Below are 72,089 nucleotides of genomic sequence, written 5' to 3'. Positions count from 1 at the left end.
TTCATTAACATTTACGTCATAAGAAAAAGAATTATTAATAAAAGTGATGTTAAATGATAATTACGTGTTATTCCGTTAGTGTGGAACCGACGTAATATCTGTGAAATGACATTGATATATAATTTGTGTTAAATACTGAACTGAGGTAGGAAGTAAATTGAAATTTGTGAACATTTGGTACTGAGACTATAGAAGCAGAAGTGCTTAAGGTTTCTCATATCTAAAAAGTGAAAATAGGTACGAACTTTAACTCAATAGTGGACATTATGTATTGCAAAGAGATTAGCATTTCACACTTATTTTGACGACGCGCTGTTAAAGGAACGTTGAGTCTCTGTGCGAGTAGTAAAATTAAATCTAAAAACGTAATTAATAACGGCGAACTCCGCTTTAGCAAACTGTATTGCGTGTCGTCATCGGGCAATAACTGCTCAACCTTATAGACCTGTGTGGTGAAATTAGAAGTCGGGCATAAAAACAAACTTAAAAATCCATTCAAACCATAGTGAAGTAGACACAACACGACGTGGGCAGTTATAAAGCGTACTATGTTATTACGTATTTTCCACATCCAATTTTTTTATGAAGCTTCTAAAGCGTCATAATGAACTTTCCACACCTCAAACTCTGCAAAAATACGGTTGCACGCGAAAAATGCGACGATTATATCCAGTGTCACATTGTTATTTTACACACACACACACTTACAGGTAAAAGTGAAGCATAAAACATCATTTTGGACTCTGTCTCTCCGAACACTAGTGGCAATAATAACACGCTAAACGGTCAGGTGACATTAGACGTTAGGCCTAACTAATGACGCAGGAAACGCGTGATACGTAAAATAATACGCTAAGAAGGAAAGCACAGAAACAAAGAGGCAGTCTGAAATAAAATCAGCCACTGGAAAAACGTAAATATTTCCCTTACTTTGGCTCACTCTCGCTGAATGATGCAGTCCACCAACAAATTACGTATGTTCACATCTCAGTAGTTCTGTTGTAGTTGGCGAGCATTAAGTAGTATTTTTGCACCACAAATTCGTTAAGAGTGTTCTCAGTTCAATCTGAGGTTCATAGAGCAGTAATCATATGTTATTTTCGAAAGCCTCTCAGTAAGGTTCCTGCTTAACAAATCAGAAAGGGGTTCTATGATTCTTGATCTTCAGTACGGAATATAGTTGACGATATTGACGGGTAATAATTACTTTGTATTACTACTGATTGGGCATACTCGGCGAAAGCCATTTCTAAGTAAGCTGCAATATATAAAAACCATAAATGAAGCGGCAAAACTCTCTAAACCTGCATTTAACACATTCAGCAACTAAATAAATAAAAAATCTAATCAAAATACACAATGTAAAAAGCATACACTCATGTGCAATGCGGCTAAATAATAGAGAAACTGACTAAACACAATTTTAGGACGGGAGGTCAAAATTGTTATGATGATATTTTTTAATGGGATGCATCATTTAACCTGGTAATATATCCATTATGTACACGGAGCATCTCTGCTATCTTTACATTCATCAAAACACTGCCAAAGATAGTGCTAGACCAAAACAGAGATTAAACTTACAATTAGCTACGGACGACTGTGATTCAAAAAAAGAGATGGAAAGTCGAAAATTGGAAAATTACAGTTGGTACAAATGTACGTGGTAATGCTGTTGTAATTTGATTATTCTCCTAAATTATAAAATACGCGCAACTTGCGTGCTGGCATACTGATTAAATCTTTTTTCAATTTAAGTAGCACTTCTTATTGACCTAACTACAGTTGTTGTACCACATTTTTCAAGTACAATGAGCATTCAGATCAAATGTTTCCACTTACTAAAGTTCACACAGCTTACTTATTAACAATGGTGCAATATACGATAGTTTTGTAGACGAGCGTTGATCGATTTCTGTGCGATGTATTAAATTTGTTTAAATTGGTTTTGTAACATTTGTTTCTGTAAAATTGAAAAACAAATAGGCACAACTGCTGTTCTAACATATAGCATCAAGTGCAGTTGTCGGCCACAATTAGCAAAATATACAATCTTATTCCCACAACTTTGTTATTGACAACATCTTATGTTTGCGAAAAGCAATTTCTGGTTCTTCAACTTTCATTCATACATCTTCCCATGCTCATAATGCATTTACTTTTGCAATATGATAATAATGCCTACTACAAGCAAATTTTTTTTTCAGGATTTCGTACCTCAATCGGATAAAACAGAACCGTTATGGGATCACTTTGTTGTCCATCTGCTCCATCTGCCTGTCTGTCTGAATTTTAAAAATCCTTTTTCTCCGGAACTGGTAGATGTATCAGGCTGAAATTTAAGTCACTTAATGAGGTCTATGTTCTATTGGCGGTGGAACGTTAGAAGCTTCTAAGCCAATGCAATCAAAATACGTAACATATTTTGATACTAGTAAACTCACTTATCAGAAGCTAAAGGGCATTCCTGTTGACCTAGAACCATGAAATTTGACAAAACGCACAATTTCGCAGTACATCCAAAAGAAAAAAATCCGAAAATGATAATTTGTAATTATATTATACGGATACTACTTTGTCGTCTTTTATTACCAGGCTATATGTCCATGTTTCCGTTAAATCCCTTATCACCGGAAGAAGTAGAGGTTCCTTTCACATTCTAAGGTCAATGATCCTCTGACGGTGTAATAAATGTAAGCATCTACGTCAATAAAACCAAATGATCTGGCAATTTCTGTCACATATTTTGATACTCCCAAACCCACTTATCAAAACATAAAGGATGATTCCCATTGGTGTAGGGTCAAGAAATGTGGCAAGAAGCAACGTTTCACTATGCAAGTAGAAGTAAATTCCGAAAATTATGAATTTGAAGTAATATCGGTCTTTGCGTCTGTCTGTCAAGTCCCCTTTTTCTCGCGAAAGAGTAGGAGTATCAAGTTGAAATTTAAGACACAAACTGAAGTCGATGGTAAATCGGTGTTGTAAAAAAATGAAACTTCGAGGTCAGCGTAATCAAAAGATCCAGTCAAGTTACATAATTTGATACTCACACACTCACTCATTATAACATATAGTGTACTAACCATTTTGTACATTTGTAACATTCGGCAAGACCTTAGGTTTCACAATACAAGTAAAGGAAAAATTTAAAAAGTTTTTAATTTTATTTCCATCAATTAATAATTGTTTCCCGTTTGTTACTCGTTGACTGACTTCCACTTAAAACTGAAACATTCTCGAAAGTCTTACAATCCCTAACCAGTATCTTGCGAGTATCAGAAAAAAATCGTCGAGATTCTTGATTCCCATAATGGACGAACTTTCAACACACATAACAGAATCTGTACAGAGCCATCGGTGGGTGAAACCTACGGACACATGGCCATTTTTTATACATCTAATAGCAACAAAAACCTCTGAGAAGTTGGAACTGTTGATACCTGTTTCCTCAACCTTCTTCGTCTTGTGCAATCTCGGTTTAGTCGGTAACGTAGTGAAGATTTGATATGGTTGAGTATGTTCAGCTATATTTATCTAACACACTTCTGCACGAAAGAGTTAATGATCTCGTATGCAGCTCACCAGTCTGCAATTGAGTGTTTTAATTTTTCTGTGACGATTGTAACTTTAGCTCTGTACTCGATGCTGCGCACATTAACTCTTCGGTAGCTGTTATGCTACCATCGTGTAAATTTCAGCCTACAACTGCCGAGGCTAAGCAGGAAAATAATAACTCCACCAATGTGTATGGGTTATTCCAGTGGACCCAGTCGATAGCTGCTGGCAAATCACTGAAGACCGTCTTCCATTAGAAACTCATTGTCCTCTTAGTAATGATTCTCTTCTTCTCGTCCTTCATCAGAAGCATCACCTTCATTGTGTTCTTCCCCTTCTTCTCCTTCTTCTTCTTCTTCTTCTTCGTCTTCTTCTTCTACATCACCATTGCATTTTTCATCGTAATCATCGTCTACTTCTTCTTTTACTCCAAGTTCTCTGCAACCTGCTATCATGAACACATTACGTTCTTCACATATTTCAGACTTGTTTTCTTTTTCTTATCTATCTTCTTCTCCTTGATCATCTTCTTCTTTTTTATTCTTTTTCTTCTTTTCTGGGAATCGCTGCCTCATTCTCTGCAGCAGTTTAGAAATAGTTGTAAATCATTTTTCCAGCACAGACTCTGCTTCAGGTTGCCTTTTTCGGAAGAATCTCGGCTTTGTCGAGATTTGAAAAATACCTGGTCATAATTTTTGCATAGAATATTGTCCACAGGTGGATTATAATCTATAATAAAGAATAATACAATATCTCCGACAAGTGCCCACAAGAGACCACAAAAATATTTTATTTAACGTTCTTTTGCATACTAAGCCACTGTGTGTGTTGTGCAATATAGCAACAAATTGATACTGTTTTGAGAGCACGTTATGCAGTTTTGTGGGATTTAAAATTATTTTTACGGCAACTTTGACAGTTTTGGTACAAGTTAAAACAGATTTGAGGCAACAAGATATGGTGATACTTCGAATTCTCCTGTTGGACACTATGGACCAGTAGTGCACCCATGGACTGCTCTAGCAACACGAAATAGTTTTGTGGCAATCTGAAACGTTAATGATAAGTCACTGCAGTTGTCTTTTTTAGAACTTCATGAATCAGTTTCGACCTTCATTTTAGACAATTTTCAGAATAACGTGAAGTTTCTCTATAACATAACATTCAAATGCACATGTTAACGGCCTAATATAAAGACCAAAAACAGTAGTCTGAATTTCATGTTGTCCTTTTAAAAACAAAGCAACTGGTGGTTCTTTTCATTAGTTTAAACACCTTGATTGTTATTTGGAGCCAAGGGGTCCGACCCTTGAACAACTGAGAAAGTTTCAATGGTGAAACTACAAGGCAACCTGAGTCTAGTTGCTAAAAAAAGACTGTTGTAAAGTCGTTCTGTGCTTCCACTGACGATGTCGTGTCAACATGTGAGCCATATTTCCATACGATGAGGAAATTTCGTCATCAGTTTCTGCCATTGCATACTACATCCTTTCCAGTCCTGTTTCGCTCTTTATAAAGCACTCCTTTGGTTGAACAGAAGTGGTAGTGCAATTTGCTGTTTCTTGGTTTTCTGTAAAATGCGTGCCACACACACACTTGTGTGTGTGTGTGTGTGTCTGTGTTCGTGCGACCAAATCACCCGCTCCAATCTATTGTCCCAGTTAAATTCAATGTACCCTTTTCCCATACCTAGACGCTAACTTTAGCTTAATGAATACGGCTGTCATAGCCCAATAACAATTATGTTTTCACTGCTGGAGGCATTATAACCTCTGCACGTCTGCATGGATGCAATTCTCGTGTGGCATGACAGCATTAAGTGAAATAAGAAGAACTAAAATTGATTTTTTTCAGTTAAACTCGAGGTTTCTCATGAGCGTTACACGTAAGAGAGGCAGTAGTATAGCAAGACACAAACGTATTACAACATCCAGAATTAACATTAGTTTCTAAACCGACAAACTGGAATTATATGGGTAGACATAAGAAAAAACAAGCAGAGACAGTATGGTCTTGTCCCAGTAGACAGGTTCACACAAAAGCTGAATAGCCTGAACTATCAGGCGAGTGACTATCAGCGAGGAAATTCGCAGAGGCTTACATAGTGTGGATCTACATATAGACTTGGTATTACTGTAGAGACCGAGCTGTGAAGGTGGGAAGGACACGGAACTTTGAAAATGAATTAGGAAATTACACAATGTGTGAAGATATGTAGATGGAAATCTAATGAACGGTGAGTAGATGACATTCGAACAAGTTCACGAGCAGTATAGATACAAATACTTGAAGACAAATACATGGGAAAGGCTGAATCATGCCTACATTTAACAGTGCGTCTTGCCTATTAATTCATATCACAATGTGTAGCGCAGTGTTAGACATCCTAAAGACTTTTTTGTCCCGGCTAGATGTTAACAAATTAAATAGAGTTGTAGGGAAGAGCGACGATGCAGCGAATATAGTTACCTAATATTTCATATGAGCAAATAGCAGTCCGATACCAGGATTGAGACAGTCACTACGAGGATTGCCAATGAAGATATCTGCAAATTGATAGAGACTTCGGCAATGTTTTTCAGTTAATATTTGACAGAATGGTAAGGCGCGATGTTGAAAAGCACCTCTTGTTGTTTCTTAATGATGAAATTCATAGATCTTATTCAAACTGACACTGGCCATAAAAACATCCTCACTTACACCAAGCAGTACAGATGACATTGGGGTTATATGTGTATGGTTATGAAAAAATTAGAGAATAGACGAAATCAAATCACTCGCAAGACTGTAGGATTAAAAGCAGTAGTAGCAAACGACAGTACTAAGTACCGTACCACAAGTACATGTGATTCGCTTTCATATTCCTCGGATCTCAAAATCCTGGCCATGTAGTCTGTTTACACCAAGATCTAATGGCTCAGGCATGTTTCGGATGATATTGCAAGATTTTACTTTTTGAGTTGCATAAAACGTTTTCGAAGGCGAAAGTTGTGTTAACTCCGAGAAATAGGTTTGAACTCTAAATTCTCTCACCTGTTTCAGTTTTACTAGATAATAATATTTTTAAATTTACTAACACTGACAGTCTTAAGGTGAGAAATAATTTTAACATGTGCAATAATTAGTAGTAAATGTAGTCCGCCCACCTAGCCACGCGGTCTAACGCACTGCTTCCCGAGTGGGAATGCGTGCCTGTCCCCGGCACTAATCAGGCTGGCGGATTGGTGTCGGGGTACAGTGTGCCGGCCAGTCTGTGGAAAGTTTTTAAGGTGGTTTTCCATCAGCCTCGTTGAATGTGGGCTGGTTTCCCTTATTGCGCCTCAGCTACACTAAGTCGGCGACTGCTGCGCAAACACTGTCTCCACATACGCGTACACCATAATTACTCTACCGCGCAAACATTGGGGCTGCACTCGTTTGATATGACACGTTCTCGGGGAGGGGGTGTGGGATGGGGATGGGTTGCCCTGGGGACCGAACCGCACAATAACCCTGGGTTCGGTGTCGAGCGCGGTGAGGTGGGTGGACGTGGACTGCTGTGGCCTGTTGTGGGGGTTTGAAAAACTGAGAGCCACGGCAGGACGAAGCCTCTCCGTCGTTTCTAGGTCCCAGGTTCAATACGTAGCACACAATACACAAATAGTAAATGTACAATAACAGAATATGAGTATGTGGAAACGGTAAGAAAATTTAAAAGAGAAAAGGAAGACGGTAGGAGTTGAATATCTTACAGGTTAGGTGAAGGGCAAGAGATACTGAAATCGATGTAGCTACCATAATAGTTCTTGATAATAGTAGAGTTGGACCGTTACTATTTTGAGGAACCTACTTGGGTACCTGTTTACCGATGGATGATTCTGAATTTGTCATATGAACCTGTTTTCTTACGTGGCGATTCAGTCGGGATCACAGTATAGAAATATTATTAAATAGTGCAGCGATGTAAACTGAAACTGTAAGTGATACTGCATGGAGGGAATGAGTTTTTCTGCTGTTCTTTCTTCTTGTGGAATGCTTGTTAAGAATTAACACTAACGGACGGAATAGCACTTGCTGACACTAAGCAGTACCTACGGTTGTACCCACGGTTGTCTTTATGACGATAGCTGCATCTGCAAAGCGTTGACGAAATGGAGCCTTTCATGTAAGGACACAAGTGTTGATACTCGAAGTTCATGTATCAGCTGTTCTAAAGGGATGAAGTACAGTATTTTGCTTTTGTATTTTTCTAAGTTTCCTGAGGACCAAGTAAAGTGTTGCAGAACACATAACGACATTTTAAGAGGTGCGTTGTTAGATCAGTAACTAAAACTAAAGGTTATTTTCTTTACAAATTTCTCTTCGATTAATAACATCAGTCTCTTCTACGCCCCCACACAGTCCACCAGTCCACCTTGAACACCACAGTTACCGATCAGTTACCAGTACTGTTGGATACGCAACGTAAGGTAATGCTCAACTTTGCCTGAATCAGACCCTATAGACCGCAATGTTTGACTGTGTTCTTCTGTGTTCCACTGGACCCTTTGACATAGGATTATAATTCAGTATTGTAAGTATGGAACATGCAATTGTTACATTCTTCCAGATCCATCCTGAGGGATTGTGTTCATGTGAACCAATTAATAATAGAAATGTTGTAATAAGTATTGAAATTTGAGACTTTCTGGCACACGGAAGATGAATATCAAATTGTTGTTGTTGTTGTGGTCTTCAGTCCTGAGACTGTTTTATGCAGCTCTCCATGCTACTCTATCCTGTGCAAGCTGCTTCATCTCCCAGTACGTACTGCAACCTACATCCTTCTGAATCTGCTTAGTGTATTCATCTCTAGGTCTCCCTCTACGATTTTTACCCTCCACGCTGCCCTCCAATGCTAAATTGGTGATCCCTTGATGCCTCAGAACATGTCCCAACAACCGGTCCCTTCTTCTAGTCAAGTTGTGCCACAATGTCCTCTTTTCCCCAATTCTATTCAATACCACATCATTGGTTATGTGATCTACCCATCTAATCTTCAGCATTCGTCTGTTGAACCACATTTCAAAAGCTCCTATTCTCTTTTTGTCCAAACTATTTACCGTCCATGTTTCACTTCCATACATGGCTACACTCCATACAAATACTTTCAGAAACGACTTCCTAACACTTAAATCTATACTCGATGTTAACTTATTTCTCTTCTTCAGAATCGCTTTCCTTTTCATTGCCAGTCTACATTTTATATCCTCTCTACATTGACCATCATCAGTTATTTTAATCCCCAAATAGCAAAACTCCTTTACTACTTTAATTGTCTCGTTCCCTAATCTTTTTCCCTCAGCATCACCCGATTTTACTCTTGTTGATGTTCATCTTATACCTTCCTTTTAAGACACTGTGTATTCCGTTCAACTGCCCTTCCAAGTCCTTTGCTGTCTGTGACAGAACTGAGTATCAAATTATAGTTTTTTATTCTACAACAAATTCAGCACGATCTCTGCAATGTTCTTATGACATCAGAGTATAGGCTTTCATGACCGGATGACATTGTTGCTGGTAAACCCTCAGGTGTATGAGGTAGTGGCCTCAATACTCGTATATTCCTAACGTTTCGTCTTGGATAGCACTGGACGTCTTCAGAGGCGTTGCTCCTCCGTTGAGTCTTGCCGAATGACATGTCGGACGTCAGAGAGCGAAATATATATACCGCAGGAAAAGGGCCACAGCCGGAGTTTCATGCGATAAGCAGAAACGATCCTTGTCAAAGATATAACTTAACTATCGATTTTGTCCTGTCAAAGAGAAGAAAACTGTTTAGCGATTGCGCTGAGCTGCTGTCGATATGTAGCTATGTTTCAGTCTCTCCTTCCCTGTTACGGTTATCCCTATTTTTATATATTCCGATGGTATCTATACATAGATTTGGAGATTATTTCGTTTTCGTAGATAAACTTTTTGTTTCAGAAAAAATCATTTCGTGACTTCTTGACTGATTACATACTACGTTAGGGCTAATTTGTCTTTTTGGTCAGAAAGTTGAGAAGTAAAATGTTCTAAAGAGAAAATTTCATCTTTGATGAAGATCTACTCTCCAAGGCTCTGTGTAGAAGTCATTGAAAGACATAACAAGTGGATAACTTTCATAGGAAACAAGAGGCAGTGGAAATTAGTGACATGTACACTATCTCTGCAGAATCACTAAACAGTTCTTTATCTTTGACAAGACGACACTTGATAATCAAGCTATATCTTTCACAAGGATCGTCTCTGTTCATCAACTGTAACTCCATCCAAAACCCTTTTTCTGCAGTATATATCTCGCTTTCAGACGTCCGACCTGTCAGTCGGAAAGATTCAAAGCAGGAGGAATGCTTCTGAAGACACCCAGGGCAGCTCTTGACGAAACGTTATGAACAGTAGAGTTTCGTGGACCACGACCTTGTGATTACGTTATGGCTGCTTTCACCTGAACTGCAGAAGAAAGAAAACACTTGCGTGAAGTACATCCACATTTACGCCAGTTTTTAACCTACGCCTACAGCTGCATTCACTACAGGAAACAAGAGGGCTGGCGCAAGTCCGGAAAGATGGTGTTGAACAAAAGTCGGCATCCAGAGTCAAAATGTGAATATTACACATTTCCTCCTTCTAGGGCAAATCGAGCAAGGCAGTTTGTTCTTTTAGCATTTGATGTGATCTACGGTGGGCTTGTTGGGGCTTATGAAGGTGCCTTTTATATTCATGGTCGGTTTCTTGAAAAACTTCACAATAAGGATATTTCTCCTATCTTTTCGCCTTCACCAGCGAATTAAAATCCTGCAGAGGATTCCAAAAAGTTATGCGCATTGAAAGGCTGCAATTTTTACCATGTATTTCTTAGATCCTGATCTCGAACAACTTCCAAAATTTCCTTCCTATCTTCAAGCGATTCGAGACAGAGTTTCAAAGTTACCCTACAAGTACATGTGAAATACGTACTGGTACGTAAAATCCGGTCGCAGGAAAATTCGTAGTTTATAAAGTGACATAGCGCAGCAACATATGCTGTAAAGTGTCACCGTTATAATCTAGAAAGCTCATGCAGTAGTACTGCACCATATGCAAAGTAGTTTGCACATAAAATCTGACTTCAAGTGTTAAATTACTTTTGAATTATTTCCATTGTACATATGTGAAATATCTAAATTCTTGTTTTGTAAATAAAACAGTCTTTTCCTGCGGCAACTTGCAGTAGGAAAAGGCGGTTTTATTTACAAATCTCTATCTGTGCTTGTTGCGGAGAATGGCCATACAAACAGACTTGTTCCCTAAATATGACTGACGATCACGTTCGCTTTTGTCATCTGATATACATGTATTGCTGCGCACGTAAATGAAGGGAACCAACGGAAAAATGCTGTCATCGGGGCACAAAACTGCGAACATGTTCTTGTTTATTTAAAAGTCCCTTACTGTAAAGTGATGTACCCGGTACTTCATTCTACCTTCAAAAAAACATTTTCAAATGTATATATATTCTCAAGGGCCCAAACTGCTGAGGTCATCGATCCCTGAGCTGGCACACTACTAAAATAAACTGATTTAGGTACGTTATCTGTATGATGCGAAGGGTGGCAATTGATCATGAATGAAGAAAAGTGTGAAGTTATTCAAATGAGTACTGTAATAAATTCGCTATATTTCTATTACACCATAAGTAACACAAAATTGAAGGCTGTAAATTGAAGTAAATACTTAGGGATTACAATTACAAATAACCTAAATTGGAACGATCACATAGGTAGTGTTGTAAGTAGAGCAAACCAAAGACTGCGATTCATTTGCGGAACAGGTGCAACAAGTCTACTAAAGAGATTGCTTTCACCACGCCTGTCTGCCCTGTTCTGGAGAACTGCTGTGCAGTGTGGGATCTGCATCATGTGAGACTGACGGATGACATTGGAAAACTTCAAACAAGGGCAGCTTGTTTTGTATTATCGCACAATAGGGGAGGTAGTGCCACAGAATTGATAGGTGAACAGGACTTGCCGTCATTAAAATGAAAGCGTTTTTCGTTGCGACGGTATCTTATCATGAAATTTCAGTTACCAGTTTTCTCCTTAGATGGCAAAAACATTTTCTTGGGACCCACCTATGATAATAATGAATATGAATAATAATATGAAATGATAATAAACGATAAAATTAGGGCTTGCTTTGAAAAACTTAAGTGTCTGTTTTTCCCGTTCATTGTTCGAGAGCAGAACGATAAAGAGACAGTTCGAAGTGTGGTTCATTGAACCCTCCGCTTGGCACTTTAATGTGAATAGCAAAGTAATCACATAGATGTAGATGTAGAAATGTAACTGACTTATGCTAAGTACAACACACACATCCATGCCCGAGGGAGGACTCAAACCTCTGGCAGGAGGGGCCGCGCAACAGCGCGGTCACTGCGTGCGGGCCCATTCTACCTTCCTCAGCAACTTTAAAATTTTTGCCAAAAGTTTTGGCATGGGAATAAATTCACGCTTTTTTATATTAATTGAAGAGAAGATAGTGGCAGTGGAAAGGAGACGGTAAAGTAACAACTACTGTAATGTAGTAGACAGTGGTTGTGTTCTAGAAAGAGGGAAGGTGGCAGTGGCAAAGTGAGAGAAAGATATGGACACAGTGACAATGGAACATTGTTGACACTCACAGGTCAGTGCCAGGAAAAGAGTGAAGGAGACAGTGCCATGAAGGGGAGGAAGAGAGGGGGGTGCTAGGAATAAGGTGCAAGAGAAGAGCAGTGTGTGAGAGGCAGTGATCAAGGCAGACAGAATATATGGCAGTGACAACGAAGAAGCGCGAGAGGGTAATAGTGAGAAGCAACTGTAGCAGAATGAAGGAAAGAATGACATATGAGCAGTGAGAGAGAGCAAGAGGGAGACAGTGGCAGTGAGAGCAGACTGTGGCAGTAGGACAGAGCGAAAGGGTCTGTGACTGTGACACAGGACACAGGAGATAACGCCAGAGAGGCACTATGTGATAATAACAATTACCTGGGCTGAATGAGTGGGTGAGCATGGACAACTGTGAGTGGCAGGTTATGAGCGACTTACAGCAATGGATTAGTGGATGTGAGTGAGATATGGCTAGGAAAGCTTGTGGGAGACTGAAGTGAGCTGAATTTAAAAAAATTGAGCACTAAATGTTGGCATTCTGAAAGTTTGGGGATAATTTTTTAAGGTTTTGAAGAAGGCAGAATGAGACATTCTTTTAAATATATTTCTAGTTCTTCGATTAGAGAATTTTACTGCTGGTTGTAATTTACATATTAAATTACATTTTCCAGTACAAAAATAAATTTTTTTACTCTTGTCGCACCTTACGTAGATATTTTTCTGAATATTACGTAGAAAATATAAAATCAACTTCCTAGTTCAACGGATAGAACAACGTTTTCTTTCCTTCAGTAACAGCATGTACTACCTTCACAGCTAACTTCCGCACTCTGCAAACTAAAAGCAAATTTTACATTAAGGTTAAATGATCACTATCATCACATCGGGCAACTAAGAGGCATCCTGACAGGGGCTATAGTAAAACGAATAAAGGCAGTCATCATAAATGCACATTATCTACCCCAATGTCGCACAATACAAGTCAAAACAACTCAACTGCAAACGAGAAAATTATTTTCTCAGGTGAGGTATTCAGTGACACACGTCACAAACGTATCGAGCTACCGCCACTGCATTTACGTGCTTGAAGTGTTGCGATCACAAGTGTTGCCACCAGCTGCATCCAGACGAAACTCGCAGTTACGTATGGATTAGATGTGCCACAAAATGTCTTTTAAGTTCCATCAGAGTGATACTCATACGAAGGTTGGAACTTAAATAGTGGCGACATTTCTGTGGAGACTCTATGCAATGGAATCTATTATTGTCCCTGATAGCACACTTTGTTGACATACCTACTGTACCTCCGAGCAAATGGACTCACCCGTCCCGCGTCACCGGTGTGTGTACAATCCTAGGAAACACAGTCACTTGTGATCGAGTAATCTAACGTAACGGTGTCGCTATGTTTTCGAAACAGGAACAACGGTGTTGAAACAAGACTGACTGTGACAGACGTAGCACAGCACGACAGTGTCATCAAGGTCTTCAAGACCCATCCATCATTTTGCACGACAATGCGCGGGCGCATACAGCACAAGCTGTGGCTGCTCTGTTCGGTCGATGGGCCATACTCTCCGGACTTAAGTCCTTGTGACTTTCATTTGATTCTGAAGATGAAGGGACCACTTCGTCGTTATAACTTCAGAACTTTTCCAAAGATTCAACAGGCAGCAGACTGATCCATTCGCACCATCAACAGAACAGGCTCTGCTAACGGTATACTATACCTTCCATATCGCTGGCAATGGGTTCTACAAGAAGCTAGTGAGTACTTAGAAAGACACTAACAGATGCAATTATGTATCTCTTTAGAATATGTTGAGAATAAATAGTTGACACTATTTAATTTCCAACCCTCGTAGTAGAGAGGCATAATGCAGTGAAAAATTAAATAAACAGTGGTTTCATAGTCAACTTTGCTTATAAAATGCGCGGCATATACCACTGCACCCCAACAGATATAGTATCAGAATTTCTAAAGTGGAAGACACCACATTCTGTATACGTTCCCTACAGCTTTGCCATTTCATATAGATGACCGTTGTATCACTTTATTTCAGTGATAATAAAATGAAGTTAAAAGGAGGCATTGAGTAGGTGAGGCAGCTGGCGAACATGGATATGAACATGTTAAGTAGGTCTTAGTTGCCAGCAGGTTTCTCATGCAGAGCAGTGCTTCCTCCACTGTGATGAAATAATTAGTCATATGTGTGGTGCTATAGTCAATTGAAATTATCCTCGGTTCGTTCCTTTGTGCCGTGTCGAATGGCGCAGCTACTTTCCCTGGCGCCAGCATTCTTGTTCATAACTAAGTGGTACTGATGCAACCAGATAGCAGCCACGGTGAGACACGTGACCAGTGCGAACACCACGCTGACCCTTGGTGGTGAGATTAGCGGACAGCGCAATTTTTAAGTAAGAATACCCAGGAATACGGATGAACACTTCTACTACTACTGCTACTGTACTAATAATAAGAATAAGAAAAAGAATGTGAGGATAATGAAACCACTATTATTTACAAAAGTACTGGTAGGTTTGGCGTTTCAGCGTTGTTAGTTGTAAAACAAATTAACTATATAATACTGCTTCTTCCGAATCTCATGATGACATCGTCATAACATGTGTCACGGCTTTCAAGCAGTCACAGTACTGGTTTTTCAGTTCAGGTACAAGCAAGAGCGGATAAGCGATCCTGGGGCATTGTGTTCTACTAATATGGTTTTACGCGTTTTATACAAGAAAAACTCCTTTCAACTGAAGCCCTTGATTCAGGAATGCTAGCACCTGGAAAAAGTAGTTTGATCGGTTTCATTCTCAATCATGATTTTGACAACGTCTCCCAAACTGACGAAGAGAATTTTTTTTTTTATACTGGGAAGAAAATACAGTCTCTATTTCTACAGGCGACTGTGAGGGACTGCAATAATCAGTCCATGCTGTTTACAGGGAAATGCGGATAACCTTGTCGAACTGAGTAGCATCGCTTAATTTTTAGGAAAAGCAGCTTATCACAATATGAATACCTTGCTTCCCGTTATGATACAATACTATACAGTCCATTAAAGTACCCCGGTTGTATTTTAACATCAACGGACTCCCAATGTATTCAGACATCACTTCAGCTCTATTTATCCAAGCTTACGAATAAGTCGAGTGCATCGTGGAATTTAAGAAGTCAGTTAATTTATGTTAATTTACAGTGTTTTTCATGAAAGCTAAGCATTCTCAGACAGCATTGTTGCAAAAATTGTGCATCACTGTGTATATCTCTGAATAGGCATTGCAGTCTTTAAAATTATGGTTTCATAGCGGAGAGAATAAAGTCAATGTCTATGAGACTATTTTTCAAACCACAGGTTCCACCTGAAGTCGTTATACTGCGTAGTCTGGACTAAACAATATTTTCAGTTAAAACCTAACTTTCACCCTACCGGTTTTGCGAATGGCATATATTTTGGTCTTACAGTTTCATCTCTTTCAATTGTTCGAAGAAAGTGGGAGGAAGGAGGAATACCATGAAGTGTCGAGAAACAAATTTTCACTGCGTCTGTACAAGACCAGCTCTGCCGCGAAATTAACTTATAACGAAGTGCAAAGCAGTGATTACAAAGAGCTTATGAGGCAATTCTCAGATCTTAGCTAGGCAGCCATTTAATTCTCCTACCAGAACAAAAGCACTATCAAACGTTAAGCACGCCTTTCAGCATAGTCAATAAAGCAGTAATAGTTTTATCTACACTAACATCCTGGAAACCAGGAAAATGTTCTGAATCTCCTCACTGGAGTCCACAATAGTAAGGTATTGTAACTTGTGTGAATGTCTGTTGCTAGTCCTCAATGCAGACGTAAAATAATGTTCTATTCGAACCTGGATATTTTATTCATACATCTCCTCGTTTATACATGGAGCCGGTTCGTTCTATGTAGATATCTCCGATATAGCCCATTTTCTTCCAGCTTGGGTTTGGTTCGTCTTTTCTGTTTATCACATGTTTAAAAATGGGTCTGTAATTTTCGGGGTCAGGTGGCTCTCCATCAAAGTTCAGCATGGGACCAGCAGTGTAAAGGTGGGTTCATCTCCTCTCGAGATTAACAGTGAGTGATGGGTGTTGCTGGTGGGACACCAAAGAAAGGAATTCTGCGCGAAGCCAAGATTCAGATGCTTGTCACATTTTCGTGTCTATTGACACTAGATCAAAATGCTCAGCGTGGGCAGCTCTAGCCTGTGGACAACAACCTATTGGAGAAGGTCCCATCTTTTCCTGCCGCACACACAGCATTGCTGGAGGGAGAGGAGACACTTCAGCAGGTCGCAAGGATCACAATCAGAATGCTTCTGATCTCAGTCTTGGTATACTGCTGTTCTGTCGTCCTGTCGAGTCACAGTGTTACATTCGTGGGTACATTAAGTGAAGCTAATTGTAGTCCAGTTGATAAGAGACTTGTGAACGTTGAGTTATGGTTCGCTGTTGGTAGTGCACATGGGTATGTGATAAGTGAATCTTATGTATTGCACGCAGCGTGCACTGAAGGGAATATTGAGTCGCAAAGAAAGATGGGTTATTGCAGTACGCACAGCGCAAGTGATTGGGCGAAAATCAAATATAATTTAAAATCTCTTTAAAACTGTGGATCTGTTCCATGCTCGGTAGTTATAATATTGATTCAGTATGAAAACCTGTGGTTCAGTCTTATGTATTATGAGCTGGTATATTTTCTTGTATGAATGAACTCTTCATATGAAGAGAGTTTGACAAGTTCGCCAAATGGCGTCAAGGAAACGAAATCCAAAGCTACGGGCAAAGAACCTCTACTGGTCTCATTGTAATGACCACTAGGTACATCACACTTCCGACATTAGCTAAAAGCTACAGGAAACTTTCAGCAATCATTACTTGTGGAATAGCTCGAAGCACCGTTATCACGCATCGTTGTAACTTCGCATAATCACGGAAGAATTGTTGCGTTGTATTTGGGTTGCGCCCCCCTTCCCCCCCCCCCCCCTCCACCCATCCAAGAACCATGCATCTTGCTCCTACGAACAGTATAATGAACGCATTATAGCAGCCAAGATAAACATGAAGCCCACGCCATCGCAGAAGTACTATTTTCTATGCCAACTAGCTCCGCATCTGAACACGAGGTTGAAGAAATGTCGGATGCGATAAAAGAAATTATTCAGATAGTTAAGGGAGACGAAAATTTAATAGTCATCGGGGACCTGAATTTGATAGTAGGAATACGAAGACAATGAAAAGAAGGTGGTGAAAATGGACCGGGAGTAAGAAACGAAAGAGGTACCCGCCTGGTAGAATTTTGTACAGAGAACAACTTAATCATAGCCAACACTAGTTTAAGAACATGAGTGAAGAATGTATGCCAGCCGCGGTGGTCTAGCGGTTCAGGCGCTCAGTCCGGAACCACGGGACTGCTACGGTCGCAGGTTCGAATCCTGCCTCGGGCATGGATGTGTGTGATGTCCTTAGGTTAGTTAGGTTTAAGTAGTTCTAAGTTAAAGGGGACTGATGACCACAGGTGTTAATTCCTATAGTGCTCAGAGCCATTTTGAAGTTTGTATACGTGGAAGAGGCATGGAGACACTGGAAGGTTTCAGATAGACTATGTAATGGTAAGGCAGAGATTTAGAAACCAGGCCTTAAATTTTAAGAGATTTTCAGAGGCAGATGTGGACTTTGACCACAATTTATTGGTTATGAACTGTAGATTAAAACTGAAGAAACTCCAATAAAGTAGGAATTTAAAGAGACGGGAGCCTGATAAACTGAAAGAACCATTGGTTGTAGAGAATTTCAGAGAGAGCATTAGGGAATGTTTGACAAGTGTAGGGGAAATAAATATGCTAGAAGGAGAATGGGTAGCTTTCAGAGATGAAATAGTGAAGGCAGCAGAAGATCAAGTAAGTAGAAAGACGAGGGCTAATGGCAATCCTTGGATAACACAAAAGTTATTGAATTTAATTGATGAAAGGAGGGAATATAAAACTGTAGTAAACGAAGCAGTCAAAAAGGAATACAAATGTCTCAAAAATATTACCGACAGCAAGTGAAAAATGGCTAAACAAGGATGGATAGATGGTTCAAATGGCTCTGAGCACTATGGGACCTAATATGTATGGTCATCAGTCCCCTAGAACTTAGAACTACTTAAACGTAACTAACCTAAGGACATCACACAACACCCAGTTATCACGAGGCAGAGGAAGTCCCTGACCCCGCCGAGAATCAAACCCGGGAACCCGTGAGCGGGAAGCGAGAACGCTACCACACGACCACGAGCTGTGGACAAGGATGGACAGAGGACAAATGTAAGGATGCAGAGGAAATATGACAGATACTGTATACAGGAAAATTAAAGAGACCTTTCAAACAGAAAAGAGAACCTGTATGAATATCAAGAACTCAGAAGGGAAACCAGTCCTAAGCAAAGTAGGGTAAGCTGAATGGTGGAAGAGTATATAGAGGGTATACACAAGGACGTTGTACTTGAGGGTAATAGTATGGAAATAGAAGGGGACGTAGATGAAGATGTAATTGGAGATAAACTGCTTGAAGAATTTGACAGAATACTGAAAGACCTAAGTCAAAAAAAGGCAGCGGGAGTACACAACAATCCATTGCAACTACTGACAGCCTTGGAAGAGCCAGCCATGACAAACCTCTACCATCTGGTGAGCAGGATGTATGAGGCAACTGAAATACCCTCCAACTTCAAGACGAATATAATAATTCCAAACCCAAAGAAAGCAGGTGTTGATAGATACGAAATTTACCGAGCTATCAGTTTAATAAGTCGCAGCTGCGGAACACTAACGCGAATTCTTTACAGAGAAATGGAAAAACTGGTAGAAGCCGACCTCGTGGAATATCAGCTTGGGTTCTGTAGAAATGTTGCAACACCTGAGGCAATGCTGACCGTACGAGTTAACTTAGAAGGTAGATTAAGAAAAGGCAAACCTACGTTTCTAGCATTTGGAGACTTAGACAAAGCTTTTGACAATGTTGACTGGAATACTGTCTTTCAAACTCTGAAGGTGGCAGGGGTAAAATACAGGGAGCGAAAGGCTATTTGCAATTTGTACAGAAACCAGTTGTTAGAGTCGAGGGCTATGAAAGAGAAGCAGTGGTTACAAAGGGAGTGAGACCGGATTTTAGCCTATCCCCGAAATAACTAAAAAAAAAAAAAAGGCTCTGAGCACTATGGGACTCAACTGATAAGGTCATAAGTCCCCTAGAACTCAGAACTACTTAAACCTAACTAACCGAAGGACAACACACACATCCATGCCCGAAGTAGGATTCGAACCTGCGACCGTAGCGTTCGCGCGGTTCCAGACTGTAGCGCCAGAACCGCTCGGCCACCAGCGGCCGGCCCGAAATAACTCAATCTGTATATTGAGCATGCAGTATAGGAAACAAAAGAAAATTTCGGAGTAGGAATTAAAATCTATGGAGAAGAAATTAAACTTTGAGGTTCACCGATGACATTGTAATTCCGTCAGAGACAGCAAAGTACCTGGAAGAGCAGCTGAACGGAATGGAGAGTGTCTTGTCTGGAGGATATAAAATGAGCAACAATAAAGGCAAAACTAGAACAATGGAATGTAGTCGAATTAAATCAGGTGATGTTGAGGGATTTACATTAGTAAATGAAACTCTTAAAGTAGAAGATGAGTTTTGCTATTTGGGGAGCAAAATAACTGTTGATGGTCGCAGTAGAGAAGATTTAAAATGCAGACTTGCAGTGACAAGTAAAACCCTCTGAAGAAAAGAAATTTGTTAACATGTAGTATAGATTTAAGCGTCATGAAGTGGAACATGGACGATAAATAGTTTAGACCGGAAGATAATAGAAACTTTGGAAATGTGGTGCTACAGAAGAATGCTGAACATAAGATGGATACATCACATAAGTAATGAGGAGGTGCTGAATAGAAATGGGGAGAAGAGGGATTTATGGCACAACCTGACTATAAGAAGGGGTCGGTTGGCAGGACACTTTCTGAGGCATCAAGGGATCACAAATTTACTACTGGAGGAAAGCATGGAGGGCAAAAATCGTAGAGGGAGACTAAGAGATGAACACACTAAGCTGATTCAGATGGATGTAGGTTGCAGTAATGAAGAGGCTCGCACAGGATGGGGTAGCATGGAGAGTTGTAACAAACCAGTCTCTAAACTGAGGATCACAACAAAAACAACATTTAGGTTAGCCTAAGTGGGCTTAAACTGAATTTATTTTGTTGATTATTGTTGTTATTTTCAGACAATATTTGTGTTATTCAAGCAATCTTCAAGTTTCTTCAAAAAAAAAGTACAAATGTGAATGAATATCATAGCGAGCAAACGTGCTCTGGTCATCGGTCCCTTTCCCTACACAAAACTTGAACTAACTTTAACTTACGCTAAGCAAAACACCCGCACACATGCCCGAGGGAGGAATCAGACCGCCAGCAGTAGGGGACGCGCAATCCGTAACATAGCTACACGAACCGGTCAGTTACTCCGTGAGGCTTCAAGAATGTTCGAGCCAGAGATGACCATTGGTGTTACAGCTCGGTTTTCAATCTTGGTAGTACCATTACGATTCGAGAGAAAGAGAGAGACAATGGTATGGTCTTCATCGTCTTTCCTGCCACCCAAAAGTATCGTCTGACAAAATTCATGGTTAACGTAATGGTTATCTCCCTTTGGGATCGGCCTGGGCTTTCTGTTCAAGGGAGGCATGAAAGGCGATGAACACCATGGCACTAACATTCACTTAATCCCTCCATATTGTAAGTTTCTGGTCTCATCTTCTTTGATGCTGAGTGAACAATGTGCTTCCAGCGTTTCCATAAGAGGCTTTGTTGACACTTTCCAAGTGCTGTACAAGCGATGTAAGAAGTTGTCTAGGTAATTCTGATTACTGTTAAGACGAATACAATTGTTATGCTTATAACTATGATTTTTTTGTTGCTGCGACAATTCACCGAACGTTTCGTACGCACCTTGCGTTTGTAGCTGGTATAATGGTCACATAAACGAAAGATGGGTAGTTGAGTAGCATATTGTTAGTTGATGTCTAGGTGATTGGGAGACGTTAGTAGCAGCCTGGAAAGCAGTAGCTACTAGAGATTTTACTCAGCTATCAGCAACAGATAAATCTATATTTTCTGGTGCAATAAGCTACTATTCCCAGAAGTACCGACGTGTGCAGGCCGTATATTGTATGGTGTCACATTGTATAAGGGCTGATTGTTTGGGACCAGACTGAACTGTTCGTATTGCTTATTATTATGATTTTAAGAAAACATTTTGTTTTATTATAGATCCGTTCAAGTTTAGTCGAACCACGAAGAATTGTTACGTTGTATACGGTTGCCTCTGTAGCGATACATTAAATTATTTGTATTATTTATTGCTATTAGTTGAAGGGGGTATTTTTGTAATATTCAAGTTCTGTGACACGTTTATTCAGGCCACAAAGGAACTTTCTACATCTACATCTATATCGATACCCTGCAAGCCACTTGACGGTGTGTGGCGGACGGTACCCTGAGTACCTCCATCGGTTCTCCCATCTATTCAAGTCTCGTATTGTTTATTTTTACATTAGTGTTTCTATCCTGTTCAATTAGTCATTTGCATGGTAAATTAAGACTTAATAGAAATATTGAGCATCGTGTTTACACATTCACATTTCAGGAAGTCATTTTTGATGAGCATATGTTAAGGCTGCCGAGCAGTTTTTCAAAATCCACATTAAATTTGATTTGCCTTCGCTACCAGTCTCCTCAAGGTCTCCACGAGGGCGAATGTCTGATTAAGAATCATGGACCAACACAAAAAAATTTCATCACCTCCTATCAGGTTCTAACACACCCATACCAAATCAAAAATGGAAAAAATTAGAATTTTTAACGTACTTCCATGCTTTGTCGTCTATAACTATTGGTGAAAGTTTCGACTTTCAGTCATATACAAAACTTACATTATTTTATATTCAAACACACCGCTCCTAGCTAAAGCTGAAAAGTATTTCGACAGTTACCGTCTCCTTGTTTGTTGTAAAAACTAATGGTCCTACGTGTTCAATTCCGCGTCACAACTGGATTTCAAACATACGAACATTTCGCTATTGGTTAAATAAACCGTAATTTAATAATGTGTATTCTGACTAGAAAACAACCAAGACAGTTGATGAGTTGAAAGCATGGCGAGGAAAATCAATTTTATTTAGTCATTTCGATTTCAATCATGTTGGTGGTGCTGAAAATTTTGATATCGTACATTTCAGAATACTTAATGAACAATCGATCAGGTTCTGGATTCAGATCCTCTCCCAACTCCAAATTTTACATCACTTCATTTAAAGTTAAGCATGTACACACTCTGTTACTTGTGAATAAAAAATATTAAAGACTAGTTCATCTCTAGTAACTGCTTTCATGATATTTTCATTATCGAAGTGTTAACTTGCATAGTCACTCATTGCCATACCGAGGAATATTATCTGATGGTCTCTTGTCGTAACAATTTTGTAGAGTCAAACGAATGTACCAAACAGAGATAAGAAGATTTGCAAGGAAGCTACGTTGTGTGTGTTGCATAGAAATGAGTTGGAACGCAATTCCGGTTTGTCGGATACTTTTGATTGTGACATAACCGTACATTCTAGACAAAGCGACGTTCTGTAAATTTTGAAAATAGGATTAAGGCAAAAGATCTCGTTCCAAGACTGTTGTACTGACATATGTAAATTCATCCTGCTGAACATTACATTCATTTCGATAAGCTTGTGAAGTCAACCAATAGAATCAAGTATATAATATGGAGGTGACAGAATTTATGACCAAGTTACATTAAATACTAGCTTATTTAGTGATTCAAGCGAGAAATTCCCATGTTAACGGATTCTTAATCTTCTGTTATTAATGTTCTGAAGAATCATAATCGTGATAAATCTCTTACATTTTACGTATTATCCACCAAAATCTGTGGTACCGTCAAAGCGATTGTCACTTTATGTCATCGATGCCGGTCAACGCTCTCAACAATGGAATAGAGCTTGATACGTCACGAGCAGTTGCCTGGCATCATTGCGGTACTTATTCGCGACGAGTGAACGCTTTCTGTGTTGCTACTCTTGCTGTATTAAGTGTCGTGCGCTATCTAACTAACATCTTACAGTGATACTTGGTTTCTAAGGGTGTGTGAACTTTATCGAGTTCTAAGAAGAAGACAGGAAACCAGTGTCTGACGAGATTCTATTGAGGAACAAGTAAGTGACCAGTAATCATCTCTTCTCAGACTTCTCGTATGCACACAGCGATGTTCACAAATAGGCATTCCCTATACGCCTCTATTGCAGAAAGTAGTGATGATAGTTGGTCAATCAAATGTATAAATCTTTTTCATCTCTTCAGAGATTCACTTCATTCAACTCCACCTTACTGCTAAACCGATTTCTTGTACTGATCAGAGTTAAAGCTACGAGAATAGTTTTACAGAGCCGTCTGATTCCGTCCTTCATTAACGGTTACGTTATACAGTGCGGTATCCTTTGAACACTAGCAAGTACCACGTTTTTACCGTACTAAACGTTTTTGTTGTCAGGTATATTTGGCAGTCGTTGTGCTGTTGTAAAACTGTATCAACTGTATGAACATATCCCGAAAGGCCGGCTGGTGCGGCCGAGCGGTTCTAGGCGCTTCAGTCTGGAACCGCGCGACCGCTACGTTCGCAGGTTCGAATCCTCCCTCAAGCGTGGATGTGTGTGATGTCCTCAGGTTAGATTGGTGTAAGTAGTTGATGACCTCAGATGTTAAGTCACACAGTGCTCAGAGCCATTTGAACCATATCCTAAAATCTTCGGCCATTCCGCGAGTACGCTCTCATTCGACAGCGATGTGTTACGTCACTTGGATAGGCAGCGTTGACGCATTAGGACATTCGCTAATGGGATTCTCACGTCCCTTTTCATGTCATTGATGGGGCTCAATATGATACGAAAGAATTAGTATACGAAATATTCGAAAGCAAACGTAAGACGGTAAAAAGCGCTGACGACAATACTTTCCGGTCTCCAAAGGTAACTGTAGATGCTCGTCACTAATACTTCCAGTTTCAGAACGTAAATACGCCGAATATTTTACAGTTTTATGTGCTGCGTTCGTTGAGAGATATTTAGAGAAAAGAGGAATCAGTCCAGAGTACATATATTTTCGCAGAATCTCACTTAATTGCATTCTGTTTGGTTCTTTTGTTCAAAAATCTATTGCGGATGAAAGGTCTCCTAGTTGCATAAACATCAAGTTCTTTCTTTTACGTTTCGGGAAGTCTTGATTGTACTACGGCTACTGACTATCTCACGCGTTTTCAATGTGATATATTTGCTCCAAGAAAATATACAACAATAATTTCGAAATATGATATTGTTGCAGACCACTCAGGTCATGGAGAAGTAAGCCCACCATTCGAAAGTGCACTTATAAAGTGTTGTTTCGCTATTCATTTTGCACAGACATGGCAGTTTGCTGTTGTAATTCCTAATGAAATGTCAATGTGTTTGTACGTAAATTCGATGTTTCCTAGCTTTCTTCAGAGTTTAAATTTGTTTATCCACTTAAGTGTTTCTTCTATTCATAACAGCAAAGCTTTCGTTCAAGTCCTTAATTTCTTCGTCTCCGCTTATAACGATCGGACCAAAGGAAATTTCTGTGCTACTTGACTTGTATAGTTTTCTTTTCTAGGAAGACAAAACTTCCAGTATTTTGAGAGCACACTTCATCATTGTTCTGCTGTTACTACGACATTCGCTATCTTTTACATTGTCTTCCACGCTGGCAGTATCAGTAGCAAACAGTTTCATTTCCATACCAGTTGGATATCTTTTGGGATGGAACTACATGTGAATTCAGCAACTTTTTTCTAGCTAAGCCCAGTAAAACATTTTGCATGCCCCGTTTGTAATCCTATGGACTAAAACTTTCCGAAGATATCCTTGCATTTTTTTATACTGATCTTGTACTCATATTTAGAACTAGAGTAGCATTGACGCTGGAGTACAAAGTCTTTCAACAACCGATGGTAAACAACGCCCTCGGTTCAACGCGCAGAGTTACTACACTTAACAACAGCACAGCTGGAAGTGTCTTTGCTCATTTCACTCTGAAAATACTGTGAACAACGCGCAGGATCAATATATGTACATATCACTTCGTACAGAAACAGCTCACAGGTCAAGAACTTCACTAAAGTAAACGAGATCACTGCACTATCAACAACGGCGAAAGTCCCATAGGTACTGTGCAGTAACTCCCCAGTGAAGCCATACCTTGTCAGGCTCTGGGAATCCTCAATTACCCCCCCCCCCCCCCCTCCCGTGTCCGGTTATGTTCTACTCATTATGGCGAATGTTGCACAATTTATAGAAATGTTTTTTTTTTGTTTCATTTTAAACTAACTTATTTTTTTTTAATTTTAGTGGTACTTGAATGATTTGCATAACTTGTATGTGCTTCTTTAACTGTAATTCAACACATTGTTCTATGTGATACTTGATTATAAAAAACAGAATTTTTAACATATTATGCGGCAGATATTCAACAGCGTGTAGACTTACGATTTTCTCTCACCAACATCCACATCTACATGGCTACTCTGTAAATCACATTAATGTGTCTGACAGAGGCATCATCGAGCAACCTTCACAATTCTCTATTGTTCCAATCTCTAATAGCACGTGGAGAGAACGAAGACCTATATTTTTCCATACGAGCTCTGATTTCCCATATTTTACTGTGGTGATCGTTTATTCCTATGTAGGTCGGTGTCAACAAAATAGTTTCGCATTCGGAGGAGAAAGTTGGTGATTGTAATTTAGTGAGAAGCATGCGTCGCAACGATAAAGGCATTTGTTTTTATGACGTCCAGCCAAAATCATGTATAATTTCAGTGACACTCACATATTTCACTATAATACAAAACATTATGCTCTACTTTGTATTTTTTCGATGTACTTCGTCAGTTCTGTCCGGTATGGATCCCACACCGCGCTTCAGTATTCTAAAAGAGGAAAGAGAAGGGAAGTTGACTGATTTATCGTGTGCCCAAAGTTTAACGAATTACTTTTACCACTCACGTGGTTGAACTCACACTTTTCGTTATTTAGGGTCAATTGCCAATTATCGCACCATTCACATATCTATTCTAAATTGTTTTGCAATTTGTGTTGATCTCCTGATGACTTCATTAGTAGATAAATGACAGCGTCATCTGCAAACAATCTAAGACGGCTGCTCAGGTTGTCTCCCTATTCGTTTATATACTCGTAGATAAGGAACAGCAAAGGTCCTATAACACTAACTTTGAGAAGCCAGAATTCATTTCTGCTTTCCGCGATGACTTTCCGTCAATTACCACGAACTGTGACATGTCTGACAGAAGGTCACTGAGACTATATTCCAAAATCACGTAAATTCACTACAAGCCGCTTATGTCGTACAGTGTTAAAAGCCTTCCGGAAATCCAGAAATACGGAATTGATCCCAAATCCCTTGTCAGTAGCACTCAACACTGCATGTGAATGAAGAGCTAGTTGTGTTTCACAGGAAGTAAGTTTTCTAAACGGATGTTGACTGTGTATCAATAGGCCGTTTTCTTAGAGGGAATTCATACTGTTCGAACACTATATATGTTCCAAAACCCTGCTGCATATCGACGTTAACGATATGGGCCTGTAATTTAGTGGATTACTCCTACTACCTTTCTTACATATTGGCGTGACCTGTGCTACATTCCAGTCTTTGGGTACGGATCATTCGTCGAGCGAACGGTTGTATATGATTGTTAAGTATGAAGCTAATGCATCTGCGTACTCTGAAAGGAACCTAACTGGTATACAGTCTGGACGAGAAGTCTTGCTTTTATTAACTGTTTTATTAAGTGGCTTTATTACTCCGATGGTATTTAGTTCTACGTTACTCATGTTGGCAGCTGTTCCTGACTCGAAATCTGGAATAGTTACTTCGTCTTCTTTTGTAAAGGCATTTCGGAAGGCTGTATATAGTTCTCTATTTTGGCAGCACTGTCTTCGATAGTATATCGATTGCTATCGCGCAGAGAACGCATTGATTGTTTCTTGTCGCTAACACACTTTACATACGACCAGAATCACTCTGGATTTTGTAACAGGTTTCGAGACAAAGTCTGATTGTGGAAACTGTTATAAGCATCTCTCATTGAAGTCCGCGCTTAATTTCGAGCTTATGTAAATGTTCGCCGATATTGGAGATTTCTAGTACGTTTAAATTTGGCATGTTTGTTTCGTTGTTTCTGCAACAGTGTTCTGACCGTTTTGTGTACAAAGGAGAATTAGATCCTCGTTTAGTAATGTATTTGGTATAAATAGCTCAATTGCTGCAGATACTATTTCTCTGAATTGAAGCCACATCTGGTCTACACTTATATTATTAATATGGAAGGAGTCCAGATTGTTTCTCAGGAAGACGTAAATTGAATTTTGGTCTGTTTTTTGAATTTATATAATATTCGTTTATTTGTGGAGGATTTGGGTGTTACAGTATACAGCCTCAGTACGAAAACCCTTTGTTCACTGATCCCTGTATGCGTTTTGATGCTCGTTATAAACTAACGATTATTATTTGCTAAGAGCTCAAGTTTCTTTTGAGAACGGTTTACTATTCACGTGGGCTCATGAACTAACTGCTCGAAATAGTATTTAGAGAATGCGTTTAACACAATTTCGGATGATGTTTAATGTATACCTCCGGAATTAAACATGGGTTTTCACCAACATATCGAGGGTAAATTAAAGTCACCACCATTATCGTACGAGTTGAGTATGTGTTTGGAAACAAACTCAGGAGTTATTTGAACATTGTGACGTCGGTGAAAGGATACAATTATTATTTTATTCCGGCTGCCACTACTGATTTCTACCCATACCAGCTCACAGGAAGTATCTACTTCTAACTGCAACAAACACGCCACTGCCAACCATGCTACCCTATACTTTCGGAACACCATTAGGTTCTTGGCAAAATTTTGGCTGAGCTCATCTCCGGCTTTAGCCAGCTTTCATTGCGTATAACGAATTGAGCATCAGTAGTTTCTATTAGGGGTTGGATGTCTCGTACTTTCCCAAAACAGCTAAGACAATTTACAACTTTTATATCGATGGTTCCTGTATCTACGATCTTCCTGTGTTCGGCCTGAACACTTTGTGACTGTTCCCGAGACCCTCTAACCTAAAAAACTGCCCAGTACACGCCACACAGCCTCTGATACCCGGGCAACCGCCTCCTACGTATAGTTGCCACCTGACCTATTCAGGGGAACCCGGGAACCCAACTACGCTTTGGCTCAAATCGAGGAATCTGCAGCCTACACGGTTGCAGTACCATGTGAGCCTCTGATTCAGACCCTCCACACGGCTCTGTGCTAGATGTGTGCAATCGGTCTGGTTGTCTATGCTACCAATGGTGAGCTCTCAAGAATGAATCTGCAAATCCGCAGCCATGTGTTTGCTCTAATAGAATTACCAGTCAAGCTGAAACCATGTGCAAAGCACTAACTCCAAACTACGGCTGTGTCTTCGCCGTCGATAATGTTACCAGTTATGGTGTTTGCCTAGGATACTGGCTAAACTTAGTAATTCAGATTGAGTCTCCCTTACTCCGATATTTTGTTACAGAAAGCAAATTTTATTTCAGTTTCTCTCCCTTTTCCCTAGAAGCCATTTACACCGTCGTTGTAGAAGTCATGTATCTGTGTTCTAATAGTTGTACAGCATTCGCAGTTTTAATATGCCTTGCAGTATCAATAACTGTTGTCTTCTTTTGCAGACTACCGTCACTTACTGAATGCGTGAATGTTGACATTCGCATAATTCAATTCTGTAATGTCAAGTAGCCAGAGGTACGGCCACTATTTTCTATCCTGATGATTGTCTCATGACAGAGACTTCCCTTTTCCCATAGACTTCAACGAAATATTTCCTATTTGTGTGGAGCAGAAGTTGTCATCCGTTGTCCTGCTACGTAGTACCATGTGAGCTGCAAAACAGTAGACAGGAAGGGGCTAGTGCATGACTTTTTTACACATTTGACTATAAGACACTGAGCATTATTTTCAGGTTACTTCGTTACTTAGTAACTTATTTTAATTGTTTCATGTTCCATGGAACCCTTTGCGTGATAAATCCTGATTATATGACACATTTCACTTTACGTTCACACTGCAAATTAATTTGTACATATGGTTACATGCTGAATATTTGTAAGTCTGTTAACAAAAGGAAGATTTTCATATAGGTGTTAGTAGCTCCTATCAGCCATCTTCTACACATTAAAATATCACAAATTGTCCTTCCAAATATAAATAATTGTCACGGAGAAGTTTTGTCCACTTCTTTTCAAATTTCATATTGATTTGCATCACTGGGTAAGTGACAAAAATTTTTTATTTCAGCGCTGTGCCTTCCTTTTTGTGCTAAAGTCAACCTTAATGTGGAGCAATGAATGTAATTTTCTTTTCTCCTGGTACTGTAATTACGTACGTCATTGCTCTTTATAAACTGTAGTTGATTACTTACAACAGACGTCATGAGTGTGAATCAGTAGTCAGAATTCCTTAAACGAATGTCTTCGTCGTGATCTTGGGTGAACACCATACATTATTCATGCAGAATGTTATTGTGCAACGAGTATTTTATTTCTTAACGATGAAGTATTCCAGAACATTATTCCATATTACGTTATTGAATGAAAAAGTGCAAAATTTGTCAACTTACTGATGTGTCTCTCTCCAAGATCTGCGGTGACCCTAGGTGCAAATATGACTGAACGAAGTTTATTATGAGTTCCAAGATGTGCTTCTTCCAGCTTAAGTTCTCATAAAAAAGGACATCTAAGAACTTCGAAGTTTCAACCCTATTTACTATTTCCTTACCATGTGTTACATTTATAAATGTTATAGTAACCCTAAATGTCCAAAACAGAATGTGCTGTGTCTGTTTACTATTGTTTGTGAGACCACCCATAGGAAAAGTGTTATTGATTCTTACAATAGCTTTGTTTAAGATTTCGTCTTTTTCTGGATGCATTCTTGAATTGACTACAATACCAGTGTCATCTCCAAAAGGAACTACTTCTGTTTGTTGAGTACTTGATGGCTGACCGCTTTCGTATGTGAAGAACAATAGTGGACCTAAGACTGAGACTTGGGTCCCCCATACATGAGTTCTCCCCAGTCAGAATTATGTCTTTAGAGCATAATCGACGACTTACTACGATCAACTTTCTATATTCTTCTAGTAAAATATGATATTATCCATTGGTTGGCTGTACCATCAGTGCAAAAGAAATTATTTTATGTTGCAGAAAACTGTGATTCACATAGTCAAATGCCTCTCATTGGTCACAAAAACACCAAAAAGCACTCTTTTGCTATGTAATGCTCGCAAAATCTGGTGAGTGAACATCTAAATGGCATCTCAGTAGAGCAACTCTTCTGAACGTCATACTGTGATTTGATGAGGATATTATTGTTCGTAAGGTTTTATTTTATTGATGTTATAGAATACATCCCATTCTCAAATATTTTTGAAAATGTTATCATAGGTGAAATACTTCTGCAGATACTGGAGGCTTTTGCATCACCTTTCTTAAAATGGGCTTTAACAATGGCATATTTCAGTCTCTCTGAAAAAAAATGCGTTGACTTATGGGGCATTGCATACTTCACATAAGTCCTGCTTAGTATATGGAAGAGAATCTGTGGTACTCTACTGGACTCGCTACCAAAATATGATGCGCTTTTTATATTTGAGAAGAAAATGTGTAGCTATATTCATTTCAGAAGGTGAAGTTGGTGATACAATTCGATGAGTATTATTTATTCAGCTTTCTGCAGAGATTTTTCTCTTTAATTATTCGACTCCGAACTTCTCACTATATTTAAGAAATGAATACATCTGCCACCTGTGACTCATAATTTACAGCCCTTACATTCAGTTCAATGGTCATGTTATCCCGTTCTGTGGCTGGTTTTCCTGTCACACGTATCCGTTCATTCCATGTAGCCTTCACTCTGTTGCTGAAATTACTGATTTCTCTAATCATGTGCTTGTTCCAAGGTTTTTTTAACTATTTTGTTCAGTAATTCCAGTTGCTTTTCTGTGTGTAACGTTTGTTCTGGCAAAAATATGTATTTCATTTATCCTTTTATAAGATTCTTTCCCGCCTCTACTGGTGCATGGTTTTTTAAATATCTGTTTTGTGTCATTTCTGATTAGCTTATGCAGAAAGTTAATTTTAAATAATCATATAACTTTATCGTGGAATAGATTAAGTTTAATCTTACGATTTGGCTCATTATAAATTTCAGCCCATGTTATCTCAACTGTTCTTAAGAACATTTGTCGTGGAATCATTAATAATTCTGATTTCCTCTGAACTGTATCGGTATTCTAAGGTGCTACAATATTTATCCTAACTGACTGCACATAATATAAGAGAAAGCATTTGTTACTCAGAGAACAGTATCTTCTCCCTTCCAACCTCACAAAAGAAAAATCTATACTCAGGTCACCAAAGACTGTCTTTCGAAGTTTCAGAGAAGTTTAATTTCTCTCATATTTCGAGGAAGATTGTTACAAAGTCGGGATCCTGATCTACGAAATTATTTACAAGTTATAGGAGTGTTGTGTACTGTTACAGAGAGGACTTTACTGCGTTGAGAACGAGAATTGCCGACAGATTTTTTGGCTTGCATGTAGGTATAATTCCAGGTTATCGGTGAATAAATTATATTTCCAACGGGAAAAAAGTTCTTGACATAATTAGCATGTAATAGTAATGGCTTCAGTACTAATTCTAGTGAGACCCTGACAACTACACTCCTCCTCTGCGACCTCTATACCGATCATTGCACACTGCAGGCGGTACGTAAGTTATGGGGAGAACCGTTGTGTAGAAAATGGCAAAACTACAATTCATTTTCCAAATGAAAAAATCAGTGCCATGTGAAAGCTTTCCCCACATCAAACGAGGCAGCCCAGTCTCAATTGCACGTAATGCAAATATTTCGTAAACTTACATACACTTTCACATGAGATAATACTAAAATATTCCTGGAAGGAGGGTGGTGAGGGGCTGGGAAGAGGTGCCGAGTAGAAGTACATCCAGTCACCCTCTACCTCTAACATTGACATTTTTTTGAGTCATCAGTCTTCTTACCGGTTTGATGTGGCCCACTAGAAACTCCTCTCCTGTGATAACCCTTCATCTCAGAGTAGCACTTGCAATCTACTTCCTCAATTATTTGCAGAGTGTATCCCAATCTCTATGATCCTTTAAAGTTTATGAACTCTACAATTTTATCTAGAAACATCGAACTCATTCCCTTCCACTTGTCAGTGTTTCCCACTCTGCTTAGACCTTCCTCATTCCTTAACCGATAAGTAAATCAAATTTTCAACATTATTCTGTAGCACCACATCCCAATTGCTTCAATTCTCTTCTGTTCCGGTTTTACCGCACTCCATGTTTCACTACCATACAGTGGTGTACTCCAAACATACATTCTCAGAAATTTCTACCTGAAATTAAAGTTTATATTTGACTCTAGTACATTTCTCTTGGACAGGAATGCCCCTTTTGCCAGTGTCAGTCTGCTTTTGATGTCCTTCTTGCTCCACCCGCCATTAGTTATTGTAGAATTCCTTAACTTCATCTACTTCGTGACCATCAGTCCTGATGTTCAGTATCTCGCTGTTCTCATGTATGGTACTCCTCATTACTTTCGTCTTTCGTCGATTTCCTCTCAGTCCATTTTCTGTACCCGTTAGACTGTACATTCCATTCAGCAGGTCTTGTAATTGTTCTTCACTTTCACTCAGGCCAGCAAAGTCTTTAACGAATCATGTCAATGATATCATTTCATCTGGAGCTTTACTTCCACTACTGAACTTTCCTTTTACTTCCATTATTGCTTCTTATATGCACAGACTGAAAATGCCTACACCCCTGCCATACACCCTTTTTAATCCGAGCACTTCGCTCTTGGTTGTCCACGCTTATAATTCCCTCTTGGCTCTTGTACATATTATATAATACCCTCCTCTCCATATATCTTACACCAATGTTTCTCAGAATTACGAACATCTTGCAACATTTAACTCTGGCTTACGTTTTTTTCCAGGTCGACAAATCCTAAGGACGTGTCTTGATTTTTCTTTAGTCTTGTTTCGATTTTCAACTGCAATGTAAGAATTAACTGTGTGGAGCCTTTACGTTTCCTGCAGCCAAACTGACCGTCATCTAACACATCCTCAATTTCCTTTTCCATTCTTCTGTACTTTCGTCTTGTCAGCAACTTGGATGCATGGGCTATTAATCTGGTTGTGCAACAATTCTCGCACCTGTAAGCTCTTTCAGTCTTCGGAATTGAGCGAATGATATTTTTCCGAAACTCAGATGGTTACAAAACACTCGTTCGACATATAAATGAGTATTGGTCATTAGTGTGGGACCCATACCAGGTCGGGATGAGAGAGGTGATAGAGGAGAGCCAAAGAAGAGCGGCGTGTTTCGTCACACCGTTACTTGGTGGGCGTGATAGCGTTACGGAGATGTTTAGCAAACTTAAGTGGCTGACCCTGCAAGAGAGGCGTTCTGCATCGAGGTGTAGCTTGGTGTCCAGGTTTCGAGAGGGTGCGTATCTGGATAAGGTAGCGAATATATTGCTTCCCCCAAATTATACCTCCCAAGGAGACCATGAATGTAAAATTATAGATATTCGAACGCGCACGGAGGCTTTCCGGCAGTCGTTATTCCCGCGAGCCATACGCGACTGGAATAGGAAAGGGAGGTAATGACAGTGGCACGTAAAGCGCCCTCCACCACACACTGTTCGGTGGCATGCAAGGTTTACATGTTCATGTAGATGTACATGGTATGTCGGCCGACTCATACACTCTACACACCAACGTCATTAGTAGTTTTGTTGCCACTTCTGTTAGAATGCTATCTACCCCTTCTACCTTATTTGACCTTAAGTCTTCTAAAGTTCTCTTAAATTTTGATTCTAATACTGGATACCCTATCTCTTCTAAATCGTCTATTGTTTCTTCTTCTATCAAATAAGACAAAGAATCTGCCTCATAAAGACATTCAATGTGCTCTTCCCTTACATCCGCTGTCTCCTCTGCATTTAACATTGCAGATCCTGTTGCACGTTTAATGTTAAAACCCTTGTTTTTAGTTTCACCGAATCTTGTTTTCGCTTTCCTGTAAGCTGAGGCTTCACCTTTCGACAACTATTTCTTTTTCGGTTTCTTCACATTTTTCATGTAGTCATTTCGTCTTAGTTTCCCTGCACTTCCTGTTTATTTCATTCGTCAGTGACTTCTATTTCTGTATTCCTGAAATCTCCTTAGCATTATTGTACTTACTTCGTTGATCCCCCCTACGAACAATTTCTTCGTTTACCCTCAGTTTCTTCGCAGTTACATACTTTGTACCCATGTTTTCCTTTCCAATATCTGCTACTGCCCTTTTTAGAGATGCCCATTCGTTTTCAATTGTACTGCGTACTGAACTATATCTTATTGCTGTACCTATAGCCTTAGAGAACTTCAAATGTATTTCGTCATTCCTTACTAATTCCGTGTCATATTTCTTTGCATGTTGATTCTTCCTGACTAAACACTTAATCTGCAGCCTCCACTTAATCACTACTACATTCTCTTCTCCTGGCTGCACCTTACAATACGGAATGAGATTTCGGAATCTCTGTTGACGAAGTTATAATGTAACTTAAATCCTCTCGTATCACCCTGTCTCCTCCAAGTACACCTCCTCCTCATGTGATCATTGGTCAAAGTACTCACTATTACCAGGAGACATTTATTACAGAACGCAATTCGTCTTTCTACTCTGTCATTCATAAGCCCACATTCCTTTGTAACCTTTTCTTCTACTCCTTCACCTACAATTTCACTTCTGTCTCCCATGACTATGAAATTTTCATCTCCTCAAATGACTCTGAGCACTATGCGACATAACTTCTCAGGTCATCAGTCGTCTAGAACCCAGAACTAATGAAACCTAACTAACCTAAGGTCATCCCACACATCCATACTCGAGGCAGGATTCGAACCTGCGAACGCAGCGGTCGCTCGGCTCCTGACTGCAGCGCCTAGAAACGAACGGCCAGTACGACATGCTTCATCTCCTCTTACGTACTGTATTACCCTTTCACTACCCTCATACACTTCCTCTGTCTCTTAATTTTCAGCTTGCGATGTCGGCATGTATGCCTGCAATATAGTTGTTGGTCTTGGTCTACTGTCGATTCTGATAAGAACTACCCTTTTATTGATCTGTTCTGAGGAACGCAATCTCTGCCCTACATTCCTATTCTTATCCGATCCTAACCCCGTTAACCAGTTTCTGATGCTTTTCATATTATCATATACTCATGTGACCAGGAATCGTCTTCTTTCCACTTCACTGGCCCCTACTATATCTACATTGAGCCTTTGCATTTCCCCTTTCTGATTTTCTTGTTCGCTACTACGTTCAAGCTTCTGATGTTACACGCCCCTACACGGAGAACGCTATCCTTTATTTGTCTATTCAGTCTTTTTCTCATGGTCACCTCCCCCTGACAGTGCCCATCCACAGATCCAGATGGAGGACTTCTCCAGAATCTTTTGCCAATGGAGAGACCATCATGTCACTTTTTCAATTACAGCCCACATGTCCTGTCGATACCCATTATATAACTTTCATGCAATGGTTTGCATTGCTTTCTGCATCCTCATGCCGTTGATAATTGTTGATTCTTCTGCCTTTAGGGGCAATTTCCAATCCCAAGGACCAGAGAGTGTCGTAAACCTCTGTCCGCTACTCCGCGAAATTTGAGATGGCCCTTGGCAGAATGGAGGTGATTTCTTTTGCCGAGGTCTTCTGCCGCCATTGCCGTTTATGAATCAAAATTTAAGCCGTAGCTGGTTTCGAAGCCTGGACCGACGACGTTTTGAATTCTACTCAAAGACATTGCCCCTAGAACATAGGTGCCTCCAAACATTGTCATATTCAGACTAATTCGCCGACCCAGTAACGACGCGGGATAAGTTCGAGACAAACAACACGAATTGGGAAGCTTTAGTGAGGGATGAATTTAAAAAACGTTGACTGCCATTTTAAAAGTTGCCACTTGCATAAAAGACTTTCTAGTGTCTTCTTAGAACGTCAGCCAATCGCAAAGTTTTTGAAAACAGCTAGGGAAATTGTGATGAGCACCACACCCATGGTCTGACTGGACAAGGAAGTGGCAGTAAATTGGCAATATCTATTTTAAACCCAGCACTTAATTCATAAGAAACAAGTGTCCCAAGAATTTTGCCACACAACTCACTGTTTCTTATCAATCACAACATAATAATTCCGGTCTCGCTTTTCTTTTGGGGTCATTTGCGGACATGTTTATATCTCATAACTGCTGCTTACTGACAAGCCTAAGCGAAATTGATCGCTCCTTTTTCGTAACGAACAAATACCAACGTGGTCACCTGTTGTGGTGGTTCTCCTATTCTACAGGCTCTTAGGTTCGTTCAACAGTCTGGTCCGTGGAAACCTGGGTGCTGCGAGATGCAGTCACCAACTTATGGATAATCCACACAAAACGGCATCTTAGTATAAATTCCCGAGACTACTACGATATTAGAGGTAGAGTACTTGCCCACGAAACGCAAAGGTCCCGAGTTCGAGTCTCGGTCGGGCACACAGTTTTAATCTGCCAGGAAGTTTCATATCAGCGCACACTCCGCTGCAGAGTGAAAATCTCATTCTGGAAACATCCCCCAGGCTGTGGCTAAGCCATGTCGGCGCAATATCCTTTCTTTCAGGAGTGCTAGTTCTGCAAGTTTCGCTGGAGGGCTTCTGTAAAGTTTGGAAGGTAGGAGACGAGGTACTGACAGAAGTAAAGCTGTGAGTACCGGACGTGAGTCGTGCTTGGGTAGCTCAGATGGTAGAGCACTTGCCCGCGAAAGGCAAAGGTCCCGAGTTCGAGTCTCGGTCGGGCACACAGTTTTAATCTGCCAGGAAGTTTCATATCAGCGCACACTCCGCTGCGGAGTGAAAATCTCATTCTGTACTACGATATTTCAAATTTTTAATAAGATCTGACTTGAGTTATTGAAATGTGCCTAAGCAGAAGACGTGGCCTGGGAGATATTTGATAACTTTGACAGGATGCGGTAAAGTCACGACTAAAACTCATTTCGGAACACTTTCTGCTAACATGCAATATCGAAAACAGTAGTAACCGCTGTCGACTTTCGGTAGCGTTAGATACGGGCCTCTCACAAGAATTTATGTACGTGTTTTGCAGATATATGAAAACGCGACGTTATGGTGCGGTTTATTGTAATTATTGTAACAATTAAACGTCATAAAACGGATTATCAAAGGATATCTGTTTCGTGCAAGAGTTTCCTTACAGGAAAAGTTTATTACCATCTATAATTCAAAATGAGACGAACTGTTATTATAACTTGCAGTATTAGAGGAAACGGTTCATTCATAATTTATCACAATCATGTCATCATTATCATTAAACGTCAGTTAACAGTGCATCAACAATATAAGCCTTCAAGCCATAGTAAGATATCAAAGATAGGAAATTACTACTCCATGTCAAAGTATGAACGTAATAGTTAATGTGGTAGTATGTGGAGTCGAAGGATGTAGGTACGCATCCCACTACACTGAAATATATGTATATATGCTCCTCATCTTAGAGATGATTACTCATTTTATGACTTTCATCACTGGTATGTTTTCCACTACTTGACTATATTTACACTTCCGTCTGATTACAGAAAGAAAGATGAAGAAAATATTAGGCGATTTCCGAGTGCGTGGTTAGGCAGGAAGCAAGGAAAACAACTAAAATTGCCGGGAGTGAAACGAGGAGCATTAACATTTACATTCTTCCTTGAAACAAAGACATTAGCTTTTCTTGTGGTTGTCGATATTGCGCGTGGTGTATCTGTAGGTCGTCTTGTAACATGAGTGTTACCCAAAATTCACCAAAGTCAAAGAGTAATATTCTAGTTAAGCTCGTAATCATTCATCAGAAGAAACCACCCAAGTCCAAGCTATTAATCACTTCCAGGAGAATTAAAAATCATCCTCATTTTATTTTCTGGCAATGAATACATCAACGTGGAACTGAGAACTGTAACTATATTTTATTTTCAGTACGATATCCAAGAATAATTCCATATTTATAGTTACGCTCTGTACGGATTCGAACAAGACCTAATGCAACACAGCACTGAATTTTATTGTTCTAAAATATTATGAAGTCGTATCTTCGACATTCGCGATTATTTGCTCTTTTACGCCCGCCATATTCCCTATGGGCCGTGGGCTATCCGCGGATGGTGTGCAACTGCCGGCCGTAAGACTAACATCGGTGCTTGCTGATAAGAACTACGCTTTCTGCAATGTATATTACACATTGATTAACATGGAATTTCCCGCATTTTTGACCTGGCTGCGCTCTCAACTCTCCCTTTATCAAACATATCCAAACGACCAATTTTCAGGGTTGGCTTAAAAGGTAAATTACGTCACTTTGGTGATTGACTTTCCTCGCGCATACTATGTTCCATGTGAAAATTTCAGTTATTTGTCTGTGATTCATGACAAGAACATTCAGTAAATAAGTGTCACTTTGATGGTAAGCGCTGTAGATTTGCTGAAAGCTCAAGCCGTAGTGTTTGTAAGAAAATATTTAATATCGCCGAAAATCATACACTGCGAGAAAAACTTTATTTTTCAGAGCTTTAGGTAGCATGTTGATGAGACGTGGAATTTCTAGGAAAGCGCAGTCGCAGCACCCATTCCTAACGTTGAGATTGCCTCACAATCCACATCTCTGCTGCAGGCATTCTCCTAGACTAATGTATGAATCTAGGACCACACTTAATATATGTATACATTTCTTTCATCTTCGCAGATGTTCCGCAGAGCTCTCGCCTTTTTCTGTCTCCCTTGTGGGCGGGAGACCGACACCGAAGATCTTCGTGTCGTAGCGGTCTGCGATGACGACGCAGATCCTGTACCATTCGACCCACAGGTGAGCAGCGTCGAGGAGTGTGCAGATTTTACATAATCAAAGTGATCATTAATTAGCGCATCACATTTGAGTTTAGCGCGAGAACTTCTGCATTTTCTAAAGATTACCCAAGTACCGGTAGCTAATAGAGATCGATTACTTACTAATAGCTTTAAGGTTAACTTCTGTAGCGGGCTGTAACTCAGTTTTACTGGGTTACTGTTACCAGGGCTAATTGGTCAGTAGATGTATCACACGGAAAACCTCGGTTCAGCTTCCGGGATACCAGCGAACTGTCTTTGATTGGAGGACGGGAACGGGTTACTCAGCCTTCAGAGACCTATTGAGGAACTAGTGAGACTGAGAAGTGGAGGCTCCAACACATGGATAGTAACAATAACTTGTAAAGCGGTGTGCTTATCCCACTCCCCTGCATACCGCATTCAATGACACGAAGTCAGAGGATGGCCCGGCCATTGGACGGTATCCATGGTCTGTGGGTGGAATCACTGTGTCGGCACGAAGGGGTATCGGACGAGGTGGAGGTACCTCACGCCACAGGTGAACCCTGAAGAACCTCGTCTGCTATATGACCGATCGGTCATTTTTGTCTTTTATACAGTCATTTATTATCTTTGGCGTCAATATTACTATCCCAACCTAGATTTTACCATTCCTACCACATTCTCCCACTCCTGTTCGATTTCATCTAGCTCCAGATGGACCATGTAATGAAAACGTGGATGAAGACTAACTGTTTACGCACTTAATTGGCAACTAACCACACATCTTCAACTTGAAGCCGACTATTCATTATTTGTGATAGTTTAATCTCAACTCCGATGCAAGAGAACAGTAATTTCATCCACACTTCCTCAAACATGATCAGAATTTGTTAAAGGATAAATCTTGTGGACGGGGAGGGGTAAGCCAAGTTAAATAGCTAAACAATATAACCAATTATAACTATTATCACTTTGCTTTGTGGACACATTGCTGAGAGAATGAGGTTTCATGTTGCTTCGTGGGACTGCTCGTTCCATTGCTGATTAGTGTCTTCAGCACAGCAGCACATCCTGTCGTGTGACCTCCGCCGTGGTCAGGCCATTGACTCCATGTCCGAACTAAACTGAAACCCGTGAAACGGATGATTCGTGTTTCGGTTTCCTCGTTAAGCATCGACATATAAATGATGGACATGATTTAACCGAACCGGGGAGTGACATCAGTACTGAGTACACAGTTAATGTTAGCGGCTCAACATTCCCGACGTTTAAGACTTCGTGTTGACTGGGGTTGCCGTTAAGTATTTCACGAAGTCAACGAGCGGATGCTCTCGTCCGCATTGCCATAAAAACCCTTCAGAATGCCTTATTAACCTGACATATGTCTTACACAAGAAATCGGAATTTTATGGTCTCCACTGAGAAAATTACATGACTCTAGATACGTAATTATAAAAACACAGTACCTTGTACTAGAAAACGTGAGTGTCTTAGATTATGGTTAAACAATGAGAAATAAATAAAGCGAAAAACAATAAATGTAAACATGACGACTGAAACCAAACTCTCGCAGGATTTCAACGTGGTGTGGATGCGGTTCCGTTTGGGCCCCGGTCAACAGGAAGGTGCTCCTCCGAAGACAGAAGAGCCGCAGAAGATGCCGATGTCAGCTGATGGAGGAGACGTCAGTCCTTGGCTGCAGGACACACAGCTGGAGGAGCGCACCATGGGAAAGGTAAGACCACATTATGATTACCAGGGAGGGCCAGAATATTGAAGGTATTATTTGAGTTACCTTGTTTCTTATTAGTCCACCTAATTCTTAACATTCTTCTATACCACCACATGTAAAACCCTTAGATTCCTTTCCGTTTCGGTTTTCGTACGGTGTATGATTTACTAGCATGGCATTGTTGTCCTCCGAAAGCACATTCTTTTTTTTTTTATTACCATTAGACTTCTCTTGGCCACATTTTCCCTCTTTTCCACTGCTGCTTTGGTTTCTATGTCCTCCTGGAGTCTTCCATCATGGGCTATTTCCCTTCCAAAGCAGATGAAACCCCTAAATTCGCATCCGCCGTGATCGAGAATTTTGACGTCAAGGTTGAAGGTATTTTCATTTCTCCACTTCTCATTGTTTTTCGGTTTACTCTCACTCCACGTCGTGTTTTCATATAGACCATTCCATGTAATAGATCTATTCTTCTTCCTCATTTTCACGGAAGATAGCATTGTCATCATTGAATATTGTTAATCATATCCTTTAATCTTTAATTTTAGACCAACTTTTGAAACTTCCTTTAATTGCGTTATTGCTTCTGTGCAGAAATGATAGTAAAATATTGCTGTAATTCTGAGTTCTTTCTTACACTCTTTCTAATCCGAGACCCTTGCCCCTTGTCTCTCAAGTTTGATTTATGCTTTATTCCTATGTCTCTCAGAATTTCGAATATCTTACACCATTTCACATAGTTCTACTATTTTTCCACATTTACTTACCCAACTACCGTGTCTTGATTTTTCTTCAGCCCTTCTTCCGTTGTGAATCACAATGCCAGATATTCCTGTCCACTTTTCTGTATATTATATCTAGTGTATATTCTCTTCAGCCGCTTGGATATACGAGGTTTTGAGTAAATTGTACGGTATCTCTCGCGCTTATTTACCCTTGCTATCCTCGGAATTTTATTGATGACATTTTTCCATCTATCGTGTTGATGTACGGAGCTGATAGCATTAAAATGCGTATCTACACGTTCACGAAATTTGCAGTTAACAGGACGGAATAGTTAATTCTGTGAGGGATTTCGCCAATTCATAGCGGAGGGAATTCTTCCACTTACTCAATGATTCTCTTTACAATTGTACGGAACTTGTTTCCTCCGCAGTTCCATTCAGTACCTCCTTGTTAGCTACGTGATGTGCCCATCTAACATTCAAAGTTTTTCTGTACCATCAGATTTAGAAAGCCTCTACGGCATTTGTTTCTACTATTTAAAGTGATTTTGAAACTACCTCAAGTAGTTTTCGATGCCAGTGTCGCATGGAATGTAGCGAATTAACATAAAAAGATAAGGTAATGAGGTCGACTACTTACAAGTGTTTAAAGGAGATCAAAGGCCGAGCGATGTTACACTCATTTTTGAGAAACTGCACTAGTTTGAAACAGAACTTTCGATTTTCCCGTACGACGGAATATACTGTGTTCAATGCGGATCACTGATTACTCAGACAGGGTCATCGGCACATGACATTTAACGGTTCCTTTGTACCGTACAGACTAGCACTTTAGCTAGGACTACTTTCGAACACGTTCCTGGCCGTCCTCACTTGGGTGTTTCGTAATTTCTCTAATTCGCATAAGGAAATTTTGGAGTGGTTCCTTCGAAAGGGTACGGCCGCTTTCCTTCCCCATCCTTCCCTAATAAAAACTGGTGTTCGGCCTCTAATGACCTCGTCCTCGACGGGACATTAAACACTAATCTCGTGTTACGCCACCTCCTCCGATTCCGTTCTGGGCTGCCAAACCGTCTCTTGCACGAAAAACCAGAAATAGTTCATCACTATTTCGTTTCTGTAGTTAAATGGCCAATATCTTTGAGTGCAGTGAAATACATGATAATCCACACAACAACGGCGAACTACGAGACAGTTCATCTGGAGGCATTAACAGTGTCTAATCAATTGATGCTAATAATACAAGATTTGCGTATTTTATTCTAAATTCTAGCTTTGGTTCTTAGAGGAGCTCTCACAACTAATGCCAAGTAGATCTTCGGCTGTGTCCTATTGCTAAGTAAATGTTCAAACAATATCAACTTTTTCCAAAACGCTTCTTAAGCTGCGCGCACATCAAATTACATATACGCGAACAGTCTACTTTTACGCATTTCAATGTGAGTACTCGTTTTCTGTGCAGGTGGGTGACGCGACTGTTGTCTCGACGGTCGCCGTGGTGCACTCCGGCCCATGCGATGGCTCTTCCAGTGAGGGGGAGCTGCCGCCTCCAGATCGCCGCAGACGCGGCTGCCGCCGTTGCTGGGCGGAAAGGCTGGGCGAGAAGGTGGTCGTTCTGCCACACGGTCGCCAGGGGTACCGCCTAAGTAGGAGATAAAATTTTGTCATGGAGAAGGGAAATTGAAACCCTGCAGAAACTGCAAATTTCTGGTCATGTGAAAATGATAAAATTCACAACAACAACGAGAAGAGAGTTTCTAAATCTCTCCGTAAGATATTATGGAATAATATTGTATGGGAGAACGCTAAGAAAGAAATTTTTAAAGTGTGGTGCAGAACATATTACTGTAGGGAGCAGACATTTTTCCTGAAACGGGGAGCGTTAGGGAGATAATAAGAAAATTGGAAAAGGACGATATGAGAAGACGTCTGCAGGTAACGAAACAGGAAAATTACGATATGAAGTTCGGAGGCCAATGGAGATAACGTGCTCCATAGCTAAAATCTTTGTGGATTACAGACCGGTGGTACCGGTACGTCCGACTATTAATCAAAGTTTATCGCCAAGGAAGATTTAAACTGAGAGGCGCGGGGAAGAAGGAAGGGAGTCCAGCGTTAAAACGTGAAGAATACAGACAGGAAGCATTGGAAGACCGGAAGACTGGAACAGCAGTAGCCTGTCGAGATCGAAAACGGCTAAATGTTAGGATAAAACGCTGTCAAAGATGAGAAGACTTTTTTCGCAGCTCAGCTTCGATTTGTCGTGCAAATTGGAAAAATGATACTGACGGAACAAAGGGTGATTTTGTGAAGTGTTTCTCACCGGTTCGTTGTTTGTCTTTTATGAGCTTATTGTAAACCAGTAACGGAAGACATAAAATACGAACAACAACGTAACAGTTGACCTTTCGCATATACAGTAAGCAGTTTAACGAAGGAAACTGGTGCAGTGATCCGTCCCGTGTTGCTGAAAAGAAGTGGTAACATTTTTGGTTTTTGTGCCGCTTTCGAGGGAGTCATGCAAATTCATGTTACTGAAGTCAGTGTATTCTATATTAACAAACCACTTGTTTAACAGTCAATAAAATTTTAATGGTGAAATAACATAAAAGTGTTTTCTTGGTTTTGTAAAAATATTAATAGATTCTTACAGTATTGGTTGTTTATGACAATGTGTTCCTTTGAATATTCTGTGACTTAGTATTTAACTCTCCTAATAAGGACAAGGCGAGTTAAACTGACGTAAGGTCTACTGATTTAAAGATGCTAGGTCACAAAGTATCACTCTCTCGGAATAACTGGCTTGGATTCGTCTTTTGCCCCCTATATGAATTAAGAATGTTTGATCTGCAATCGGTTGTCGGCATTTTGTTCTACTAAATGAAGAGAATATTTTAAACAACTACTAAAATACGTAGTTATCTCCATATAATGGCATCAACAGTGGCTATAAAAATTTCACCTAAGCCTGTTATTGTTTTTCATAGAACAGCACCCACCAACTTTTCATTTGATATTCACTTAATGACTCAAGAGAGAGATTAATGTTGGTCTCGCGGTTAAGGCGTTCAGTCTGGAACTGCGTGACTGCAACGGTCGTAGGTTCGAATCCTGCCTCGGGCATGGATGTGTGTGATGTCCTTAGGTTAGTTAGGTTTAAGTAGTTCTAAGTTCTAGGAGACTGATGACCACAGATGTTAAGTCATATAGTGCTCAGAGCCATTCGAACCATTTGAACCCTTTCTTGATTATTGATTGCTTGGCGTATAATTCATTCAGGATATTTACCAAAGTAATATTATCAGTACAGAAAACGCAAGAAAATATACTGATATGCCGTTTGCTGAGAATGTGCTTACAGACAAGACGTGTCAGTTAATTGCTGATGCTAGACTCCGAAGAAAACATGCAGAAACTGATGTATGACTATCAATTCACTATCAGAAAACCGTTTAACGTATAGTCAAATCTTCGGTGAGTTTGAAATGTGTCACGAACCACATAAATCTATAGAATGAAAATATCACTGACAATTGTAGAAAGACACAAGGTATCATTACTTCATGTCAAAACAAACGTGAAGAGTCCCAACGGGTAAATGGAAATAATTAAATTAGTTTTTCAACGTTTTCGTAGAAGTATGGTACACCTACATCTACATCTCAATTAAGACACTGGCACAGGCTTCATCGAACCACCATCAAGCTATTTCCCTACTGCTCTCGTGTGGGAAAAACGAACACTTAAAAATTTTTGTGCGAGCCCTAATTTCTCTTAGTTTATTATGACGATCATTTCTCCCTATGTAGCAGGGCGACATCAGAACATTTTAGAATTCCGAGGAGGAAGTTGGTGATTGAAATTTCATGAAAAGATCATGTCTCAACGAATCACGCCTTTGTCTTAATGAAAGCCACCCAAATTCGCGTGTCATATCGGTGACACTCTCTCCCATATTACGCGATAATACAAAATGATCTACTCTTCTTTGAACGTTCCCGGCGTTCTCTGTTAACCTCATCTGATGTGGATCCCACACCGATCGACAGCACTCGGGAAGACGACGGATAATCGTACTGTAGGCGGTCTCTCTTTAGTAGACTTCAGTATGGCATCGTGTAACATCAGTGTAACTGGTATATATTCTGCTTGATGATCAGATTCGATAACATTCATGGAGTACGTGTAGAATAAATTATGGAGCATGAACGCAAATTATACGAAATGAACATACTAACAATAGTAATGCTTTTCCACACCGTCTAGTGATTCTTGACAGTTTACATAAATTAATTCCCACGAGAACACAAGTAAACTACTTAGGTTTTTCAGTAGCCACCTAACAACGCAACGTAGTACCACATACCAACCAATTCCCTCCTAACATACACATACACCCAAACACGAACACACACTATTCATAGAAATTGCTGTAGCTGCTAACATATTAATTTACCCTGCATAGATTATAATAGGTAACCGATAATTCGGATCCAGTATTCTGTAAAAACAAATATTTATACTGGATAATACCGCTATTATCTTATTCACATCGAATTATTCTATGAATTGTCGCTACACTTATAATGTTTATGACCAAATTTTTCGAAGTGTAGACTATTAAGACAGAAGAGAAAACTAATATTTAAAGACTCAACTAGAACGACCTGGTTTTTCATCGCTTTTCTTTTAAATAATATAAGGACGTATGGAAAGGCCAACTGATTTATTTTTAAGACTCCCTGAGTCACTAATTACTTTGTGGTGCCATTAAATTCTAACCACATAGTATCTGGTGTCAAAAGAATCGGCAACCATTTTCTTTTACGTATTAGGAGATATCAGTCTTTGCCCTAAAACGAAGATACTGAAATAGAAGAAAATAGACTCAAAATAAATAACAAAGCTAAAGACTATGCTCGAAAGGTAATCTTGCAGGGCACCTGACGCTTATGTGGCGCAAAGAAAAGGAATCGGTGGTTCAGTGTCCTTTATAAATTCTCACGTCTAGATTGGCATAAAACGCAATATTTCTGTTATTATAAATAGTTAAGCTCACTTTCAGATTAGTGTTATTCAACAAGTGCTCCAATAGCTCTACAGTGTAAGGAAGTCTACCTCCCGAGTGGACACCGCTCATAAAGGAGTACTTTTCGCTACAAAGAGATGGTTGTAGTCTTCGAACCAACTTACCACGCTTGTCTACTCTGTGCGAACACTTTCGTCTCTACTGTGGTGTCACCGCCACACACCACACTTGCTAGGTGGTAGCCTTTGAATGGGTCGCGGTCCGTTAGTGTACGTCGGACCCGCGTGTCGCCACTATCAGTGATTGCAGACCGAGCGCCGCCACACGGCAGGTCTAGAGAGACTCCCTAGGACTCGGCCCAGTTGGACAGCCGACTTTGCTAGCGATGGTTCACTGTCTGCATACGCTCTCATTTGCAGAGACGACAGTTTAGCATAGCCTTCAGCTACGTCATTTGCTACGACCTAGCAAGGCGCCACATTCAGTTACTATTCTGAACAGATAATATTGTGAATCATGGACCGTCAAGAGCGACGTTCATCATTAATGGATTAAAGTTAAGTATCAAACTAATTTCGTCAGCTTTCTGAATTCTCATTCCTTGTCATGTTTCAGACCTCAGTATAGTTCTTCCCTTCTCACGCCAGCCTGCGTGAGCTAAGCCACGTGCATTTCGGCCTCCTCCAGTAACACAGTGTTGGCTCTTCAGCCAACACAACATCTACATAATCAACATTCTCTACACTCATGTGAACCTAAATACTTTATTCAAGGTTTTGGCATCCTCTACAATACCTCTAGTCAAGTTACGCTATAAGCTTCTTTCCCCGGTTGGACTCAGTACGTCTCCTTCAGTTACTCGATCTTCTCAACTAATTTACAACATTCTTCTAAAGCACGAACTTCAGAACCATCTACTGTCATCTCGACTGACCAATATATAGCGAATGTTTCAGTTTCGTACATGACTGAACTAGGCACGAGTACCGCCGGAAAAAACTTACTAATACTTAAATTTATCTTTTCGCCAGAAATTCGAGTCTTGCTGCTGCCGGCCTAGAGTTTATACTGTCTCGACTTTGTCCATCATCAGTTACTCACAGGTTGAGAGAGTGTCTGGTTTTATTTCAGCGGTTACGAAATCCAGTTAAAATAACAAAGAATTTGGCGGTACTATCGCAGTTTTCATTTGACTTTATATATCCTCTGACCTGTAAATATGCACTACTTTTTCTGAAAACTGTGACATAAAGCCGTTGAATCCTCAAGAGCGGCAAGATGGCGGACAAATACTGTGTCACGTCCTTGATGTCCTAGGGGCTGGTACTGGGAAAAAAATTGACGCCCAGGTTGGTCCCACACAGGATCTAATAGAGGCAGACATGGGGATTTTGCTGGTCATACGAGAAACTATATCTATGCTGACCCTTGGACATACTGGGCACTGCTGTATCGGAAAAGGCCAAGATATGATGGCAAGGTAATGAAAGCCGGAGATAGCAGTGGTGCAAAAATGAAAAATAAAAAGAAATATTGATAAATAGTCCCAGTCTTGAGTTTGTACCTTCTGACCTAATCTCCTCCTAATCCTCTATCTGCCTACATCCATTATGCATGTAGCGCAAAAAATGAAACAATCACAACATAGAATCTCAGTGAGCATTCAATTGAAATCGACAGAGTATCCACAGAGCACGCATCTTGAATGCGCTCAGAAACATCTGAACTATCTTAATTTTGAAACAAGTGCAAAATGTTTCATTAAGGGTGTATCTAGCAGTTTTCTCACATCCAAAATATGTCAACTATGCATACCACGCACGCACACATACACACAAACAAAATGTTAAATCGTGAAATTAAGCAGTAATAGGGAACATTAAGGTTGCTTTATGTGTAGTGTAAGGCAGAACAGAGCTATTTTCCACATCTAAGTACTTCTCTGATTGTTATCAAATGTCACAATGATGTTTCAAAATTTACAGATCTCGAATAAATACGTCTCTAATACAAATAATAAAGTGTTTACGTCAAATATACAATGTTATTGCTCATAAATGAAATATTTTGCACATCTGAATCGTTTCATGAAGCATGTGAAGCATCGCGGTGGACTTTCAGCGCCTAAAAATCAGCAATAATACGTCTGCTCGTAAAAAAAATGCGATGTTATTCTACACATACACACACACACACACACAGACACTCACACACACAGACACACACACACACACACACACACACACACACACACACACACACACACACACACACAGAGAGAGAGAGAGAGAGAGAGAGAGAGAGAGAGAGAGAGAGAGAGAGATACACACATGTCAAATTGATGCATAAAACATCATTTTGCGCTCTGAAAGTAAGACCCTGAACACGTCTGGCAAAAAAATAACATGCTAAACAGACCGATTACATTTGAAGTTAGGCCTAACTAATGATACAGGAAACGCGTGATGCATGAAATACTACGGTAAGCAGGCAAGCAGAGAAACAAATAGGCAGTATGAAATATGATCAACCACTGGAAGATGGTAAAAAATTCCGTTACTCTTGGTAAAAGATGCAGTGCATCTGAACATTAAGTATTTCAACATCTCAAAAGTTCTGTTATGCTTGTCGAGCGTTACAGTAGTATTTCTGCATCCAAAATACGATAGGGCTGTTCTCATTTCAGTCTGCGGTTGATAGATCGGTAATCACCTGTCAGTCTTAAAGGCTTTTCAGTAAGGTATCAGCTAAACAAATAAGGAAGGGGTTCTATGCTTCGTGTTCTTCAGTACACAATATACTCGACGATATTGACAGATAATAATTACATTGAATTACAACTGACTGGGCCTAGTCGACGAAAGCAATTTCTAAGGAAGACTGCAATATATAAAAATCAGCAATGTAGCTCCAAAGCTCTCTCAACCAGCATTTACTACAATCAGCTATAAAATAAAACACAAATGTAATCAATATACACAATGTAAAAGGCATACACTCACATGCAACGTAGTTAAAATACAAAGAAACTGACAAAACCCAATTTTAAGAAGGGGGTAGAATTGTTTTGTTTAGCTTTTTTAAATGAAATACAACAGTATGATTATATTATATGCTTAATATACATGGAGCACTTTTGCTTTGTTTATTTTTTTACAGAATACAGCCAAAGATAATACTTGAATAAGACAGAAATGAAATTTAACAAAACACAGATGGAAAGTCGATAACTCGAAAATAAGTGTTGGCAACAATAAAAACTATTTTTTATTTACCGAGTACAAACTGACACACACACACACACACACACACACACACACACACACACACACACACACACACACACACACTCAGGCTTATGGTAATATGCAAGTATAATTATAGATCTGCGATCATATGAGGAAATTTCCAACTTTGTACCTAAATGAAATAATTATGTTGCTTCTCAAAATATGGAAGACATCCAGTACAAAACACACGAGATACTATGTTTGAAATGGTAAACTCTTACTGCAGAACTGTGTCAATAGGTGGAGGATCATGAATTTACATCAGGAAAGGAACTCAGTTGAATTCAGTACATGACCTGACTACAGTAAGTGAAGACACTTTGAAATATCACATAATGAATTAACACGGTTCGATATCACAAAGACGTGAAACATTAAGTGCGTCTATATATCTCCCAGTGGTAGTGAGGACCGTTTTTTTCAATACATTAACAGATGTTCTTGATAAAGTCTCAAGTACTAAGGTCAACATAATTCTGTGTGAGGACATTGACATAAAAATTAAAATCACAAATGAATCTAGCACCACCCTCATATATATCCTTCCACGTTTTGGCGTGTCCCTATTGGTTAATAGTGCAACAAGGGTTACTACAATGATTGGTTTAGTAATGGGCCATATGGCCACAAATATGGATACGGAACTACGTGATGTAGCTGCAAAAGATCTTCGATTATCAGACCATGTCTCTTAAATAAGAATCGGACATCGAAGCATTCTCTCAACTACAAGCCTACAAACTACATCTATCAGAAATCAAAATAAAAGGTCTTTCAAAAGAACTAGCAAAACAATGCTGGGATGAAATGTATAAGAAAACCAATGTGAATATGAAATTCTCTACATTCTCCACATTATATAAACTGAACTTTGAAAAGTCTTTTCCAAAAGTATGCATGTCTGTATCAACATCTCAGAAAAACAGGACAACAGCAGGTATTAAAAGTCCTCACAAGCATTTAAATACTTTAGTTCCATGAAAAAAGCGTTGCAATTATCCAGAGTTCCTAAATGTGTATTGTAGATAAAAAAGGATTTATAAGAAGGTTCTGACTGCTGCAGAAAAGTCATTTAATATCCAATTAATATACAATGCAAAGAATAAAAGCAAAACAGTATTGGATGTCATAAGAAGGGAAACAGGGAGAGGCAAACAAATGCCGAATAACGTACTGCTAAGGGAGGGAATAAGGTAATAAATGATCCACTAGAAGTTACAGCAAAAATTCTCCAAAACAAATATAGAGCCTGTAAATAATGTTTCACTAAATACAATGACGTTACTTCAAACCACAGAGAACGAAGTCAGTGAAAATGTTCAAAAACTAAAAAATAAAAAGGGAGCAAGCTTATATAAAGTACCAATGTGTGTACTGAAACAATGCATAGAGATTACTCAAGGCCCCTTAACAAATATATTAAATGAATCTATCACAGCAGGGACATTTCCAGAGCAGTTAAAATAGGCAAGAGTTGTACCTTTGCTTAAGAAAAGTAATACACAAGACAGAAAATTATCAGCCCATTTTCCTGCTGTGAGCATTCTCAAAAATAATAGAAACAGCTATCAAAAACAGGTTAATGAATTACCTGAATGAATAGAATTTTTTAATCTAATCACAGTATGTTTTCTGAAGTGACAAAAATATGGAGCCACCCATAGAACAATTCACAAAACCTGTACTTGATGCTCTTGACAAAGATGAGTGTGTCATAGGCATATTTTTGGATCTTTCTAAGGCGTTTGATACAGTCAACCACAAGATTCTACTAAAGAAATTAGAAGCATTAGGAATAATGGGGGTAATTAATGACTGGTTTCGATCATACGTAGCAGATAGGATACAAAGACTATGGATAACACATACTTCAAGGTCAAAACATATAGTAAAACAATTATCTGAACCAAGAGGTAAAATGGCAGTGTTAAAATAAATGTAGATAGCACCTCTATAGACTGTGTAATAAACGTAAAATTTCTAGGAATGAATATTTATTCTCAGTTGAAGTGGTGTAAATGCACAAAGGTACTTGCAAAAAGAATGTCATCAGAATGTTAGAATACTATCATCAGTGTGTAACATACACTGTCTTTTAGTCACATACTATTCATATGTACACTCAATTCGTAGCTATGGCATTGTTTTTTGGGGAACAAATGCACCAAATATGAACACAATATTAAAACTCCAGGAAAGAGGCATAAGAATAATAACCAAAAATAGTAGTTGAGCTCATTGTAAAGTTCTGTTCAAAACAATCGGTATTTTATATACCAATCAGTTGTACACTCGAAAAATAAAATCGGTAATTATCACACAAACAGCACTGTCCATGACCGTGCAATAAGAGCTAGACTCAATTTACATTTACCAAGAAAAAATAAACATGAAATTCAAATCATCTTTTCTACCACAGAATAAAACTGTACATTAAATTACCAGAAGAGATTAAAGAAGTTCCAAAACACATTTATTCCGAATGGCAGCTACAAAGTGCCAGTTTTGCAATACACTTTATACATTGAAGGATTACTTAGATTAAGCAGAGGAGGGGTTTGTTAAAAATTTGTTATGTTAATAATGACCTTAAATATCCAATATTCGACATAACACATTCACACTGTGTTTTTATCCTTCTTATACCCTTTTACAGAGAAACTTACCCCAAGATATGCATAGCACAATGCTAACATCTCTTCCTCTTTCTGTGCTCCACATCTCGCTAATTGTTGAGGGATTCTGACTCAGTTTTTCAGGACTCCAAATGGGTATTTGCGATACAGAAGATGACAGAAAGCTCACCAGCGTGTATGTATACGTATGTAGAGTGGGTGAAGGGTTATTAAACAATGTGTATATAGTGTGTAGTGACTGATAGTGAGATAAGAGTAAACAGTGTGGCATTACATTATTTAATAAGTTATTTGTAAAGAAATATTGTATAGCAGGAGTAAATCTAATGATTGGCTCTAACTATAAGCCTGTAAATATATGTATATACGACTAAGCTTATTTCAAATTTGGCGTAAACGTGTAAATAGTTTGACATGTCCTACATCCTTGCAGAAAGGATTCTATGGATGAATAAAGCTACTACTGCTAGTAGTTGAATTAACCTATAAAATTAAAAAGTATGCACAACTTCTTTACTCTTACTACTGATAAAATCGTGCATGTTAAGCGGCACTTGTTGTCGGCGTAAGTGCAGTTGTTGTATGACAATTTTCAAGCATAGTGAACATTCAAATTAAATGTTTCTGCATCTAAACCACAAACTCAAAAATATGATGGGTAAGTAGACAAGTCTTAACCGATTCATTCCGATGTATTACATTTATTTAAGGGTATAAAATTTATTTTGGTAACATTGAAAAACAAATAGGCACCATTGTCCATCCACCAAATAGCTTCAGGTGCAGTTGTTGGAGAGAATTAGCAAAGTATACAATACTATTTCCACGACTTTGACACTGACATCTTAAGCTTGCGAAAAGCAACAGCAACTTGTTCACCTTTCATTTATCTGTCTTTCCATGCTCACAGAGCATTGAAAATTGCAATATGATTATAATGCCTACCATAAGCAATACCTTTTTCAGGATTACGAACCTCAGTCGGTTAAAACAGAACCGTTATAGGATGACTTTGTTGTCCATATTTCTGTCTGTCTGTGTGACTGTTAAGAATCCTTTTTCTCCAAAACTGGTAGACGTATCAGGTTGAAATTTGCGTCACTCACTAAGCTCTACGGTCTCCTGGTGGTGAAACATACAGAATATTCTATGGAAATGCAATAAAAATATATGGCAAAATACGTCACCTATTTTGATACTCGCAAACTCATTCATCGGAGCCTAAAGTATATTCCTGTTGACCTAAGACCATGAAACTTTGCAAGAAATATTCACAATACAACCAAATGAAAAAATTCTAGAATGTTAATTTGTAATTATATCACACGGAAATAAATTTTCGTCATCTTTTATCAGACTGCACATCCATTTGTCTGTTAAATCCCTTTTTTTTCTGGAATGAGTAGATGCATCAGACTCAGGTTTCTTTCACCACTGAGGTCAATGGCCCCTTGACGGTGTAATAAATGTAAGCTTCTGAGTCAGTGTACTCAGAGGACATAGCGATCTATGTCACACGTTTTGATACACCCAAAATCACTTATCAAAATTTACAGGCTGCTTCCCCTAGGATCAAGATATTTGGCGAGAAAGAAGGTGAAGAAAAAGGAGAAGGAAGGTAAAGGAAAATTCGGAAAATTTTAAATTCGTAATTATATGAGACGGACAAATTTTATTTCTTATTTCATTCAGACTGTCTGTCTGCCTATCTATCTGTCTGTCAAGTCCGCTTTTTCTCGGGAATGGGTAGGAGTATCAAGTTGAAATTTATGTCACGTACTGATGTCGATGATAAATTGGTGGTGTAAGAAAGTTAAACTTCTAAGTCAATGTAATCAGTGTAACAGTGATATTCGGCAAGACCTGACGATTCACAGTTTAAATACAGGAAAAAATGATTTAATTTCGGGGCAATGTGAGACAGTTTTGGGATACGTTTAAACAGTTCTGAGGCGAGGTGAAACAGTTTTGAAGCAATTTAGAACATTAATGAAAAGTCAGTTCAGTTGCCTTTTCTTGAACATTATGAAAGTTCACACAATTCGTTTAGACTTTTATGCTGGGACATTATTAAGTGCATCTGAAGCTTACGCTGTGGAGAAGAAACATCGCTTGACGTAACTTCTCTACAGTTAACTTTCAGATACATTCGATCATGGCCTAATATAAAGACGTAACAAAGTTTTTAAAAAAAGCAACTGGTGTGGCTTTCCATTCACCATCGAGCAGGCGCGCTGTTGTAAAAAGTACAACAACAGTGGTTTTTATGCCTAATTAATGCCTTAATTTTGAGCTATTGCTCCGTTACTACCATGTATTCCAGTCTTGATGTTTTCTCCACGATGTTAAAGTGGCTTTAATTCATTTGGTTACCTTTCCCAGTTTGTTTTCAGAATTGTAAGCAGCGATGTGTCTAATGTAGTGAAAGGTACTACGTGCATCTGCTGGTGTGACAGTTGCGAGCTTTGTTCTACCAGTCAATGTCCAGAGGAAAGTGTACTAAAATGTTAAATATACTTGCTCGTTGCATTTTTTAGTTTTTGTAGATGCACATTAAACGTTAGTTTGGTCACACCGATATCTGATGTACTTATTCATTTCATTTCTTTGATGTTTTGTTCCAGTTCAAACGGTGTATCAGACGAAGAAATTCGCAGACTGTTCGAAGAAGTTGATGATAAAGTCTCTCACTACTTTTCATACTTGGAGGAATGTAAAGTTGATTTGAGTGATGGAAACACTGAATAAGACCATGGCAGTGAATCTCAACTTGAATGTGAGGATGGTGACGATCCCGAAGAGACAGCAGATGTACAAGGGTTCTTCGTTGAAAGGGCGAATTTTCACATTGGTGTAAAAGCGAGTGTGCTAAAACATCAAAAACCAACAGAAAAAAACATGTTGCATGTGCTACCAGATCCAAAGAGAAAGGTGATGGGTGTAACTAATGAAGTTAGTATTTTTTTGAAAGTAATTCACCTTGATTTCATTGATGAAATTGTAAACTATACAAATACCCATACAAATAAACAACGAGACACACATCAATTCTCGGGCAAAAGAGGTAATAAGGTGACGAAATAATAACTGTGTTCGGATTTTTTGAAGGAGAAGAAGAAGAAGAAGGAAATGCCATCATGCTAATGTACTGGACGTCTGGACAGCAGACGGAACAGCAATGCTGCTGCTTAGGACTGCAGTGAGTTACAATAGTTTTCTGTTTTTTCTAAGCTGTATGCGGTCTGTTGATATGGAGGAACGACAGGAGAAAATCTGGTAATTCATTATCAGGCAATATCGGGTATCTACTACTCCTAAGGACATAGTGAAAAGATATGTAGTGCCTTTAGAAAATTCTGAATTGTTACACAATCTAACTCGTTTCTAAATATCTGCTCCAGAAGATTATCGCTTGCATTGGTACGATGACGAAGAACAGACGTGAAATTCTTCCAGAATTTCAACCAAACAAAACAAAAGAAATTGGAAGTTCAATGTTTGGTTTCAGTATATAAGACTTTAGTTTCATATGTTTCTTGTAAAAACTGTGCTATCATACTTTTGTCTGCTCTGCATGACATGGCGACAGTGGGTGAAGAAACACACAAACCTGAAATCATAATTGAGTACAACATGACAAAAGTGGAGTTGACGTTGTAGCTAAAATGTGTGAGTGATACTCCATTTCAAGAATTACAAGGTGATGGGCATTGGCTACTTTTTAATATTTCTAAATTTTCGGAATTAATTAGTAAACAAATTGTCTATGAAAAGTGTTATGAAAGTGACATATGTAAGAAAAACCGGCTTAATTTTTATTTAAAGCACTGAAAGAGCAAAACCTTTTGTTACAATTGTTGAAGATAGTGAATATGAATAGCTTTCTTCAATAACGGTAATAGTTTGTTGAAGATAAGTTGGTCTTTTCTGACAGATGACCATGTCGTAAATTTTAAAACGCGCACCTGCTCGTGAGACACCAGTAGGCGCCCCTGCCGGAGGGTTAACTGATTATCATAAACAGCATCATCATCCAGACATAGAGAAACCAACAATCTGATTGTATTTGTGCGGAAAATGTCAAAAAATATGTACGCTACTTTCCATACTCACTTCATCATCATCACAATCTTTCAAATTTATCTATCTGATCTATAGAGGACAGCAAATTGGCTCCCCCTCTCTCCCCACACCCTCTCTCTCTCTCTCTCTCTCTCTCTCTCTCTCTCTCTTTAATGTTTACATTAGAAAGGCAACAACATTAAAATAAATATTTTCAGGCATGATGGAGAGGAATGATTGTGTCCATTTGAGGTAAGGGACTCTGGTCCAGAAACGACAGAGTCGGAAATTGTACGTGACAACCATTCCGATACCTCTGACAATGATTTTTTTCTACTGCAAGCTGTATTATTTCCATATTTCAGGAGTAGATAATGCGAAACAAAAGAAGAAGAAAATGTCAAATAAACATGGCTTCCAAAATGAGTACTTAAACAGTTATGAGATTCTGAGCTCGCTTAGGACACCCAATTATAAAGCTGTGATGGACAATGGCCGATATCAGTCTTTATTTCAACAAAAGTCTTCGCAATATGTAGCCATCGCAGGTCGTAAAATGTTACAACGTTTCAGTCATTTCTGAGTACATCTTTCATTTCGTTTGTTTAGCACAAAATTCTGACATTTCTAAATGAAATTACAGAATTTGAGAGTATGGGTGGTTGTGACAGTTCAAAAAGTACTGTGGATGCCGCAAGTGGACAGTTTACTCTCCAGGCACGTATAACACATGATTTAATTAACTGACAAAATACCAAATAACAATTTTTTTTAGCACGACCGGATACATTAAGAAAATCTTTCACATTGCCCTGACTTACTTCACACTAACATGACAAGACTACATAAGAAAATTTATACTGCTGTTACACACAATGTACTCTTGCGACCTATAGATCGTGAGATACTGCTAGATTAAAAAAAATATTTTTGTCTCTAATGCCGTTGATATTTGCCAAGGAGCTTCATTTTACTATCTGAAATGGTCTGCAGCACTGAAAAAAATCGATAGAAGTTTACTTCACTTGAGAAACCCTATGAACATGTAAAAAGTATGGTTTTAGCGTTCTATCTATTTTTCCAAAATTCCTGAATGTACGAAACTTATATGTTACCAGTCGAAGTCTTCGTCAAATAATAAATCGTTTGGACGGTATTTTAGTGCAAAGACACAAAGCAATTGAAATTATATTGCAAGAGATATGAACAAAATGATTTAATCTTATGTAGAAGTTTAAACACAATAATTCGTGGATTAAAGATAGAAACGGTGTACATGTCCTGAGACAGTATAACTCACGGCACGGACATTACCCAATGTATTCGTCTAATATTTGAGAACGAGAACAGTTACCGACAACCCACTTACAACACACGTAATTTCAAACCTCTCTGAAACTTTTATTTGCTAACATCCATCCAAAATTATGAAATGATGAAAGATTATCGCCTACTATATTTTCGTCGATCAGGCAATGGAACTTCATCTCCAGCCATGATATTTTGAATTATTGTTTGTTTACCGCTAAATCTCTTCGTTACACAGTTGCAGGCAGTATACTACTTATAGAGGGTCTATACAAGGGTGGTGTACTTGAGGAGAATATTATGGAAATGGAAGAGGATGTAGATGAAGACGAAATGGGAGATACGATACTGCGTAAAGAGTTTGACAGAGTACTGAAAGACCTGAGTCGAAACAAGGCCCTGGGAGTAGACAACATTCCATTAGAACTACTGACGACCTTGGGAGAACCAGTCATGACAAAACTCTACCATCTGGTGAGCAAGATGTATGAGACAGGCTAAAATACCCTCAGATTTCAAGAAGAATATAATAATTCCAATCCTTAAGAAAGCAGGTGTTGACAGAAGTGAAAATTACCGAACTATTAGTTTAATAAGTCACAGCTGTAAAATACAATCGCGAATTCTTTACAGATGAATGGAAAAACTGATAGAAGCCTACCCAGGGGAAGATGAGTTTGGATTCCGTAGAAATGTAACACGTGAGGCAATATTGACCTTACGACGTTTCTTAGAAGAAAGATTACGGAAAGGCAAACCGACGTATCTAACAATTGTAGACTTAGAGAAAGCGTTTGACAATATAGACTGGAATACTCTCTTTCAAATTCTAAAGGTGTCAGGGGTAAAATACCGGGAGTGAAATGCTATTTGCAATTTGTACAGAAACCAGATGGCAGTTATAAGAGTCGAGGGGCATGAAAGGGAAGCAGTGGTTGGGGTGGGAGTGAGACGGGGTTGTAGCCTCTCCCCGACGTTATTCAATCTGTATATTGAGGAAGCAGTAAAGGAAACAAAAGAAAAATTCGGAGTACGTATTAAAATCCATGAAGAAGAAATAAAAACTTTGTGGTTCGCCGATGACATTGTAATTCTCTCTGAGACAGCAAAGGACTTGGAAGGACAGTTCAACGGAATGAACAGTGTCTTAAAAGGAAGATATAAGATGGACATCAACAAAAACAAAACGAGGATAATGGAATGTAGTCGAATTAAGTCGGGTGATGCTGAGGAAATTAGATTAGGAAATGAGACACTTAAAGTAGTAAAGGTGTTTTGCTATTTGGGGAGCAAAATAACTGATGATGGTCGAAGTAGACAGGATATAAAATGTGGATTGGCAATTGCAAGAAAGCGTTTCTGAAGAAGAGAGATTTGTTAATATCGAGTTTAGACTTATGTGTCAGGATGTCATTTCTGAAAGTATTAGTATGGAGCGTAGCCATGTATGGAAGTGAAACATGGACGATAAATAGTTTGGACAAGAAGAGAATAGAAGCTCTCGATATGTGGTGCTACAGAAGAGTGCTGAAGATTTGATGGGTAGATTACATAACTAATGAGGAAGTATTGAATAGGATTGAGGAGAAGAGAAGTTTGTGGTACAACGTGACTAAAAGAAGGGACCGGTTGGTAGAACATGTTGTGAGTCAACAAGGGATCATAAATTTAGCACTGGAGGGCAGCGTGGAGGGTAAAATTCGTAAAGGGAGACCAAGAGATGAATACACTAAGCAGATTTAGAAGGATGTAGGCTGCATTAGGTACCGCATCAAACCAGTCTCAGGACTGAAGCCCACAACAACAACAACAACATACAACTATTGAACTGAATGTATCGGTAAAGTTATATCGCTTAGTTGAGCAGTTATTGTGTCATAAACAACGAAATATCTGAAAAACAATTGTTTAATTAACGGAAGTTCGGTTTATGAAAAACCGAGGATTAGCTTATAAATGCCACAGTATAGTAATTAGAAGAAATTATTAGAAGGGCAAACTTAACATAACCTTAAAAATCTGTACACCACTGTTTGGGTGAAAACGACCCTAAATATTTGTATTTTATGGGAACCTTCAACAAGTCAGATATGTGCCAATCATGAAGGCTATAAAGTCTCCAATGGAAATCTAAATAACATTCATGATCATCTGTACTGTAATCTGAAACCACAACACGCCGTAAAACTGATGAATGAAAACAACACCCTACTGCGGGTAGAGCTAAGTTTTTCATGACGCTTTTCCACGCCTTTCTCGTGACACACAACATTAGCCATGCGGTGGTGCGCAGTAACGGCCGAGCTTGCAAAATACACCAGCTGCGTCTCGCAGAGCTCACCCTGAAAAAAAATATGGTAATGTAACATATGTCACATGTGCATACTCCTCTGAAACCAAGTCCACATAATACGAACCATTATTTCAGTACGCTTTGCTTTGGTTAATAACTTTTCAAATAGTGGCAGCGGTGATAACTTGGCAGTAACATAGGGAGATAGGTCTGTAACACCCCCAAGTTTCCTTTCTAGGTGGTAGTCTACTTAAAGAATTACCATGTTGCAAATGGTTTGATATTAAGACCTCGAATCCGAAGTGAAAGTATTACCCGGAAGAAGTCAGGTGCTGTCAATTACACGATCGTTATTGTGCTGTTTACTTCATGCAATATCGATCGACAGAGATAAAAAAAAAATCATACAATGAAGGCTTTCACGACCGGATGTTTCAGCTGCCAAGATTTCTTTCGGGTTGTATGGCCGTGGTCCATGGAACTTTCGAATGCCTAACGTTTCGTCCAAAGCGACGTTGGACATTTTCGGAGTTGCTCCTAGTCGGACCTCGAAGAACGGCCTAAATACCGTGGAAAGTGGGCGTGGTCTGGATTTCACGTGATAGCAGAGATAATCATTGTCAAGGATAAAATATAACTATCGATCATATTACGTCAAAGATAAAAAAGTTCTCATCGATTCTGTAGCGCCACCGCGCATATATCGCTCCGTTTTATAGCTTCTTCTTTTCTCTTAAAATTATCCCCATTTTTATATATTTCGATGGCTTTTCTATACAGCCGTGGATAATAGTTCGTCATAGTGCATAAAACTTCAGTTTCCGAAAATTTCACTACGTGATCAGCCGACTAAAGAGCATGTTCCGCCACAGCTGACTTGTCTGTTTTCCCTAGTTGGCAAAGACATTTATGTTCCTTCATCCGTGTATTCACACTTCTCTTTTTAGTTCCAATGAAGATCCTACCACATGTACACGAAATCTTGTATACACCACTTGCAGACAGAGGGGGACGTTTATCCTTAACGGATCGAAGTGCTTAACCTATTTTCTTAGTTGGTCTGAAAATCGGTCTGCTATCACGTGAAATCGAGACCACGCCCACTTTCCACGATATTTAGGCCGTTGTTCGAGGTCCGACGCCCAACGTCGCTTTGGACGAAACATCAGTGATAGAAAAGTTCCATCGACCACGGTCATACAACCCGGAAGAATTCTCGTTAGCAGAGATAAAAAATTTATAATATAATGCGTAAACTAGCTACTGGTATTTTGGTCCGAAATTATGAACTAATTCTGACTCAGTTTGAAAATTACTGTAAATGAACGGTCGGTAGCTTACTTAATGTTAGAGAAATCAATTAAAACGCTTGACTTTGAAATAAAATCATGTTGCTGTCTTAGCATGTTGACAGGGTGGACAGCGGAAGAAGGACCTGACTCACGCTCGTTATCAAAACACAGTGACTAACCAGGAAAAGCTTCACTCGTGGACAAAAGCAAACTTGCAACCACTTCTTGAAATTAACTACTAGTTCCTCACACTACCACTTGCGTGACTACTGAATTGCGTTTGTCACTGTAATGTTAACTGCTGTTGAACTGTTTTGCAAAAGGTCAGTTTTTCAATAAGAATAATTTTAGTATTTAAACTGACTGTTCTACAATAATAACTGGTTTTTAAAGTGATTACGGCGTTCGCTACTTTGCCTTATTGTTATGTAAATTGCCTTTCATAAGAAACTGTCAACATGAAGTATTGTTAAATTTACTCTTTGTCTAATTATTTGTCAATAATTAGCAATTAATTCACAACTCTAAAAAACTAGCTTCTGGTTCATTAAATTTCTTATTTCAAAAAATTGTATGAACACGAAATATAGTTAACTATAGGACTACTGCTTTGTGAAATTATTGGTCAATGATCAGCGCTTCATTAGCTGTTCAAAAAAAAAAAAAACTAACTTTTTTGTTCACTTTCATTTAAACTATTAATCACTCCGATAAACTTCTGTCTTCTTATCATCTACTTTCTGTTCTTTAATGAAACACCCGGTTAATTATGGATACGGAGAGGATCCTGTCAGGCAGCTGTTTCTTAGGATTACACACCTTAACACACGTAAGTTGCTAAAATTTATTTTTATTGGACGATTCGCTAATAATATTGGCATGCCTTTCACAATTCTAAATGACGAACTGGTCGGGCCTCCCCGTAGTGGTGCGGTCGGTGGGGCTAGGTCCATTGCATCATGACAAAGTTCGGCCACAATTAACTTTGGGCCCCCAGCGCTCTTCTTAAACACTGGTTAAGATTGATGCTTTGCGCTGTTCCTAATTGCTTCTCCGCATTATGTCTGGCCTCACCGTACGCGGTGTCTTCCAGTGAAACAGGTCTTGCGTCCTCTCGCAGAAGAATTCCTCCTTTGCGTCGGACCCGTTACGCTCAATTGGTGAACCCCCGCCATTTTGTGCTCATGGCCGTCAACCTATTACGGTTCGCCATTTCCTGACCGCGTGCCATTTTTTTAACCACTTAAGTTCCAATTTGTGTTTGGCGTTCTGAGTTATCGGCTGTATTCGCGAACGGCGCATCGGTTTAATAGACCGCATCTATCAGAAGTAGACACAGGCCTACCAATTTTCATTTCTCTCACACAGTTCCTTCTTGGTGCTAAGATTTCTTTCCGTCTGTGCATAACTTAGCATTTGCATTCTACGTGTGATAGAAGGTTCATAAAATTATGTTAGTTGTCAGTGATGAAAGATCCGAATTTTACTCCCCCCCCTCCCCCCCACCCTCTAAGTTTTACACACCAGTGTTTACAGATTCCCACAACACCCAGTTACCTCCACTAAGGTGTTTCTCACCATTACTTTTCCCATACATATTTTTTGTGAAAGCCAAGATCTCTTGATTTTAAGGCCTTTATTCCAATTAGTAGTTTCGAATTAATTGTGTTCCCAACTGAGTTGGCAATTGATGGAGTACTGACATAACAGTTACAGGAACGTACATATACTTTAAGTATATGTTCACATACATGTATCGCCGAGACATGTATTGACCATACACGCAGAGTGTAATGCCAATCTGAAGATAACAAAATATGATTACTGGGAAACTTTAATAAGTGTCAAAATGATAATGAAGACTGTAGCAGTTGAATATTCTGCAGATTTGGTGAAGATCAAGAGGGACTGACATGGATGTTTTTGTATGTCAATTCTGTTGACTGGATAGCCTTGGGGACTACGGCCGTTCACTTTTGTAAGAAAATGGAATGCCTGCAGCCATCTTTGTGATCTTATTTATTGTGTAGCTACCAGTTTCAGTTCTTCAAAGCGCCATCTTCAGGCCTTAGACGAAGCTGACGAAGTTTTCACGATCCATATATACGCTGCATGAGTGGACAAAGTAAATGGTTTACGGAGATACCTGCCAATTGAGTTGGCAGTCGGTGGTTTGCGTGCTGATATCACAGTTATGTATAGTCTGTGTAAACCAATTACGCTGGGCGCTGATGCTGCATGATGCTGCATATATATATATATATATATATATATATATATATATATATATATATATATATATATATATATATATATATATATATATGAATCGTGATAATCCCTTTAGTATCAACTGAGGCCTGAAAATGGCGCACTGAAGCGCCGTAACTGGTATCTACGCAACAAATGAGATCATAAGGATGGCTGTAGGCGTTTCTTTTTCTTACGACATTGATGTATCTTCTTACAAAAATTCATGGTTATAATAGGTTTAGACCGTTACTACTTTGGGGCTGGGTTGGGTTGTTTCGGGGAGGAGACCAGACAGCGAGGTCATTGGTCTCATCGGATTAGGAAAGGAAATCGGCCGTGCCCTTTCAAAGGAACCATCCCGACATTTGCCTGGAGCGGTTTAGGGAAATCACGGAAAACCTAAACCAAGATGGCTGGACGTGGGATTGAACCGTCGTCCTCCCGAATGCGAGTCCAGTGTGCTAGCGACTGCGCCACCTCGATCGGTCCACTACTTTGGCGAACCTGGATAAATATATATTCAGTGGCGGACAAATATGGGGTTGTCTTCTGATAATGGTGCTTAAATGGTGTCTCAGTCTCAGTATCCATTGCTGAAATTTCATTTGACGGCGCTGCAATGCGGATCAAAACACAAAATCGTACTCTGTGCAAAGAATTAGAATTTCTTCTGTTCCTTTTTTGTGGCTACACTTGTTAAGAATTAACCGAAACGCAAGATACAGCATTTGAAGACACGAAGCAGTGCGTACGGTACTACCCAAGCTTGTCTGTACGACAAATGCGTGAACAAGGCATGGGCGAAATGGTGCTCGTCATGAAAGTACTAAAGCATTCATACCTCAGCTTTATGTATTAACTGTTCCAAACGGAGCCACTGAAGCAGGCCTACCATGTTTTTACATTTTTCTGTCTTTCCTGAAGACCAAATAAATTATTGCTGCACATATAAAAAACGACTTCTTGTGGGTAACGTCGACAACCAGAAGTCAATAATTGTTGCTAATAAATATACTTTTTGGTGTTTGGTACAGTGTGTATAAGTCAAAGCTTTGACATGCCGTCACAGAAACAAGCTATACAATCATAGTTACGTGTGTAATGGAATAAAATTGTCTTTTTCTCTGCCATGGTGTTAATGATGACAGAGATTTTTACATTTCTTCTGTAAATCGTACTCTTGTTTTATAAAAGATGTATAACTTTATCTGTAACAATTAAAAGCTGGAAAACATACAGCACTGTAGAGAAGTAAGAGGTAAGGAAAACGATGCAGGTAAAGTGCCTACGGAAATGTAAGTGATATTGTAAGCTTCAACACCCGACGAGTTTTGATAATTCAGCAGCTGTGGCGAAACAAATCAAGAGTGTTCAATATATCTGCTTTGATGGAAACGAGGTAACGTTTGTTATGTTTTACCACTAGCAGTCGGTAGCGTCAAACCATTTTCTGTCCTATACACAACTCAACACTGCGTTCCAAAAGACAACCCTCATATCATCAGGCTATAAAACGTAAATCATTATGTGGGCAAACTAGTGTTTTAAAGGGGACGTTGATGAAATTGACCAAACATGTCAACTACCGATTTCTTTTTTATTTGTCAACTCATGGACAATAAGTTCCAAAAGTTTCAATGTTGATATCGCATCCGAAGTGCCTGAAAATTAATTAAAAGTGTGACGCGGCCTCCCTGCGACGCCCACGTCCTGAAGCAGCACTTCAGTACCAGCTCAGTGAACAACGATTCTGTGGATTACTTTCAACCAAACGTGTGCGGAATACTTCTGGAAGGCAGTGATACATACTCCTTGATTTTATAGATCATCTTTAGCCGATCCTGCACTTCTCAAAAAGTGTGTTCATGGCAAAGCCCAAAATCCAAATGAGTCTCTAAATTCACTCATATGGAAACGATACCCTAAAAACAAATTTGCATCTGTCAGAATTGCAAATTATAATGCAATTATTGTATTTAATGATTAGAACGTCGGGAGTATGAAGGTATCCAAAAGAATGAGCTTCAATATAGAAAAATTTTACTCAAGACACTCTGAGAAAATTAGATTTACAGCTTGTCTCTGCAGTTGAAAAGTCGGTTGAAGACCTGGTAAAGGAAAGAAGACAGACAACAAGAAGCCAGAAGAGAAGCCTTGAAGGAAAAGACGACCCAGAGTCCAAATGAGTGCCTTCTGAAGTAGTGACTCAAGAAAAAAAGGTAGGTTGAACTTTAAATGGCGTTTCCTGAAAAGTTTGTTTTTTAATGTATATGTACCTTTTCCTCTGATTCTATGAATCTTAGAATTACGAAATTTTGTACAGATATTTCTGTGAACCTAATAAACGTTGTCTCATGATAAAATTTTGAAATTCTGATTGCAAGCTGGGATATGAAGCCAAGTGCTTCGAATTTTACATGAATTTACTTGTGGAGTTATAATTAAAAGTATATAAAATATATAAAATATGATTAAAAATTTATAATTAAAAATTTACGAAAATGCTCGCTTTTGACCAATTCCAGAAACCTAAAGAGAGAAGCTTAAAACATATAAAGAGATGAAACAGAGAATTTTTGTAGAAACCTCTGGAATACTTTCTGAGAAGAAGGAACATACATTATTTTTTGAAAATAAACTTCAAATTACATTCGAAAAAAGTGAATATATATAATCAAAGGATTTTACATGCAAATGTTCTATTTTCATGTAAAGCGTGGTACAAAATTTCATTGCCATATCTCCAAAACTGTGGACTTGGTGCATTTTTGAAATAGTGTGTGCTTCTCATCAACGTCCCCCCTTAACCTCATGAGCTAAATTTAGCAACATGAGGGCATTGTCTCTCGAAACATGGGGTCCATAGGAAAGAAAAATGGCTGAATTCTACCAAAATTACTGTTAAACCAAGAATGACAAGTGTTCTCTACGTAGAATGGTAAAACCACAGACTGTAATGTTACATAAAAATTCGCTAAAAGTTATACTATACAGTTGTTGCATATGTTCGTAAAGTTTTTGTCTTAGTCGTTATTATTCCGGTTGCTGTGGGCTTATCTATCGAATGTCTTTTTTTTAGTTCACTGTTGCAGTTTGAGTTTACATATTGTCACTTTGTCATTTGGAGACAGTGAGTGGAGCTGTGGACGCTAGAAAAATAGAGTGCCAAGTGAGAAATCGAAACATTTCCGAGTATTTGAATAGAGGGGTGGCAGCAGCGGAGAAAGCCTGAGACATCTGGGCCATTTATGGCGATAATGCCATTGGACAGAGAACGTTAAAAGAATTTTTTTCCCTTTTTGATGAGAATCGTTTTGACGTCAACGACTCTCCACGTTCAGGAAGACCTTCAGGGTTTGATGAAGGTCGGTTAAAGGCATTAATCCATTATGATGCTGTGTACTCGAGAAATGGCAGATGTGATAAACTATTACCATTACACCACTGTGTGACATTTGCATGTAATTGGGAAGGTTAGAAACTCGAGTGTATGGGTACCGCATGCTCTAAGCCAATATCACTAACATCTCCAGGTTGTCATAAGTGCACCTCTGCTTGCTCGTAAACAATTGGGTCGTGAACAAAACTGACTATTCTATTCTCTATCGTAATTGCTGATTGCAAACGGGTTTTTTGTGCTAACATAAGGAAAATATGGAATGGTTGGATCCAAACAAGGCAACAACTATCCGTACATTCACAACAGATAGTGTTATGAATCTGGTGCAACTGCGACGGTGTGGTGTTCCACGAATTGTGTTCCCGAGGTTTAGCCATCATTGCTGACATTTATTGTCAACAACTGAGACGTCTTGCAGAGCCAGTCCAAGAACAACGACCAGCAAGACTGCGTGAAGTGACGTTACTCCACGATAACAGCCAACCGCATTCTAATTAACTGACAAATAAGACTACACAGGAGTTGAGTTGGGAAGTCATTCCATACCCATCTTATTCACCTAATGTAGCGTCCTCTGATTATCACCTTTTCCCCTGTCGACTGAACACCCTACAAGGAACGTACGTTCCGGAACGTGGCTCGCCGAGTTCTTCGCCTGAAAACCACCTGATTTCTATAGTCGAGGAATCGAAAGTTAAAATGGTTCAAATGGCTCTGAGCAGTATGGGGATTAACTGCTGAGGCCATCAGTCCCCTAGAACTTAGAAATACTTAAACCTAACCAACCTAAGGACATCACACACATCCCTGCCCGAGGTAGGATTCGAACCTGCTACCATAGTGGTCGCACGGTTCCAGACTGTAGCGCATAGAGCCGCTCGGCCACTCCGGCCGGCAGTCGAAAGTTGCTACTGCATTGTCGGACTGTTGTATATAGTGAAGGATAGTGTACTATTGATGACTAAGGATACGTGTATCTGTTGTTTTCCTATGCTTATGGAAATGCACCACGAACTTATGCACGATCCCAACAGTAAGATCTATTAATCACTTGTCAGCTCGCGGGGCAGTGCCTCACTCCGAGAGTATTCTGACATTCATCGCCAGCTTTGCCTTTCAGGCTCCGTAGTCACTCTCCTTGCGGTCCAGTCGTCACGCTGATTCCCTCGCACTGATTCGACGCCTGGCGCAACAAAAAAAACGGCGCCGTCCCTGTTGGCTCCCTGCGGCTGATTTCTTGTCGACTGCCCGGCCACGGCTACCAACAGGGGACCCTGTCGGGGTTTTTTGCGTGCCGAGATTAGAATCGGCGGCGGCCCGGAAAGTGACGCGATGCGACTGGCGGCTGATGCATCGGCCCCTGGGGATCCTCCCACTCGCAGCGTCGGAAGAGGATCTTGAGCTGCAGCGCTGCTGGAACCGTGACATGCCGTGAGATTCCTCCTTCCTTTTTTATTCCCTTAGCCGAGTCGACCGTCTAGCTTCTTTGAGTACATTGTCATTCTGGATATATCGAATTATGCTAAAATGAAACAGGGAGGCATTTTATGAATCTAAAATTCTTCTTAACTATAAGTAGTATAGTATGGAATCACTTGCTACATATTTTAATTGTTTTGCCGCTTGGTAGTGAAATACCATACAAATGATTTGTTACCTGGTGCAGATCTCGACAGGCAATGTGTATGATTGGCAAATTCTTAAGGGGAGCCGGAACGGTCCATCTCATCCATGTTAATTTTATCAAATAGAAGGAACATCTTTCTAAACCCATTAGATATGTTGCTCTGAAATTTGGACTACATATTCAGTGAATATTTCTCTAAGAAGTTATAATACCATGTTAAGAAATAATTATTTGTTTTTGATTTACAACTTTTTTAACAGAAGGTTTTTTTCTCTAAACTTTCCACTTTTTCGTCTATAACTCTTGACTTATACATTTTTTTTACAATTTGTTATACAAATGAAGGAACAGAAGTAAACAATATTGTGTATAAATTTCATTGCCAAACTGTTAGCAGTTTCTGAGAATATATTCCTCAAAGTTACGGGAAATGTTTTCCAAAGTTTTTTAATGCATTCCTGTCCCATATGATGGATTATCAGCATCCTCTTCTTTTTCCAGTGTTAGTTTCCTTTTCACTGGTCTTTTCTTCCATTTTGCTGCATGTTGTAGGCTTTTGTCTTTCCTTCATGCACCTATTAGTCTTTCTTCTTCAGTTAGGCGCATTGTGGAAATGGTGTTTTGTCTTGGTTGGAAACCTAAACGTTTCAGCACATCACAATTGATAATGTTTCCTTCATTGTATTATTCATTCATTTCACCAAGTCGCTACAACCGTCTTCGCGGCTCGTCAATTTTGGAGAGATAAAAAACACACTTAGAATTCACTTAGAAAGGTGAAACTTGATTTTATTATTCAAAAGACTCCAAATAATTTTATAATTACCAAACCAAAAAATCTTAATTTGTCGTTTTCATCGTTCCCGCTCCCCTTAACACACCATTCACTACGATTCAGAAAATCTACATAGTCGGTGGGCTATTTGAAAATACAAGTTAATACTTGTATAACTCTGTGGTACATGAATTTCAATGCAGTGGACAGCTTTTAATGGTCAATTCTCTCGCGTTTTCAATCGGTGATGAGGACACAGCCTCTGGACTGAATGAAATTCCAAAGAAGTGACCATTAACAGCTGTCCACAGTAGTGGACACTATGCGTCACAGGGTTAAGGTAAAAACGATATATTCTCCCTTTTAATAATGCTTAAGAACAGTTAGTAGCGTTATGTGGTTCTTCATGAGAAAGTTCTTAACGTCTAAACTGGTATGTACATCTACAACGTAAGCTACATGTAATTTTGGCGCAAACAGACATCTCATGATGAACCTGTTGGTGTTATTCGTTCTTAAGCCTTATTTACTGCTCTGAGGTATCATACACCTCAGTCTGTGTGTTTCTCAACGTTGTAATCAGATGGCGCTCAGGTTTTTTCGTCGCTGGGTTTTATCAAACCCAACTGCAGTGGTAAGTCTCTATTTTCACCTACATGCTAAGTTGAAATTGTAATATAAACTGATTATTTACAACTCACTTGTTAAATTAGTAAGGTTCAACGGTTACTTCTCAGAAAAGGTGTTAAGTAAAAAATTTTCGTTTAAATGTTTTTCCCAAATTTTTCAAACTCATATTTTAATTTTCTGTTTTCCAACTAACGTGTCCCTGATAAAATATCATCAAAAAACAGGAGTGTGGTGTGATATAGATCCATGTAAACAAAAACTGAACATCTGTGCAGTGGAAGCATTATATGTTTTGCTTGTAACTTATTTTTTTAACGTATGAAAGGTGTCTTAGTAATGTGGAAGACATTAAATGACAATTTTTGAGTTGTTATGTTAGTAGTTTTTAACAATTACTTCTCAGGAAAGTTGTGACGTCAGAAATTTTCATGGGGTAAAGAATTTTCATTTACAATTTTTCACCAAATTTTTCAAATTTCAATTTTCTGCGTTCGAATAAATACATCCCTGACAAAATATCATCCTAAAGCAGGTGCATGGTATACCATAGATCCTAAGATAGGAAAACTAAACATCTGTGCAGTAGATGGAGCAAATTTTGTGCTTGAAACATATTGTTCCAACATGTGAAAAGTGTTTCACGAATGAAGAAGACACTGAATGACAGTGTTTGCTCCAAATACAACATGCAAAGCAAACTACACATTATACCTAACATTAGGGCAATATACGATCAAGAGCACTTATTATTTCTGTTAGTTTTGACAGTGTGAGTCTTATGACTGAAAAATACAAAGAGAAGTTTAAAAAAGAATGCTGTTGCAGAAAAATTAATAATGTTCTCACCTATATTTTGAACATAAATGTTTTCCTTCATTTTCCATCGTACTAATAATGTTATATTAGTTTACCACAGCAACGCAGAATTAGTCGGGAACACAGTCAGTAACCATGTTACCGCTTTAATGATCGTTCTGTTTATTCACAGTGAGGTCAGTTGCATGCTGGAATCGAAATCTTTGCCTGTTATATGTGTTTCTGTAAATATTTTGAGACTCCGATAGTATTCAGTTCATCCAGTGGGAAGTTGAACGGAATATTCAAACCACTTTCTTCTTTCCTGTGAATAGGGTCGCTGCGGCCGAAATTGGTAGAAAAAAATAATAAATTTTGTACAGCTGATAGTAAAGGTGCAGTTCTTCAAATTCCTGACAGCTCTATCAAGTCGTCATATTAGACGCTAGTTACATACCACACAGTCTCGAAGTAAATAAATACTTGTAACCATACTACAATTCCTATTAGTCACCTCAACTACCAGATATTTCGAAGAGCTGCCAACCCACCTGAAATTTCGTGCGAAACATGAACGTTAATAAGGAACACTCATCAATGATTTTGGCAGAAAATCCTAAGCAATTTTGGTTTTATGTCAAAGCGGTAGATGGAACAAATCAAAATGTCCAGACATTCTGTGCCCAAAACGGTACTGAAACAGAGGATGACAGACTAAAGGCCAAAATACTAAATGTCTTTCTCCAAAGCTGTTTCACAGAGGAAGACTGCACTGTAGTTCCTTCTCTAGATTGTTGCACAGACGACAGAATGGTAGATATAGAAATAGACGACAGAGGGATAGAGAAACTATTAAAACCGCTCAAAAGAGGAAAGGCCGTTGGACCTGAT

The 72,089-nt window shown here is 39.2% G+C and overlaps 1 protein-coding gene across 1 annotated transcript; it reads left to right on the top strand.

Annotated features, from left to right (window-relative positions):
• The first annotated feature begins 27,341 nt into the window (after window positions 1–27,341).
• On the top strand, window positions 27,342–44,419 carry LOC126328382 (uncharacterized). Its single transcript, XM_049996034.1, has 4 exons — window positions 27,342–27,491; window positions 39,248–39,367; window positions 40,925–41,086; window positions 43,271–44,419. Exons 2-4 carry the CDS (start codon window positions 39,248–39,250, stop codon window positions 43,463–43,465), a joined length of 477 nt encoding a protein of 158 aa, XP_049851991.1. The 5' UTR covers window positions 27,342–27,491; the 3' UTR covers window positions 43,466–44,419.
• The last annotated feature ends 27,670 nt before the right edge of the window (window positions 44,420–72,089 follow it).

This window comes from Schistocerca gregaria, chromosome 1, assembly GCF_023897955.1.
Source record: "Schistocerca gregaria isolate iqSchGreg1 chromosome 1, iqSchGreg1.2, whole genome shotgun sequence".
In the NCBI taxonomy this organism is placed as follows: domain Eukaryota; kingdom Metazoa; phylum Arthropoda; class Insecta; order Orthoptera; family Acrididae; genus Schistocerca; species Schistocerca gregaria.
Note: the sequence above shows the minus strand (reverse complement) of the source record. Positions and strands in the feature narration are given on the sequence as shown.

Bases quoted from the DNA above. Each gene is read 5' to 3' on its own strand.
- LOC126328382 (XM_049996034.1), top strand. From the start codon at position 39,248: ATGTTCCGCAGAGCTCTCGCCTTTTTCTGTCTCCCTTGTGGGCGGGAG. The intron at 39,368-40,924 runs GTGAGCAGCGTC...AAACTCTCGCAG, and splicing joins CTGTACCATTCGACCCACAG to GATTTCAACGTGGTGTGGAT. The intron at 41,087-43,270 runs GTAAGACCACAT...TTTTCTGTGCAG, and splicing joins AGGAGCGCACCATGGGAAAG to GTGGGTGACGCGACTGTTGT.